We start from the raw sequence: 72,089 nt of genomic DNA on the forward strand, positions 1-72,089 counted from the left end.
ATAGGATTACCCTGGGTAGAATCGGTTAACCCTAGAAGAGATTACACAAAATGGGGTGACTGCAGCGTCCTAACGCTCAGAGTAGAATCCCAACAAAACCGTCAGGCCCATGTATTTCTCATCCCATCCACAACCATGCCAGACGAGGCAACCGTGTTGGGTGCACTACGTAAGTTACACTGCGTAGACGAGCCATAGAAATACCCAAGACATGTATGGGAAAACTGACACGTGTGTAGTAGTATGATATACCCTGCACGGAAAGATCCGCATGAAGTATACCCTGCCCATGGAGGAACCATCCGAGGCAGCCATCTGGGGCGCCCACTTTCCGCCTGGAAATGCCCATTTTACGGGCCGAGACAATCAAGCCAGCACAGAGCAAACCTCTCCTTCAGGGTGCACATGCGAGGCGTGATTCCTTTCTTTGGCACAGTCTGCTGATAATGGCGGGATGCATCCGCTTTTTGGACTAGACCGACTCAGAATAAGGCCGTAACTCTTTCAGTACAACGTGGATGGAAAATAGCTCTGTTGCACTGAGAAGAAGACGTCTCCCCAACTCGCCCACCGTCAAAAATGGCAACACCAAGCCGGGTCCCAACATTGACCCGCTCCATTAACCCCTTCTCTCCTGTCAAGATGAAAAAGGCTGTGTCCTTGACCCTTTCATGGCTAGAAAGCTGAAAAAATTTCCATCGGGGCAACTGTACAGAACCGGGACGCTGCTAATTGATCACCCGTGCCAGAACAATGATCCAAGTTAACCCGCTCAGTACTAGGGGTTGAAAAAAACACGGGTGCTGGCAAGGATGAGCCTTATTAATCTGTAACCTGCCCCGGGGGTGGAAAACAGACTGGATTCTTGGAAATGCCCCCTGCATTAACCTCTTCACTGCCTCGGGGCAGGGAAATAGTTGGCACAGATATGGTTCCCCTTGTGATTGGGGCGGCTAAGCTAAAGGTGGGCGACCCTACGACACACAGGTAGACATAGATGCCCCATGTGTAGAGGTGTACACAATCAGACGCACACATCTGTGGAGCAAGAAATAAAGTGTAAAAGAGGCTTTAATTAACAGCCCAGCAATATGTACACAGTGCGCCTAGGAACGCCGCCAAGTGGACAAAGGACTTTGTTTGCAAACAGTTCTCTTGATAAGGGGTCACTATTCGGGATCATCTTCATTATCAGGCAGATATCCGTGTACTATGCCATGTACACACAACTGTTAGTAACATGCTGGAACGTATGAAAGGTTCCGGCTTAGTGTCGTAATATTGTTCTGCCATCTGGAGGCGACGTTGCTCCCCTGATGCTGCCATATTGTGCTACAGTAACCTCCTTGTGCCATGGAAGGAGAAAATTCTTCATTTATTAGTGATGTGCACCGGAAATTTTTCGGGTTTTGTGTTTTGGTTTTGGGTTCGGTTCCGCGGCCGTGTTTTGGGTTCGGACGCGTTTTGGCAAAACCTCACCGAAATTTTTTTGTCGGATTCGGGTGTGTTTTGGATTCGGGTGTTTTTTTCAAAAAACCCTAAAAAACAGCTTAAATCATAGAATTTGGGGGTCATTTTGATCCCATAGTATTACTAACCTCAATAACCATAATTTCCACTCATTTTCAGTCTATTCTGAACACCTCACATCTCACAATATTATTTTTAGTCCTAAAATTTGCACCAAGGTCGCTGGATGGCTAAGCTAAGCGACCCAAGTGGCCGACACAAACACCTGGCCCATCTAGGAGTGGCACTGCAGTGTCAGACAGGATGGCCCTTCAAAAAAATTGTCCCCAAACAGCACATGATGCAAAGAAAAAAAGAGGCGCAATGAGGTAGCTGTGTGACTAAGCTAAGCGACCCAAGTGGCCAACACAAACACCTGGCCCATCTAGGAGTGGCACTGCAGTGTCAGACAGGATGGCCCTTCAAAAAAATTGTCCCCAAACAGCACATGATGCAAAGAAAAAAAGAGGCACAATGAGGTAGCTGTGTGACTAAGCTAAGCGACCCAAGTGGCCGACACAAACACCTGGCCCATCTAGGAGTGGCACTGCAGTGTCAGACAGGATGGCACTTCAAAAAAATACTCCCCAAACAGCACATGATGCAAAGAAAAAAAGAGGCGCACCAAGGTCGCTGTGTGACTAAGCTAAGCGACACAAGTGGCCGACACAAACACCTGGCCCATCTAGGAGTGGCACTGCAGTATCACGCAGGATGGCCCTTCAAAAAAATACTCCCCAAACAGCACATGATGCAAAGAAAAAAAGAGGCGCAATGAGGTAGCTGTGTGACTAAGATAAGCGACCCAAGTGGCCGACACAAACATCTGGCCCATCTAGGAGTGGCACTGCAGTGTCACGCAGGATGGCCCTTCAAAAAAATACTCCCCAAACAGCACATGATGCAAAGAAAAAAAGAGGCGCAATGAGGTAGCTGTGTGACTAAGATAAGCGACCCAAGTGGCCGACACAAACACCTGGCCCATCTAGGAGTGGCACTGCAGTGTCAGACAGGATGGCCCTTCAAAAAAATTGTCCCCAAACAGCACATGATGCAAAGAAAAAAAGAGGCGCAATGAGGTAGCTGTGTGACTAAGCTAAGCGACCCAAGTGGCCGACACAAACACCTGGCCCATCTAGGAGTGGCACTGCAGTGTCAGACAGGATGGCACTTCAAAAAAATACTCCCCAAACAGCACATGATGCAAAGAAAAAAAGAGGCGCACCAAGGTCGCTGTGTGACTAAGCTAAGCGACACAAGTGGCCGACACAAACACCTGGCCCATCTAGGAGTGGCACTGCAGTGTCACGCAGGATGGCCCTTCAAAAAAATACTCCCCAAACAGCACATGATGCAAAGAAAAAAAGATGCGCAATGAGGTAGCTGTGTGACTAAGATAAGCGACCCAAGTGGCCGACACAAACATCTGGCCCATCTAGGAGTGTCACTGCAGTGTCACGCAGGATGGCCCTTCAAAAAAATACTCCCCAAACAGCACATGACGCAAAGAAAAAAAGAGGCGCAATGAGGTAGCTGTGTGACTAAGCTAAGCGACCCAAGTGGCCGACACAAACATCTGGCCCATCTAGGAGTGGCACTGCAGTGTCACGCAGGATGGCCCTTCAAAAAAATACTCCCCAAACAGCACATGATGCAAAGAAAAAAAGAGGCGCAATGAGGTAGCTGTGTGACTAAGATAAGCGACCCAAGTGGCCGACACAAACATCTGGCCCATCTAGGAGTGGCACTGCAGTGTCACGCAGGATGGCCCTTCAAAAAAATACTCCCCAAACAGCACATGATGCAAAGAAAAAAAGAGGCGCAATGAGGTAGCTGTGTGACTAAGATAAGCGACCCAAGTGGCCGACACAAACATCTGGCCCATCTAGGAGTGGCACTGCAGTGTCACGCAGGATGGCCCTTCAAAAAAATACTCCCCAAACAGCACATGATGCAAAGAAAAAAAGAGGCGCAATGAGGTAGCTGTGTGACTAAGATAAGCGACCCAAGTGGCCGACACAAACATCTGGCCCATCTAGGAGTGGCACTGCAGTGTCACGCAGGATGGCCCTTCAAAAAAATACTCCCCAAACAGCACATGATGCAAAGAAAAAAAGATGCGCAATGAGGTAGCTGTGTGACTAAGATAAGCGACCCAAGTGGCCGACACAAACATCTGGCCCATCTAGGAGTGTCACTGCAGTGTCACGCAGGATGGCCCTTCAAAAAAATACTCCCCAAACAGCACATGACGCAAAGAAAAAAAGAGGCGCAATGAGGTAGCTGTGTGACTAAGCTAAGCGACCCAAGTGGCCGACACAAACATCTGGCCCATCTAGGAGTGGCACTGCAGTGTCACGCAGGATGGCCCTTCAAAAAAATACTCCCCAAACAGCACATGATGCAAAGAAAAAAAGATGCGCAATGAGGTAGCTGTGTGACTAAGATAAGCGACCCAAGTGGCCGACACAAACATCTGGCCCATCTAGGAGTGTCACTGCAGTGTCACGCAGGATGGCCCTTCAAAAAAATACTCCCCAAACAGCACATGACGCAAAGAAAAAAAGAGGCGCAATGAGGTAGCTGTGTGACTAAGCTAAGCGACCCAAGTGGCCGACACAAACATCTGGCCCATCTAGGAGTGGCACTGCAGTGTCACGCAGGATGGCCCTTCAAAAAAATACTCCCCAAACAGCACATGATGCAAAGAAAAATGAAAGAAAAAAGAGGTGCAAGATGGAATTGTCCTTGGGCCCTCCCACCCACCCTTATGTTGTATAAACAGGACATGCACACTTTAACGAACCCATCATTTCAGTGACAGGGTCTGCCACACGACTGTGACTGAAATGACTGGTTGGTTTGGGCCCCCACCAAAAAAGAAGCAATCAATCTCTCCTTGCACAAACTGGCTCTACAGAGGCAAGATGTCCACCTCCTCCTCATCGTCCGATTCATCCCCCCTTTCACTGTGTACATCCTCCTCCTCACAGATTATTAATTTTGTCCCCACTGGAATCCACCATCTCAGGTCCCCGTGTACTTTCTGGAGGCAATTGCTGCTGGTGAATGTCTCCACGGAGGAATTGATTATAATTAATTTTAATGAACAACATCTTCTCCACATTTTCTGGAAGTAACCTCGTACGCCGATTGCTGACAAGGTGAGCGGCTGCACTAAACACTCTTTCGGAGTACACACTGGAGGGAGGGCAACTTAGGTAGAATAAAGCCAGTTTCTGCAAGGGCCTCCAAATTGCCTCTTTTTCCTGCCAGTATACGTACGGACTGTCTGACGTGCCTACTTGGACGCGGTCACTCATATAATCCTCCACCATTCTTTCAATGGTGAGAGAATCATATGCAGTGACAGTAGACGACATGTCAGTAATCGTTGGCAGGTCCTTCAGTCCGGACCAGATGTCAGCACTCGCTCCAGACTGCCCTGCATCACCGCCAGCGGGTGGGCTCGGAATTCTTAGCCTTTTCCTCGCACCCCGAGTTGCGGGAGAATGTGAAGGAGGAGCTGTTGACGGGTCACGTTCCGCTTGACTTGACAATTTTCTCACCAGCAGGTCTTTGAACCCCTGCAGACTTGTGTCTGCCGGAAAGAGAGATACAACGTAGGTTTTAAATCTAGGATCGAGCACGGTGGCCAAAATGTAGTGCTCTGATTTCAACAGATTGACCACCCGTGAATCCTGGTTAAGCGAATGAAGGGCTCCATCCACAAGTCCCACATGCCTAGCGGAATCGCTCTGTTTTAGCTCCTCCTTCAATGTCTCCAGCTTCTTCTGCAAAAGCCTGATGAGGGGAATGACCTGACTCAGGCTGGCAGTGTCTGAACTGACTTCACGTGTGGCAAGTTCAAAGGGTTGCAGAACCTTGCACAACGTTGAAATCATTCTCCACTGCGCTTGAGACAGGTGCATTCCACCTCCTTTGCCTATATCGTGGCCAGATGTATAGGCTTGAATGGCCTTTTGCTGCTCCTCCATCCTCTGAAGCATATAGAGAGTTGAATTCCACCTCGTTACCACCTCCTGCTTCAGATGATGGCAGGGCAGGTTCAGGTATTTTTGGTGGTGCTCCAGTCTTCTGTACGCGGTGCCTGAACGCCGAAAGTGGCCCGCAATTCTTCGGGCCACCGACAGCATCTCTTGCACGCCCCTGTCGTTTTTTAAATAATTCTGCACCACCAAATTCAAGGTATGTGCAAAACATGAGACGTGCAGGAATTTGCCCAGATGTAATGCACGCACAATATTGCTGGCGTTGTCCGATGTCACAAATCCCCAGGAGAGTCCAATTGGGGTAAGCCATTCTGCGATGATCTTCCTCAGTTGCCGTAAGAGGTTTTCAGCTATGTGCGTATTCTGGAAAGCGGTGATACAAAGCGTAGCCTGCCTAGGAACGATTTGGCGTTTGCGAGATGCTGCTACTGGTGCCGCCGCTGCTGTTTTTGCAGCGGGAGGCAATACATCTACCCAGTGGGCTGTCACAGTCATATAGTCCTGAGTCTGCCCTGCTCCACTTGTCCACATGTCCGTGGTTAAGTGGACATTGGGTACAACTGCATTTTTTAGGACACTGGTGAGTCTTTTTCTGAGGTCTGTGTACATTTTCGGTATCGCCTGCCTAGAGAAATGGAACCTAGATGGTATTTGGTACCGGGGACACAGTACCTCAATCAAGTCTATAGTTGGCACTGAATTAACGATGGATACCGGAACCACGTTTCTCACAGCCCAGGCTGCCAAGGCCTCAGTTATCCGCTTTGCAGCAGGATGACTGCTGTGATATTTCATCTTCCTCGCAAAGGACTGTTGGACAGTCAATTGCTTACTGGAAGTAGTACAAGTGGTCTTCCGACTTCCCCTCTGGGATGACGATCGACTCCCAGCAGCAACAACAGCAGCGCCAGCAGCAGTAGGCGTTACACTCAAGGATGCATCGGAGGAATCCCAGGCAGGAGAGGACTCGTCAGACTTGCCAGTGACATGGCCTGCAGGACTATTGGCTTTCCTGGGTAAGGAGGAAATTGACACTGAGGGAGTTGGTGGTGTGGTTTGCAGGAGCTTGGTTACAAGAGGAAGGGATTTACTGGTCAGTGGACTGCTTCCACTGTCGCCCAAAGTTTTTGAACTTGTCACTGACTTATGATGAATGCGCTGCAGGTGACGTATAAGGGAGGATGTTCCGAGGTGGTTAACGTCCTTACCCCTACTTATTACAGCTTGACAAATGCAACACACGGCTTGACACCTGTTGTCCGCATTTGTGTTGAAATAATTCCACACCGAAGAGCTGATATTTTTTGTATTTTGACCAGGCATGTCAATGGCCATATTCCTCTCACGGACAACAGGCGTCTCCCCGGGTGCCTGACTTAAACAAACCACCTCACCATCAGAATCCTCCTTGTCAATTTCCTCCCCAGCGCCAGCAACACCCATATCCTCATCCTGGTGTACTTCAACACTGACATCTTTAATTTGACTATCAGGAACTGGACTGCGGGTGCTCCTTCCAGCACTTGCAGGGGGGGTGCAAATGGTGGAAGGTGCAAGCTCTTCCCGTCCAGTGTTGGGAAGGTCAGGCATCGCAACCGACACAATTGGACTCTCCTTGGGGATTTGTGATTTCGAAGAACGCACAGTTCTTTGCGGTGCTTTTGCCTAGAGATGAGCGCCTGAAATTTTTCGGGTTTTGTGTTTTGGTTTTGGGTTCGGTTCCGCGGCCGTGTTTTGGGTTCGAACGCGTTTTGGCAAAACCTCACCGAATTTTTTTTGTCGGATTCGGGTGTGTTTTGGATTCGGGTGTTTTTTTCAAAAAACACTAAAAAACAGCTTAAATCATAGAATTTGGGGGTCATTTTGATCCCAAAGTATTATTAACCTCAAAAACCATAATTTACACTCATTTTCAGTCTATTCTGAATACCTCACACCTCACAATATTATTTTTAGTCCTAAAATTTGCACCGAGGTCGCTGTGTGAGTAAGATAAGCGACCCTAGTGGCCGACACAAACACCGGGCCCATCTAGGAGTGGCACTGCAGTGTCACGCAGGATGTCCCTTCCAAAAAACCCTCCCCAAACAGCACATGACGCAAAGAAAAAAAGAGGCGCAATGAGGTAGCTGTGTGAGTAAGATTAGCGACCCTAGTGGCCGACACAAACACCGGGCCCATCTAGGAGTGGCACTGCAGTGTCACGCAGGATGGCCCTTCCAAAAAACCCTCCCCAAACAGCACATGACGCAAAGAAAAAAAGAGGCGCAATGAGGTAGCTGTGTGAGTAAGATTAGCGACCCTAGTGGCCGACACAAACACCGGGCCCATCTAGGAGTGGCACTGCAGTGTCACGCAGGATGTCCCTTCCAAAAAATCCTCCCCAAACAGCACATGACGCAAAGAAAAAAAGAGGCGCAATGAGGTAGCTGTGTGAGTAAGATTAGCGACCCTAGTGGCCGACACAAACACCGGGCCCATCTAGGAGTGGCACTGCAGTGTCACGCAGGATGTCCCTTCCAAAAAACCCTCCCCAAACAGCACATGACGCAAAGAAAAAAAGAGGCGCAATGAGGTAGCTGACTGTGTGAGTAAGATTAGCGACCCTAGTGGCCGACACAAACACCGGGCCCATCTAGGAGTGGCACTGCAGTGTCACGCAGGATGTCCCTTCCAAAAAACCCTCCCCAATCAGCACATGATGCAAAGAAAAAGAAAAGAAAAAAGAGGTGCAAGATGGAATTGTCCTTGGGCCCTCCCACCCACCCTTATGTTGTATAAACAAAACAGGACATGCACACTTTAACCAACCCATCATTTCAGTGACAGGGTCTGCCACACGACTGTGACTGATATGACGGGTTGGTTTGGACCCCCCCCAAAAAAGAAGCAATTAATCTCTCCTTGCACAAACTGGCTCTACAGAGGCAAGATGTCCACCTCATCTTCACCCTCCGATATATCACCGTGTACATCCCCCTCCTCACAGATTATCAATTCGTCCCCACTGGAATCCACCATCTCAGCTCCCTGTGTACTTTGTGGAGGCAATTGCTGCTGGTCAATGTCTCCGCGGAGGAATTGATTATAATTCATTTTAATGAACATCATCTTCTCCACATTTTCTGGATGTAACCTCGTACGCCGATTGCTGACAAGGTGAGCGGCGGCACTAAACACTCTGTCTGCTGCTAATATATAGACTGGTTGATAAAGAGATAGTATACTCGTAACTAGTATGTATGTATAAAGAAAGAAAAAAAAACCACGGTTAGGTGGTATATACAATTATGGACGGGCTGCCGAGTGCCGACACAGAGGTAGCCACAGCCGTGAACTACCGCACTGTACTGTGTCTGCTGCTAATATATAGACTGGTTGATAAAGAGATAGTATACTCGTAACTAGTATGTATGTATAAAGAAAGAAAAAAAAACCACGGTTAGGTGGTATATACAATTATGGACGGGCTGCCGAGTGCCGACACAGAGGTAGCCACAGCCGTGAACTACCGCACTGTACTGTGTCTGCTGCTAATATATAGACTGGTTGATAAAGAGATAGTATACTCGTAACTAGTATGTATGTATAAAGAAAGAAAAAAAAAACACGGTTAGGTGGTATATACAATTATGGACGGGCTGCCGAGTGCCGACACAGAGGTAGCCACAGCCGTGAACTACCGCACTGTACTGTGTCTGCTGCTAATATAGACTGGTTGATAAAGAGATAGTATACTCGTAACTAGTATGTATGTATAAAGAAAGAAAAAAAAACCACGGTTAGGTGGTATATACAATTATGGACGGGCTGCCGAGTGCCGACACAGAGGTAGCCACAGCCGTGAACTACCGCACTGTACTGTGTCTGCTGCTAATATATAGACTGGTTGATAAAGAGATAGTATACTCGTAACTAGTATGTATGTATAAAGAAAGAAAAAAAAAACCACGGTTAGGTGGTATATACAATTATGGACGGGCTGCCGAGTGCCGACACAGAGGTAGCCACAGCCGTGAACTACCGCACTGTACTGTGTCTGCTGCTAATATAGACTGGTTGATAAAGAGATAGTATACTACTAATATTATATATACTGGTGGTCAGGTCACTGTTCACTAGTCACACTGGCAGTGGCACTCCTGCAGCAAAAGTGTGCACTGTTTAATTTTAATATAATATTATGTACTCCTGGCTCCTGCTATAACCTATAACTGGCACTGCAGTAGTGCTCCCCAGTCTCCCCCACAATTATAAGCTGTGTGAGCTGAGCAGTCAGACAGATATATAATATATATAGATGAGGCAGCACACTGGCCTGAGCCTGAGCAGTGCACACAGATATGGTATGTGACTGACTGAGTCACTGTGTGTATCGCTTTTTTCAGGCAGAGAACGGATATATTAAATAAACTGCACTGTGTGTCTGGTGGTCACTCACTATATAATATATTATGTACTCCTGGCTCCTGCGATAACCTATAACTGGCACTGCAGTAGTGCTCCCCAGTATCCCCCACAATTATAAGCTGTGTGAGCTGAGCAGTCAGACAGATATATATAATATTATATATAGATAATAGATGATGCAGCACACTGGCCTGAGCCTGAGCAGTGCACACAGATATGGTATGTGACTGACTGAGTCACTGTGTGTATCGCTTTTTTCAGGCAGAGAACGGATATATTAAATAAACTGCACTGTGTGTCTGGTGGTCACTCACTATATAATATATTATGTACTCCTGGCTCCTGCTATAACCTATAACTGGCACTGCAGTAGTGCTCCCCAGTTTCCCCCACAATTATAAGCTGTGTGAGCTGAGCAGTCAGACAGATATATATAATATTATATATAGATAATAGATGATGCAGCACACTGGCCTGAGCCTGAGCAGTGCACACAGATATGGTATGTGACTGAGTCACTGTGTGCTGTGTATCGCTTTTTTCAGGCAGAGAACGGATTATAAAGTAAACTGCACTGTCCTCACTAGTAAACTCTCTCCACTCAGTCTCTACACTTCTACAGTAACAGTACTCCTCCTAGTCAGCTCCAGTAAATCTCTCTCAGTCTCTTATAATCTAAATGGAGAGGACGCCAGCCACGTCCTCTCCCTATCAATCTCAATGCACGTGTGAAAATGGCGGCGACGCGCGGCTCCTTATATAGAATCCGAGTCTCGCGATAGAATCCGAGCCTCGCGAGAATCCGACAGCGTCATGATGACGTTCGGGCGCGCTCGGGTTAACCGAGCAAGGCGGGAAGATCCGAGTCGCTCGGACCCGTGAAAAAAAACATGAAGTTCTGGCGGGTTCGGATTCAGAGAAACCGAACCCGCTCATCTCTACTTTTGCCAGCTTAAGTCTTTTCTTTTTTCTAGCGAGAGGATGAGTGCTTCCATCCTCATGTGAAGCTGAACCACTAGCCATGAACATAGGCCAGGGCCTCAGCCGTTCCTTGCCACTCCGTGTCGTAAATGGCATATTGGCAAGTTTACGCTTCTCCTCAGACGCTTTTAATTTTGATTTTTGGGTCATTTTACTGATCTTTTGTGTTTTGGATTTTACATGCTCTGTACTATGACATTGGGCATCGGCCTTGGCAGATGACGTTGATGGCATTTCATCGTCTCGGCCATGACTAGTGGCAGCAGCTTCAGCACGAGGTGGAAGTGGATCTTGATCTTTCCCTATTTTTTTAACCTCCACATTTTTGTTCTCCATATTTTAATGCGCACAACTAAAAGGCACCACAGGTATACAATGTAGATGGATGGATAGTATACTTATGGACGACGAGTGACGACACAGAGGTAGGTACAGCAGTGGCCTACCGTACTGCTATATACAGTATAATAAATGGACCTGGTGGACACTGTCAGCAAACTGCTAAACTAGTATAAAGAAAAAAAGCCACCACAGGTATACAATGTAGATGGATGGATAGTATACTTATGGACGACGAGTGACGACACAGAGGTAGGTACAGCAGTGGCCTACCGTACTGCTATATACAGTATAATAAATGGACCTGGTGGACACTGTCAGCAAACTGCTAAACTAGTATACAGAAAAAAAGCCACCACAGGTATACAATGTAGATGGATGGATAGTATACTTATTATTATTAATGGATGACGAGTGACTGACGACACAGAGGTAGGTACAGCAGTGGCCTACCGTACTGCTATATACAGTATAATGGACCTGGTGGACACTGTCAGCAGACTGCTAAACTAGTACTACTAGTATAAAAAAAAAAGCCACCACAGGTATACAATGTAGATGGATGGTAGTATACTTATGGACGACGAGTGACGACACAGAGGTAGGTACAGCAGTGGCCTACCGTACTGCTATATACAGTATAATGGACCTGGTGGACACTGTCAGCAGACTGCTAAACTAGTACTACTAGTATAAAGAAAAAAAGCCACCACAGGTATACAATGTAGATGGATGGATAGTATACTTACTATTATTAATGGATGACGAGTGACTGACGACACAGAGGTAGGTACAGCAGTGGCCTACCGTACTGCTATATACAGTATAATGGACCTGGTGGACACTGTCAGCAGACTGCTAAACTAGTATTACTAGTATAAAAAAAAGCCACCACAGGTATACAATGTAGATGGATGGATAGCATACTTATTATTATTAATGGATGACGAGTGACTGACGACACAGAGGTAGGTACAGCAGTGGCCTACCGTACTGCTATATACAGTATAATGGACCTGGTGGACACTGTCAGCAGACTGCTAAACTACTCTAGTACTACTAATATAAAAAAAAAAGCCACCACAGGTATACAATGTAGATGGATGGTAGTATACTTATGGACGACGAGTGACGACACAGAGGTAGGTACAGCAGTGGCCTACCGTACTGCTATATACAGTATAATGGACCTGGTGGACACTGTCAGCAGACTGCTAAACTAGTACTACTAGTATAAAAAAAAAAAGCCACCACAGGTATACAATGTAGATGGATGGATAGTATACTTATGGACGACGAGTGACGACACAGAGGTAGGTACAGCAGTGGCCTACCGTACTGCTATATACAGTATAATGGACCTGGTGGACACTGTCAGCAGACTGCTAAACTAGTACTACTAGTATAAAGAAAAAAAGCCACCACAGGTATACAATGTAGATGGATGGATAGTATACTTATTATTATTAATGGATGACGAGTGACTGACGACACAGAGGTAGGTACAGCAGTGGCCTACCGTACTGCTATATACAGTATAATGGACCTGGTGGACACTGTCAGCAGACTGCTAAACTAGTACTACTAGTATAAAAAAAAAAACCACCACAGGTATACAATGTAGATGGATGGATAGTATACTTATTATTATTAATGGATGACGAGTGACTGACGACACAGAGGTAGGTACAGCAGTGGCCTACCGTACTGCTATATACAGTATAATGGACCTGGTGGACACTGTCAGCAGACTGCTAAACTAGTACTACTAGTATAAAAAAAAAAGCCACCACAGGTATACAATGTAGATGGATGGTAGTATACTTATGGACGACGAGTGACGACACAGAGGTAGGTACAGCAGTGGCCTACCGTACTGCTATATACAGTATAATGGACCTGGTGGACACTGTCAGCAGACTGCTAAACTAGTACTACTAGTATAAAAAAAAAAGCCACCACAGGTATACAATGTAGATGGATGGATAGTATACTTATGGACGACGAGTGACGACACAGAGGTAGGTACAGCAGTGGCCTACCGTACTGCTATATACAGTATAATGGACCTGGTGGACACTGTCAGCAGACTGCTAAACTAGTACTACTAGTATAAAAAAAAAAACCACCACAGGTATACAATGTAGATGGATGGATAGTATACTTATTATTATTAATGGATGACGAGTGACTGACGACACAGAGGTAGGTACAGCAGTGGCCTACCGTACTGCTATATACAGTATAATGGACCTGGTGGACACTGTCAGCAGACTGCTAAACTAGTACTACTAGTATAAAAAAAAAAGCCACCACAGGTATACAATGTAGATGGATGGTAGTATACTTATGGACGACGAGTGACGACACAGAGGTAGGTACAGCAGTGGCCTACCGTACTGCTATATACAGTATAATGGACCTGGTGGACACTGTCAGCAGACTGCTAAACTAGTACTACTAGTATAAAGAAAAAAAGCCACCACAGGTATACAATGTAGATGGATGGATAGTATACTTATGGACGACGAGTGACGACACAGAGGTAGGTACAGCAGTCGCCTACCGTACTGCTATATACAGTATAATAAATGGACCTGGTGGACACTGTCAGCAAACTGCTAAACTAGTATAAAGAAAAAAAGCCACCACAGGTATACAATGTAGATGGATGGATAGTATACTTATTATTATTAATGGATGACGAGTGACTGACGACACAGAGGTAGGTACAGCAGTGGCCTTCCGTACTGCTATATACAGTATAATGGACCTGGTGGACACTGTCAGCAGACTGCTAAACTAGTATAAAAAAAAGCCACCACAGGAGTGTTTTTCAGGCAGACAAACGTATACTGGTGGTCACTGTCAGCAAAACTGTGCACTGTACTCCTGATATAACTGCTCCCCAGTCCCCACAATTAAGCAGTGTGAGCACTCAGCACAGATATATCATGCAGCACACTGAGCACAGATATGGTATGGAGCATTTTTTTCAGGCAGAGAACGGATAAAAAAAAACTGGTGGTCACTATCAGCAAAACTCTGCACTCTACTCCGAGTCCTAACAGCTGCTCCCCAATCCTCCCCACAATTAGTAATAAAACAAGCAATCAACTGTCTCTTCTACAATTATAAACAGAGAGGACGCCAGCCACGTCCTCTCCCTATCAATCTCAATGCACGTGTGAAAATGGCGGCGACGCGCGGCTGCTTATATAGAATCCGAATCTCGCGAGAATCCGACAGCGGGATGATGACGTGCGGGCGCGCTTGGGTTAACCGAGCCATACGGGAGAATCCGAGTATGCCTCGGACCCGTGTAAAAAGGGTGAAGTTCGGGGGGGTTCGGTTTCCGAGAAACCGAACCCGCTCATCACTATCATTTATTATCATTTACTTCATATTACAGGAAGGAGAATACTAAGTAAGTGGCACCGTTTACTGACCCATCAGTCGCATACTTCCCAACATATGGGATCTAGTTACTCAACCATCCGATATGATAACCAGTAGCAGCTCTTGCAGGATTTTTGCCTGGGGCGCCGCTACCCCGAGGACGCTGCCGCCGTGGCAAGAGCCGCTACTCCTGACCCCCTCTCCCCGGCTGTAGCAGGCGCCGTGGGCTGTGTGGGCGCCCGCTGCAGCCGGCGTCGCTGACTGACGCTAGAGGTCATAATTGCTCCCTAGTGTCAGTGCTGCGTTGCTATGGGAGAGATGTCATGACATCTCTGCAGGGGCGGATTGGGAACAAAAAGCGGCCCTGGAAAGTTTGTACTAGTGGCCCCACATGGGCAGCACCAGAGGTGTAAGGTCTAGCCATGGGCCATGGCAGCAGCACCCTCACCCCAAGACTTTCCAGATTGTAGGCATGTCCAGCATCAACGGGGAAGTTAAAAGGAAATACAATTAAATATTATGAGCACATTATATGATACACCTTCAGAATTTAGGAAACTATATAATTCTTTAGAAAGATATATTTTCTTGCTTATTACACCAACTGTATCCCAATGACTATTCACTCAATCTTATATGTCAGCCAAGCAGGCAGACAGAGCACACACTAGATCATCTGCAATCACAGGCTAAGTGGCAAAGTCATTTTCATATATGCAAATTATTTTGCATCTTATTCATTATGTCTATAAAAAGGACCACATGTCCTCAAACGAAACAGGCCCCACGGGTGTGCCGGCCCACCGGGAATCTTCCCTGTGAACCCTATGGCCAATCCGCCTCTGCATCTCTCCCATAGAGAGGAGCCGGCAGCGGCCAGAGACAGCAGCAGCGGTCCGGAAGCAGGAGCGGAGGTGGTAAGTATTGTTTATTTGTTTTTCTTGTTTGCAAGCGACGCTACTACAGGGGGCACAACTACAACTACAGGGGGCACTGCTACAAGGGGAACAGCTATGTTATGTCCTGATGTACATCTCTTTACTTCAATGAATCATGCAGTATGAAGATTATGTCTTTTATTTCTTATTGGTAAGTAATACTTGCATGGTTACAGATAGACATCAACTGCACATGCTGCTCTCCTTCTCCTTCCTTCTACTTCCTGATCACATGTTCACCTGTGCAGCCAGATTCTTAAAGGTACACTACCTCATCTAGCTAATGCACATAAACTATCTTCATAGATACTACAAGCCAATGGGGGCAAATCAACTGGGGGCACTGCTACTGGGGCAAATCTACTGGGGGCACAACTACAGGGGGCACTGCTACAGAGGGCACTGCTACAGGGGGAACAGCTACTGGGGGCAAATCAACTGGGGGCACAGCTACAGGGGATAACTGTGGCCACGCCCCCACTTTTGACCGCACCCCTTTGGCGCGCACCAACTCTATTTTGCCTGGGGGGAGGCGACACAGGAAAATTTTGCCATGGGCGCCACAAGGTCTAGAACCGCCCTGATGATAACCTTAAACTGACGGCTTAATATGGTTAAACATATTGGCCAATATATATGTACAGAGAGAGATGTTCATGTTTTACTGATTATTAATTAGTGAGATGTAAATTCCATGGTATATTTGCCGTGTTCTGCATGATAGAACTCTCCTATTATACTATTACCCACTAAATGAACTTGGTGCAGTTTTCAATCGTCCAAAGGGCATTTGATCGATTTGTGATTTGGGCTGCGTCTCAGCTAGTGCGAGATCCACTGATGCCTTCACGGTCATTGCCCCCAGAGAGGCCTGGTGAACCCTGGGCGCTAGTCACAATATAAACAGGTCTTCATCTGTCCGCAGTACTCTAATACCTGTAATAAAGGCACACCTACAGGCGCAGGCCTCTATCTGAATAGGGGAGCGAGAATATACCTTTAATCAGGGACACATATGAAGTATACAGGTTCTGTGGCTGGCTGACTTCCAGTCTGTATTTCACCTGGTATTATGCAATTCATGTGTGTCCTTGATTAAAGTGATATTATAGCAACCCTAAATAAGAACCAAGTACTCACAACATTTTAAAGGGGTAAATATAAAACTAAGTAAAAAATGAATCACTAATCTGAAAGCAAACATTAGGATCTACAGCAGGGCTGGCCAAACCAGTCCTCAAGATCTACTAACAGTTCATATTTTCCAGACCACCTAGCTGGTGCTCAGGTGTAGTCATTAGACTCATTACTAATTAAGATGTGCTGCATTCATTCCCAACTGACAATTCTACAGATCTCCAGGAGGACTGGAAAACATGAACTGTTGGTAGATCTCGAGGACCGGTTTGGCCAGCCCTGATCTACAGTATATATTGTAATGCAGAATTAACAACAGCCCACTGTACACTCAGTGACTTCTTTATTAGGCACACCTGTGCACCTGCTCTTTATTGGAAACCTATAATCAGCCAATCCTGGGGCAGCAATTCATTTCATAAAAGCACACAGACGTGGTCAAGAGGTCCAGTTGTTGTTCAGACCAAACGCCAGAAAGGGGAAGTAATGTTTTCTAATACCGCTTTCAGAAGCGCGAGTCCTTCCTAGGTGCCACCCGCATGAGACCCCTTTCAGACTGGCAACGCGACCCACCAACACGCCAAGTTGGGTTGCCATTGGGGGGGGCGGGAGCAGAGGCTGAGCCGGCATCATTAAGGGCAGGTGCCGAGGGTGTGCTTGGAGATAAGATCATCTCCACCTCGCCTCCTCCATACCGTGAAATCGACCCGGGTTACCCGTTCACACCTGACCAGGTTTAACCCTGCTTTATTCTTTATTCAAATACCGGGTCAGGCAAGCCGGGAATTCAGGATTTACCCCTTTCACACCGCACACCAACCCGTGCCGACACGGCAATATACCGTGTTATTTGTGCGGTGTGAAAGGGGTATAAGTGACTTTGACCATGAAATAATTGCTTGGCGTAGCTCAGAAACTGCTGATCACCTGGGATTTTCACACGCACAATTCTCTAGAGCACAGGTTCTCAAACTCGGTCCTCAGGACCTCACACAGTGCATGTTTTGCTGGTAACCCAGCAGGTGCACAGGTGTATTAATTACTCACTGACACATTTTATTATTATTATTATTATCCTTTATTTATATGGCGCCACAAGGGTTCCGCAGCGCCCGATTACAGAGTACAAATGCACATAAAAAATAGGAAAACAGTGACTTACAGTTGAATACAATATAGGACAAGTACAGGGCAGCTAAGCATAACTACACCAGTAAACATAGAGATAAGTTCCAGGTGGTCAAAAAACTGTGGGATCTGGGCGGTTGAGGATTATTAAAGTAAGAAAAGTATAAGCACATGAGGGAAGAGGGCCCTACTCGTGAGAGCTTACATTCTAAGGGGAGGGGTAGACAGACAGGGATGACACAGATGGGGTACATAGAGAGCGTGGAACAGAGGGTTATGTTGAGATTTGGCTACGTTTGGTAAAGAAATGGGTCTTAAGAGCCCGTTTGAAGTTTTGTAGAGAGGTGGAGAGTCTGAGGGGGAGAGGTAAAGAATTCCAGAGAAATGGAGCAGCACGTGAAAAATCTTGGAGATAGGAGTGGGAGGAAGTAATCAGAAGACAGGAGAGACGGCGTGCATTAGCAGAGCGAAGAGGACGGGTGGGAGAGTAAAGGGAGATAAGGTCAGAGATGTAGATGGGAGAGGAGTGGGTGAGTGCTTTGTAAGTGAGTGTGAGAAGTTTGAATTGGATTCTGAAAGGGAAGGGAAGCCAGTGGAGGGCCACAGGTGGAGCTAATTATTTCACTTGCGATTCTGTGAAGAGACCTGCAAAACATGCACTGTGTGGGGTCCTGAGGACCGAGTTTGAGAACCTGTGCTCTAGAGCTTACAGAGAGTGGTGCACAAAACAGAAAGCATCCGGTCAGCGGCAGCCCTGTGGCAAAAAAACGCCTTGTCAATGAGAGAAGTCAGCGGAGAACGGGCAGACTGACAGGAAGGTAACTGCGACTCAAATATCCGCACGTTACAGTAATGCTATGCAGAGGGGCATCTCTGAATGCAAAGCAGCTCAAGAAATGAAGTGGATGGGCTACAGCAGCGGAAGACCACACCGGGTTCCACCGTCAGCTAAGAACGGAGGCTGCAGGGTGCACAGAGTCACCAATACTGGGCAGCTGAAGATTGAAATAATGGTCTGATGAATCTTGATAGATGGTAGGGTCAGAATATGTCACAATCAGTGCCGGATCCGGGAGGAGCCGGATGGGGGGGGGGGGGGGGGGGGGGTCAGAGGGGAATTGCCCCAGCAGGGGGGGGGGGGGTGCATGGATTCATGTTGATTATGACCCATGGTGGACGCAGCCCCCCTCCCCCCAGCACTTCCTCTATGCCTATTATTGATACCTGCGTGTGCTGGGCTGGGGAGGGAGGCCGGGGGCGAATGCAGGATTTGTATGGAAGGTTTCCTTATAAGTGGTAAATATATCTGCATCTCTACATTTGAAGTGTACAGATGTAGACCATTCTAACAATTTAAATAAATCTTGTCCCTCGGGGGTGGTTTCTAGTTGAACAAACATGACAATGAGCTCAGTGAACTCCAATGGACTCAACCAGTGGCGGAACTACTGCCGATGCATTGCACTGGGGCTCGCGGCACCCATCGGGGGCACTGGGCCGTAAGAAAGAAGGAAGTGGTCCATTTGGCCCCTCCCCTCTCCATCCTTATCTCCTCCCATCTCCGCTCCTCCTCTTACCTCCTCCTCTCTGATACTGCTATTGCCGGGGTCCGACGTCACAATCCAGTGGCCGGCCCTAGTGCAAAAATCAGAGAAGAGCCTGGCCTGCCTTTCTAGATGATCACACTACAGTGAGGCACGCCAGTCCGGGTCTCCTCCGTTAGTCCCAGGCTGTGCCCCTGCAGTGTCGGCCAGGGGAATATAAACCAATCAGATTCTACTTAATATTTATCTAACACCTTCTAGAAGATAGAATCTGATTGGTTGCCAAGGGCAACATCTCCACTTCTGAAAACCCGCACTTTAGTTGATATACCCCAATGTCTCTCCCCACACAGTACGGGAGCAGGACGCGCACTGCAGCGGAGGGTAAGAACGGCTGGTACCACCCCCTGGGCATCCCTCACTGGCCACACAGCCTCATTTCACTTCAATGATCTTTGCGGGGACAGCCCTTAATGGGCTGCTGTCCCAACAAAAGATCTTTGATAAATATCCCGGAAAAAAACAACAATCCTTTTGGCCGCGATCTCCATTTTTTTCACAAATAGGGGCCAAATGGGCATTTATTCCACTAGAGATGCCACTATTCTCAGCTTCCTTGTGCTGTTATTACAATTGCATCATGCATATAGTAGAAAGGAACTACAGTAGGATAGGTGCGTGTTTGCAGAAGATCGTATCAGTGTAAGGGATAGATAAGAGCTGACAAGTCACGTCCTTTCCAGGATTTTATTTGGAACATGATGTACCAGGGAAGGCGAACTACGCATGTGGGCAAGGACACCTGTGAACAAGGACGCACATTCCAGCTGTTTCCCGGGATGAGGGATCAATACATACCAACAGCCCACATTTCCTTTCCTCCTATGTATTAGCTAACTTATGACGTACGTCTCTCCAAAGAAAATAACTTATCCTTATTCTAGCACTATTTAATAGCGCATATGTATCCCTTTATTCTGTGCTAATTTACTGTATGTGCGACACCAACATTATAATGGTTTGCTGGTGTCTCATCCAATACATATATAATCCAATCGCATGGCTGGCACTCACATTCAGGGTCGGACTGGCCCACAGGGGTACAGGGGAAATGACCGGTGGGCCCCACTGATGAGGGCCCACTCCTTCCTCTAGGGATCAGGTTCCAGACTGTGCACTTGTACTATACATGGTAGATATGTTGCATTACACTGCACAAGACTATTGTGCATTTTAAGCCTCTGTGGAGGATGGCCACACCCCTAAGTATGGGCCCCTGTCTCTGCATTCCCCCAGTGGGTCCTTCATATCCCAGTCCGACACTGCTCACATTTACATGTCACCCTCCTGCTAGGGTGCAAAAAGTCCTCAGAACAGGAACAGAAGTTTCCAATCCAAATGCAGAAGGTACTCAGCAGTCTTTTTTACAAACCAACAATTTTATTCAGGGCAGTATAGAGCCTGGCGGGGCCCAGGTACTTTCAGGGGTGTGGCCTAATCGCAGGAGGCGTGGCCCTGCACACTTAGAAAAAATGACAGAATAAATAGTACTATAAGTGCATCCCTGGCCCCACTGTGGCCTAGCACACAGCAGCGTGGGCTAGGATGAGGAGAAGAACTACAAATGAGGATTATATGTGCAAGGTAAGGGGTCGGTGTTTCAGCCCCAGTATCATTTATCATTTCGCTGTGCAGTATTATGAAAGTTTCAGTTTTGCTGGAAACAGAACACACACAAACTTTGCTGTTCCGAGTCAAACAGAGTCCCGGCTTGTGTCACTTCGGCGTTATGAGTCAAAGAGAGTCCTGGCTTGTGTCACTTCGGCGTTATGAGTCAAAGAGAGTCGCGGCTTGTGTCACTTTGGGGTTCCGATTCAAAGAAAGTCCTGGCTTGGATCACTTTGGGGTTCTGTGTCAAAGAGAGTCCTGGCTTGTGTCACTTCGGCGTTATGAGTCAAAGAGAGTCACGGCTTGGATCACTTTGGGGTTCCGTGTCAAAGAGAGTCCCGGCTTGGATCACTTTGGGGTTCCGTGTCAAAGAGAGTCCCGGCTTGGATCACTTTGGGGTTCCGTGTCAAAGAGAGTCCCGGCTTGGATCACTTTGGGGTTCTGCATCGAACCGAGTCTCAGCTCGTGTTGTCTCGCCAAGTTCAGAGCTCAGATCTAAAAGCCGAATCTTGCGTATTTTGGAGTGTGTGTAAGTTCCTCCCTTGTGATTGCAGGTGCCATTTCACACTGGAATGACTGGTAATAGATGTTAGTAATGTTAATAATTCTGTAAGAACAAAAACAGATCCTCAGAGAACCGAACCCTTCCGGACTTCACGTCACGAGCCCGGATCCGAGTCAGGCTCGGGTTTTCCCGCCTGACTCGGAAACCAGAACGAGGCAAAAAGTAATCATCCCGCTGTCGGATTCTCGCTGGGTTTGGATATTCCGTATAAGGAGCTGCGCGTCGCTGCCATTTTCACTCCGGCATTGGAGAGTGTAGAGAGAGGACGTGTCTCCGTCCTCATTGTCCTCAATGGTAGTGTCTTGTGCTGCATCAGTCCAGTCACAGTGGTTGTGTCCTCTGCTGCCATATGTCCAGTGCTGCTGTATAAGTCCAGTCCATTGCAGTAGTGCATCAGTCCAGTGGTGGTGTCCCTGTGCTGCTGTATATGTCCAGTGGTACTGCCGTATATGTCCAGTGATACTGCCGTATATGTCCATTGATACTGCCGTATATGTCCAGTGATACTGCCGGATATGTCCAGTGATACTGCCGTATATGTCCATTGATACTGCCGTATATGTCCAGCGGTACTGCCGTATAAATCCAGTGATCCTGTCGTATAATTCCAGTGATCCTGTCGTATAATTCCACTGGTACTGGCGTATAAGTCCAGTAAACCTGACGTATAATTCCAGTAGTACTGGCGTATAAGTCCAGTCAAGTGATACTGCCGTATATGTCCAGTGATACTGTCATATGTCCATTGATACTGCCGTATATGTCCAGCGGTACTGCCATATAAATCCAGTGATCCTGCAGTATAATTCCAGTGATTCTGCCATATAATTCCAGTGGTACTGGCGTTTAAATCCAGTCCAGTGATACTGCCATATATGTCCAGTGATACTGGCGTATATGTCCATTGATACTGCAGTATATGTCCAGCGGGAACTGCAGTATAAAATCCAGTGATCCTGCCGCATAATTCCAGTGATCCTGCCGTATAATTCCAGTGGTACTGGCGTATAAATCCAGTAATACGGCTGTATAATTCCAGTGGTACTGGCGTATAAATCCAGTCCAGTGATACTGTCGTATATGTCCAGTGATACTGCTGTATATGTCCATTGATACTGCCATATATGTCCAGCGGTACTGCCGTATAATTCCAGTGATCCTGCCGTATAATTCCAGTGATCCTGCCGTATAATTCCAGTGGTACTGGCGTATAAATCCAGTGATCCTGCCATATAATTCCAGTCGAACTGGCGTATAAATCCAGTCCAGTGATACTGCCGTATATGTCCAGTGATACTGCCGTATATGTCCAGCGGTACTTCCATATAAATCCAGTGGTCCTGCCATATAATTCCAGTGATACTGCCATATAATTCCACTGGTACTGGCGTATAAGTCCAGTGATCCTGCCGTATAATTCCAGTGGTACTGGCGTATAAGTCCAGTCAAGTGATACTGCCGTATATGTCCAGTGATACTGCCATATGTCCATTGATACTGCCGTATATGTCCAGCGGTACTGCCGTATAATTCCAGTGATCCTGCCGTATAATTCAAGTGGTACTGGCGTTTAAATCCAGTCCAGTGGTACTGCCATATATGTCCAGTGATACTGGCATATATGTCCATTGATACTGCAGTATATGTCCAGCAGTATTGCCGTATAAATCCAGTGATCCTGTCGTATAATTCCAGTGATCCTGCAGTATAATTCCAGTGATCCTGCAGTATAATTCCAGTGGTACTGGCGTATATGTCCAGTGATACTGGCGTATAAATCCAGTGATCCTGCCGTATAATTCCATATAAATCAATATAATTCCGTATAAATCCAGTCCAGTGGTGCTGCCATATAAGTTCAGTGGTGCTGTCCTGTGCTGTATATTATTTACTCCAAATAAAGGGGTTAATATTTAATCCAAATAATTTTCACAGGGTTTGCCCTGTGTGGTGTAGAGGTACGCTCTCCTGTACCGTATATTGGCCCTCATTCCGAGTTGTTCGCTCGCTAGCTGCTTTTAGCAGCATTGCACACGCTAGGCCGCTGCCTTCTGGGAGTGTATCTTAGCTTAGCAGAATAGCGAACGAAAGATTAGCAAATCTGCTACTAAATAATTCTTTGCAGTTTCTGAGTAGCTCCAGACCTACTCCTAGATTGCGATCACCTCAGTCCGTTTAGTTCCTGCTTTGACGTCACAAACACGCCCTGCGTTCGGCCGGCCACTCCCCCGTTTCTCCAGTCACTCCTGCGTTTTTCGGCACACTCCCTGAAAACGGCCAGTTTCCGCCCAGAAACACCCACTTCCTGTCAATCACACTACGATCACTCGAGCAATGAAAAAACGTCGCTCGAGCTTGTGTAAATCTACTAAGTTTTGTGATAAATAACTAAGCGCATGCGCGCTGCGTACCATGCGCATGCGCAATTAGCAACAAATCGCAGTATAGCGAAAATCGGCAACGAGCGAACAACTTGGAATGACCACCATTGTTATATAACTCCAGAAAAATAATGGAGAACAAAAATTTGGAGGCTAAAATAGGGAAAGATCAAGAACCACTTCCTCCTAGTGCTGAAGCTGCTGCCACTAGTCATGACATAGATGGTGAAATCCCATCAATGTCGTCTGCCAAGGCCGATGCCTAATGTGATAGTAGAGGGCATGTAAAATCCAAAAAGCCAAAGTTCAGTAAAAAGACCCCAAAAAATAAATTTAAATGGTCTGAAGAGAAACGTAAACTTGACAATATACCATTTACAACACAGAGTGGCAAGGAACGGCTGAGGCCCTGGCCTATGTTCATGACTAGTGGTTCAGCTTCACATGACGATGGAAGCCCTCATCCTACCGCTAGAAAAATTATTCGAGTTAAGCTGGAAAAAGCACAGAAAAGATCTATGCATTCTAAGATGGTATCACAAATCCCCAAGGAGAGTCCAAGTGTGTCGGCAGTTGTGATGCCTGACCTTCCCAACACTGGATGGGAAGAGGTGGCTCCTTCCTCTATTTGCACGCCCCCTGCAAGTGCTGGAAGGAGCACCCACAGTTCAGTTTCTGATATTCAAATTGAAGATGTCACTGTAGAAGTACACCAGGATGAGGATATGGGTGTTGCTGGCGCTGAGGAGGAAGTTGACGATGAGGATTCTCATGGTGATGTGGTGTGTTTAAATCAGGCACCGGGGTAGACACCTGTTGTCCGTGGGATGAAGAAGCCCATTGTGATGCCTGGGCAAAATACCAAAAAAGCCACCTCTTCGGTGTGGAATTATTTCTCCACAAATCCGGACAACAGGTGTCAAGCCGTGTGTTGCCTCTGACAAGCTGTAATAAGTAGGGGTAAGGATGTTAACCACCTAGGAACATCCTCCCTTATATGTCACCTGCTGCGCATTCATCAGAAGTCAGTGTCAAGTTGTGAAACTTTGGGTAATAGCGTAAGCAGTCCACTAAAGTCTAAATCCCTTCTTACTCTTGTACCCAAGCTCCTGCAAGCCACACCACAAACTCCCTCAACGTCAACTTCCTCCTCAGTCAGGAACATCAGTAGTCCTGCAGGCCATGTCACTGGCAAGACTGAGGAGTCCTCTCCTAACCGGGATTCCTCCGGAGGATCCTTGAGAGGTACACCTGCTGTTGCTGCCGCTGCTGTTGTTGCTGCTGGGAGTCGATCGTCATCCCAGAGGGGAAGTCGGAAGACCACTTGTACTACTTCCAGTAAGCAATTGACTGTCCAACAGTCCTTTGTGAGGAAGATGAAATATGACAGCAGCGGATAACTAAGGCCTTGACAGCTATGTTGGTGTTAGACATGCGTCCGGTATCCGCCATTAGTTGAGTGGGACTTAGAGAATTGTTTGAGGTACTGTGTCCCCGATATCAAATCCCATCTGGGCAGGCGATACCGAGAATGTACAGAAAAGTGTCCTCAGTGTCCTAAAAAATGCAGTTGTACCCAGTATACACTTAACCAGGGACATGTGGACAAGTGGAACAGGGCAGACTAAGGACTATACGACTGTAACAACCCACTGGGTAGATGTATGGCCTCCCGAAGCAACAACAGCAGCGGCACCAGTAGCAGCATCTCGCAAACGCCAAATTGTTCCTAGGCAGGCTACGCTATGTATCACTGCTTTCCGTAAGAGGCACACCGCTGACAACCTCTTAGGGAAACTGAGGGACATCATTGCACAATGGCTTACCCCAATTAGACTCTCCTGGAGATTTGTGATATTGGACAACGCCACCAATATTGTGCGTGCATTACATCTGGGCAAATTCCAGCACGTCCCATGTTTTGCACATACAATTCATTTGGTGGTGCAGAATTTTTTTTAAAATGACAGGTGCGTGCAGGAGATGCTGTCGGTGGCCCGAAAAATTGCATGCCATTTTCGGTATTCAGCCACCGCGTGCCGAAGACTGGAGCACCATCAAACACTCCTGAACCTGCCCTGCCATCACCTGAAGCAAGAGGTGGAATTCAGTACTCTATATGCTTCAGAGGATGGAGGAGCAGCAAAAATAAGAATTTACTTACCGATAATTCTATTTCTCGTAGTCCGTAGTGGATGCTGGGGACTCCGTCAGGACCATGGGGAATAGCGGGCTCCGCAGGAGACAGGGCACATCTAAAAAGCTTTTTAGGTCACATGGTGTGTACTGGCTCCTCCCCCTATGACCCTCCTCCAAGCCTCAGTTAGGTACTGTGCCCGGACGAGCGTACACAATAAGGAAGGATCTTGAATCCCGGGTAAGACTCATACCAGCCACACCAATCACACCGTACAACTTGTGATCTGAACCCAGTTAACAGTATGATAACAAAACGAAGTAGCCTCCGAAAAGATGGCTCACAACAATAGTAATAACCCGATTTTTGTAACAATAACTATGTACAAGCATTGCAGACAATCCGCACTTGGGATGGGCGCCCAGCATCCACTACGGACTACGAGAAATAGAATTATCGGTAAGTAAATTCTTATTTTCTCTAACGTCCTAGTGGATGCTGGGGACTCCGTCAGGACCATGGGGATTATACCAAAGCTCCCAAACGGGCGGGAGAGTGCGGATGACTCTGCAGCACCGAATGAGAGAACTCCAGGTCCTCCTTAGCCAGAGTATCAAAATTTGTAAAATTTTACAAACGTGTTCTCCCCTGACCACGTAGCTGCTCGGCAAAGTTGTAATGCCGAGACTCCTCGGGCAGCCGCCCAGGATGAGCCCACCTTCCTTGTGGAATGGGCATCCACATATTTCGTCTGTGGCAGGCCTGCCACAGAATGTGCAAGCTGAATTGTACTACAAATCCAGCGTGCAATAGACTGCTTAGAAGCATGAGCACCCAGCTTGTTGGGTGTATACAGTATAAACAGCAAGTCAGACTTTCTGACTCCAGCCGTCCTAACTATATATATATATATATTTTAAGGGCCCTGACCACGTCTAGTAACTTGGAGTCCTCCAAGTCCCTAGTAGCCGCAGGCACCACAAGAGGTTGTTTCAGGTGAAAACGCTGACACCCCTTTATGAAGAAACTGGAGACGAGTCCCAGTTCTGTCCTGTTCAAATGGAAAATTTTAATATGGGCTTTTGTAAGACAAAGCCGCCCATTCTGACAATCGCCTGGCCGAGGCCAGGGCTAACAACATGGTCACTTCCCATGTGAGATATTTGTCAACAGCATGGTCACTTTCCATGTGAGATATTTCAAATCCACAGATTTGAGCGGTTCAAACCAATATGATTTTAAGAAATCCCAACACTATGTTGAGATCTCACGGTGCCCCTAGGGGCACAAAAAAACTGTATATGCAATACATCCTTTACAATCTGGACTTCAGGAACTGAAGTCAATTCTTTCTGGAAGAAAATCTACAGGGCCGAAATTTAAATGTTAATGAACCCCAATTTGAGGTCCAAAACACTCCTGTTTTCAGGAAGTGTAGAAATCGACCTAGTTGAATTTCCGTCGTGGAGCCTTCCTGGCCTCACCCACGCAACATATTTTCACCACATGTGGTGATGACGTTGTGCGGTCACCTCCTTCCTGGCTTTGACCAGGGTAGGTATGACCTCTTATGGAATGCCTTTTCCCCTCAGGATCCGGCATTCAACCGCCATGCCGTCAAACGCAGCCGCGGTAAGTCTTGGAATAGACATGGTACTTGCTGAATCAAGTCCCTTCTTAGCTCCCCAGGCCCTTAGTCCTCTGTGAGCATTTCTTGAAGTTCCGGGTACCAAGTCCCTCTTGGCCAATCCGGAGCCACTAGTATAGTTCATACTCCTCTATGTCTTATAATTCTCAATACCCTGGTTATGAGAAACAGAGGAGGGAACACATACACAGACTGGTACACCCACGGTGTTACCAGAACATCCGCAGCTATCGCCTGAAGGTCTCATGACCTGGCGGAATACCTGTCCCGTTTTTTGTTCGGGCGGGACGCCATCATGTCCACCTTTGGTCTTTGCCAACGGTCCACAATCATGTTGAAAAACTTCCCTATGAAGTTTCCACTCTCCCGGGTGGAGGTCATGCCTGCAGAGGAAGTCTGCTTCCCAGTCGTCCACTCCCGGAAAGAACACTGCTGACAGTGCTATCACATGATTTTCCGCCTAGCGAAAAATCCTTGCAGTTTTCACTGCCCTCCTGCTTCTTGTGCCGCCCTTCTGTTTACGTGGGCGACTGCCGTGATGTTATCCCACTGGATCAATACCGGCTGACCTTGAAGCAGAGGTCTAGCTAAGTTTAGAGCATTATAAATTTGCTCTAAGCTTATTTATGCGGAGAGAATTCTCCAGACTTAATCACACTTCCCTGGAAATTTTTTCCTTGTGTGACTGTTCCCCAGCCTCTCAGGCTGGCCTCCGTGGTCACCGGCATCCAATCCTGAATGCCGAATCTGCGGCCCTCTAGAAGATGAGCACTCTGTAATCACCACAGGAGAGACCCCTTTTCCTTGGATATAGGGTTATCCGCTGATGCATCTGAGGATGCGATCCGGACCATTTGTCCAGCAGATCCCACTGAAGAGTTCTTGCGGAAAATCTGCCGAATGGAATTGCTTCGTAATAAGCCACCATTTTTACCAGGACTCTTGTGCAATGATGCACTGACACTTTTCCTGGTTTTAGGAGGATCCCGATTAGCTCGGATAACTCCCTGGTTTTCTCCACTGGGAGAAACACGTTTTTCTGGACTGTGTCCAGAATCTTCCCTAGGAACAGTAGACGTGTCGTCGGAAAAAGCTGCGATTTTGGAATATTTAGAATCCACTCGTGCTGTCGTAGAACTACTTAAGATAGTGCTACTCCGACCTCCAACTGTTCTCTGGACCTTGCCCTTATCAGGAAAGCGTCCATGTTTCTTTTAAGAAAAATCCTCATTCCGGCCATTACCTTGGTAAAGACCCGGGGCGCCGTGGACAATCCAAACGGCAGCGTCTGAACTGATAGTGACAGTTCTGTACCAGGAACCTGAAGTACCCTTGGTGAGAAGGGCAAATTTGGACCTGTAGGTAAACGTCCCTGATATCCAGTGACATCATATCGTCCCCTTCTTCCTGGTTCGCTATCACTGCTCCGAGTGACTCCATCTTGATTTGAACGCTTGTATGTAAGTGTTCAAATATTTCAGATCTCACCGAGCCGGTTGGCTTCAGTACCACAATATAGTGTGGAATACTACCCCCTTCCTTGTTGTAAGAAGGGTACTTTGATTATCACCTGCTGGGAATACAGCCTGTGAATTGTGTGAGGGGGAGACGTCTCGAATTTCCAATGTACACCTGGGATATTACATGTAGGATCCCGGAGTTCCCTTGCGAGTGTTGCTGAAACTCTTGAGATGACCCCCTACCGCACCTGAGTCCGCTTGTACGGCCCCAGCGTTATGCTGCGGACTTGGCAGAAGCCGTGAGGAGCTTCTGCTCCTGGGAATGAGCTGCTTGCTGCAGTCTTCTTCCCTTTCCTCTCCCCCTGGGCAGATATGACTGGCCTTCGCCCGCCTGCCCGTATGGGGACGAAAGGACTGAGACTGAAAAGACTGTGTCCTTTTCTGCCAATATGTGACTCGGGGTAACAAAAGGTGGATTTTTCAGCTGTTGCCATAGCCACCAGGTCCAATGGACCGCCCCTTTATACGGCAATACTTCCATATGCCGTCTGGAATCTGCCTCACCTGACCACTGTCGTGTCTTCGTCTGGCAGATATGTACATCACATTTACTCTTGATGCCAGAATGCAAATATGCCTCTGCGCATCACACATATATAGAAATGCATCCTTAAAATGCTCTATAGACAATAAAATCCTGTCCCTGTCAAGGGTATCAAAATTTTCAGTCAGGAAATCCGACCAAGCCCCCTCAGCGCTGCACATCCAGGCTGAGGCGATTGCTGGTCGTAGTATAACACCAGTATGTGTGTATATACTGTTATGATATTTTCCAGCTTCCTATCAGCTGGCTCCTTGAGGGCGGCCGTATCTGGAAACGGTAACGCCATGTTTTTTATAAGCGTGTGAGCGCCTTGTCCACCCTAAGGTGTTTTCCAACTCGCCCTTACTACTGGCGGGAAAAAGGGTATACCGCCCATAACTTTCTGTCGGAGGAACCCCACGTATCATCACACACTTCATTTAATTTATCTGATTTAGGCAAAACTACAAGTAGTTTTTTCCCACCCTACAAAATACCCTTATTTGTGGTACTTGTGGTATCAGAAATACGTAACACCTCCTTCATTGCCCTTAACATGTAACTTGTGGCCCTAAAGGAAAAATACGTTTGTTTCTTCACCGTCGACACTGGGGTCAGTGTCCGTGTCAGTGTCTGTCGACCGACTGATGTAAATGGGCGTTTTTACAAGCCCCTGACGGTGTCTGAGACGCCTGGACCGATACTAATTTGTCCGCCGGCTGTCTCATGTCGTCAACCGGCTTGCAGCGTGTTGACATTATCACGTAATTCCATAAGTAAGCCATCCATTCTGGTGTCGACTCCCTAGAGAGTGACATCACCATTACAGGCAATTTTCTCCGTCTCCTCACCAACATTTTCCTCATACATGTCGACACACACGTACCGACCTACAGCACACACATACAGGGAATGCTCTGATAGAGGACAGGACCCACTAGCCCTTTGGGGAGACAGAGGGAGAGTTTGCCAGCACACACCAAAAGCGCCATAATGTATATAACAACCCTAGAAGGTGTTGTTTCTATATATGGGCTCTTAATATATAATTATATCGCCAATTTATGCCCCCCTTCTCTTTAACCCTGTTTCTGTAGTGCAGGGGAGAGTGGGAGCCTTCCTCACCAGCGGAGCTGGTCAGGAAAATGGCGCTGAGTGCTGAGGAGAATAAGCTCCGCCCCTTTCACGGCGGGCTTTTCTCCCGGTTATTAGGAAAACTGGCCTGGGTTAAATACATACATATAGCCTTAATGGCTATATGTGATGTATTTATTTGCCTCTAAGGTACTCTATATTGCTGCCCAGGGCGCCCCCAGCAGCGCCCTGCACCCTCCGTGACCGAGATCCGTGAGCCGTGTAGCAACAATGGCGCACAGCTGCAGTGCTGTGCGCTACCTCTATGAAGACTGAAGTCTTCTGCCGCCTGTTTCCGGACCTCCGTTCTGCCGTTCTTCAGCGTCTGTAAGGGGGATCGGCGGCGCGGCTCCGGGACGAACCCCAGGCTGACCTGTGTTCCGACTCCCTCTGGAGCTCAGTGTCCAGTAGCCTAAGACTTCAATCCTCCTGCAGGCAGGTGAGTTGCAAGTCTCTCCCCTAAGTCCCTCGTTGCAGTGCTCCTGTCGCCAGCAGGAGACACTGATTAGAAACCTAAAAAAAAACTTTTCTAACTAGCTCTTTAAGAGAGCCACCTAGATTGCACCCTCTCGGACGGGCACAAAAACCTAACTGAGGCTTGGAGGAGGGTCATAGGGGGAGGAGCCAGTACACACCATGTGACCTAAAAAGCTTTTTAGATGTGCCCTGTCTCCTGCGGAGCCCGCTATTCCCCATGGTCCTGACGGAGTCCCCAGCATCCACTAGGACGTTAGAGAAAGGGCATTCAAGCCTATACATCCACTTCTGATATAGGCAAAGGAGAGGGAATGCACCTGACTTAAGCGCAGTGGAGAATGATTTCCGTCTTGTGCAAGGTTCTCCAACCCTTCAAACTTGCCACACGTGAAGCTTTTGCAGAAGCAGCTGGAGAAATTAAAGGAGGAGCGATTCTACAAAGTATGTGGGACTTGTGGATGGAGCCCTTCATTCGCTTTGCCAGGATTCAAGGGTGGTCAATCTGTTGAAATCAGAGCACTACATTTTGCCCACCGTGCTCGATCCTAGGTTTAAAGCCTACGTTGTATCTCTCTTTCTGGCAGACACAAGTCTGCAGAGGTTCAAAGACCTGCTGGTGAGAAAATTGTCAACTCAAGCGGAACGTGATCCGTCAACAGCTCCTCCTTCATTTTCTCCCGCAACTGGGGCAGCGAGGAAAAGGATAAGATTTCCTAGCCCACCCGCTGGCGGTGATGCAGGGCAGTCAGGAACAAGTGCTGACCTCTGGTCCGGACTGAAGAACCTGCCAACAATTACTGACATGTCTACTGTCACTGCATATGATTCTGTCACCATTGAAAGAATGGTGGACGATTATATGAGTGACAGCATCCAAGTAGGCATGTATACTGGCAGGAAAATTAGGCAATTTGGATGCCCTTGCACAAAATGGCTTTATTTTACCTAAGTTGCCCCCCCCTCCAGTGTGTACTCCGAAAGAGTTGTTTAGTGCAGCCGGTCACCTTGTCAGCAATCGGTGTAGGAAGTTACTTCCATAAAAATGTGGAGAAGATGATGTTCATCAAAATGAATTATAAATTCCTCTGGGAAGACCTTGACCAGCAATTGCCTCCAGAAAGTACACAGGGGCCTGTGATGGTTGATTCCAGTGGGGACGAATTAATACTCTGTGAGGAGGATGTACACAATGAAAGGGGTGAGGAATTGGAGGATGAGGATTAGGTCGACATCTTGCCTCTGTAGAGCCAGTTTGTGCAAGGAGAGACTGATTGCTTCTTTTTTGGTAGAGGCCCAAACCAACCAGTCATTTTAGCCACAGTCGTGTGGCAGACCCTGTCGCTGAAACGATTGGTTTGTTAAAGTGTGCATGTCCTGTTTACACAACATAAGGGTGGGTGGGAGGGCCCAAGGACAATTCCATCTTGCACCTCTTTTTCTTCTGCAGTGCCACTCCTAGATGGGCCAGGTGTTTGTGCCGCACACTTGTGTCGCTTAGCTTAGTCATACAGCCACCTCGGTGCAACCTTTTGTCTTAAAAACAATATTGTGAGGTGTTCAGAATAGACTGGAAATGAATGTTATTGAGGTTAATAATACCGTAGGCTCAAAATTACCCCCAAATTCTGTGATTTTAGCTGTTTTTGTGTGTTTTTAAAAAAATCATCCAGATCCAAAACCAAAACACGAAAGGGTGGTTTTGGCAAAACCAATCCAAAACCAACACACGAGCGGGGAATTAGAACCAAAACACAAAACACGAAAAGTGCCCGCCGCACATCTCTAAATTTTAAAGCCAAAATCGGTGGGTCTGAGAACATCTCTATTGAAGCTGAGCTCTGAGCCTTACCTGTTATATACTGTCATATCCTGTATAGCAGATAGCAAAAGCCAGGATCCATGAAACATGTTCAACTTGAGCCAACATTGCTCCTCTCCCTGCCGTCGCGGATCACATGGTTGTGACATCAGACGTCCTTTAGATCACTTGAATTTAGACACAAGCCTGACCTGATTGTTCCTGTGTTCTCTGCCCAAAACGTTTGGACGGCTGCAAATATTCTTTTATATCTATCTGGCATTGGCCAGCGGATTTCAGGTGATTTTAATCACAAGTAGGCTCTGCTAATTAAAATGATATGCAGTATGTGTATAGGGGATGTAGTTATGATCCTGGTGTTCGGGATCCCGGTCGATCAGCTTACCAACGACGAGATCCCGACCGCCAGTATGCCAGCAGAGAACCTGTGCCGAGTGCATCGAGCCACCGAGCCTGCAGAATGCCGACAGGGATCGACGTCGGTGTGCTGGCCGCCAGGATCCCGATTGTTGGGATCGTGTTACACACTTTTGTATAGTCTTTGTGCGACCACGGCTGTATCTGCATACAAAATGCTACGTTACAGTGTTTGCCATAGATTGATTGCAGCCATGGCGCCATCTTGTTCATGCAAGTCCCCTGCAACCAAAGTTGGTGCAAGCTCTGCAGGAGTCCTAGACAGCACCCCCTTCCCCCCCTCAGAAATGGCACCCCCCCCCCCTCGCGCACCCACTGTTTATCACCGTAGCAGGTGGGAGATAGGGGTGGCATCCACTGTTCCACAGAATGGTGGCGCCAGGCTGTGACATCATAGCACAACATGTTCCCAGTGTAACACTGACATGGAGGAGGAGCAGCCGGCGGCTTCAAAGGTGGAAGATGCTGGCTGCATCTCCTCCTATCCGCAGCCGTCGCTCCATGTGTGGGCACTGCGGGGGCAATAAATACAGTGGTTTTACACTCCGCTTAACCTGTGGTATAGGTTTGCCAAATTATAGTGCTAGCCCTGCCCTCACCCTGCAAAAGCTGGCGCTGTGAGAGCAGCCCAGGAGAAGGGTGGCTGCACGGACCAATAGCAAGCTGCCAGCTCATCGCTGTCGGTGTGTATTCAGGACAGGTAATGAGCCAATTAGACATTGAGGATTTGTTTTCAGAAGATGGGGTTGGAGCTGTGGCCCCCCTACTGTTCTGAGCCCCCAGAGGGTTGTCCCATCAGCCCCTATCATAATCTGCCACTAGATTTTAGACCTGCACACAGAGCAGTATTGGGTCAGGTTGCTCTAAATTGAGCAACTTAGCAGAAGAGTAGGGCAAGCTTTGCTGCACCTAGGGTGGGCATTCTGAGAGTGGGTGGCACGATGGGGCGAGCACCTGATACTCTTCCACCAGCCCTCCTCCCCATCACTGGCTAAGAATGGTATCCAATTAGCCGGGATTCATTTCCGTGGCTAATTTTCCTGCTGGGCGCTCTCCTATCAGCCCCAATAAGCCGCTGCTCAGACCTTCTAATCGGGCATTTTGTTTCACCTGCCTCTACCGGAAAAACACACAGGTTTCACTGAACCTGTGTATTTTCGGGAGAGTATGTATTCTTTTTACAGTAGACCAAATTGGATAACCGGTAAAAAAAATATGGGTGAAAAATCGGGAAAAAACTATGGGGCAGACGTAAGAACGTGCGCTAACTGCTGCTGTTTCCGCCTCCCCGCAATGTATGATGAGGCTTACCACAGGTTTTGAAGGAAGGCACTTTGCGCATGCAGCAAGTTCGTCTGCGACGCTGTGCCAATAGGAAGTCGATGCCTACCAGATGTATTACCGATGAGATGGCTCCTCACCGCACGTTATGTCCCTTGTGTCTCTTCGCCATGTCTTGGCTGGCGTTGGTCTTTTTTTAAAGGTTTTTTTTACCGTCCTTTAAAATAACTTTATTGTTCGCCGCCAACACGTCTCCCCTGCAGCCTCAGACGTCACCCCCACACGTCTCCTCAATGCCCGGCACCAAGCAGCGTCCTCACAGCCTAACCGCGCATGCGCTGCTTCCCTCTGCGTGGCTCACTGGGAGCTGAGGTGACGGCGCATGCGCGCTACTACAGCTTGCGGCGATAACAGTCTGCCTGATGTGGGAGGACGCGTATCAGGGGACAGGTGACATAGCGCCCTCCCACATCGGCGGGGAACTATATAATACATTGTGGCGGCGGGTCCGAACATATCACCGCGACGTCGGCCAAACGTCGCTGTTCCGCCCCCCCCCCCGTGCCCAGCGTCCGCCTCCGCCCTGTCAATCAGGCCGTCAGGCATGCGCTGGCGCACTGCGGCGCCGGCGCAGTTCTGACCCGATCGCACCGCTGCGATAAACTGCGGCGTGCGATCGGGTCAGCATGACCCCCTATGTGGGAGTGTATTTTAGCATAGCAAGGCTGCGATCCCTGCAAAACAAGACCAGCCCTGGACATACTTACCCTGTGCGACGGATCCAGCGATGATGGGCTCGGCTTTGACGTCAGACATCCGCCCTCCGTTCGCCTGGACACGCCTGCGTTTTCCTTACCACTCCCCGAAAACGGTCTCCAACGGTCCGTTGGATAGCCGCTGCGACTGCTTTTTCCACTGTCAGCGTCGTTGCCCGGCGATGGCGCAGTAGTGACCCGGTCGCAGCTGTGCGAATAAAAGCACGGTGCGATCGGGTCGGAATGACCCCCAAGGCTGGCTGAGTCTGAGCAAGGAAGCAAAGTAATAGCGTAATCACGTATCGGTTTGCCTACAACCATTTGCTGGGTCAGGCTCCTATATCATTTTGCTCAGGGCCAGCTCGATGTAAAGGCCCCAGCTAACATACTGTATAAACTCTATCAGAACTTGCAACCGGCTTACGCAAACTGTGTCTTTCCAGCTGTTGTGGAACTACAAGCCCCAGCAACTCTAAATGCTGCCAAGACATGCTGAGCCTTGTGCTGCCACATTAGCTGGGAGTGTGAGTAACCACAGCTCATCTGTTTCTACACTGTAGTAATCCATCTGTGTAATAGTGATCATCCCTGACATAGCTATGGGCTGGATAATGTATGGTTGGTTCTTTAGGCCACTTGGATCTAGCATCTACCGATAAAGCATCGCTGCCCGGATCTGGTTGCCAGGCAACAGCCCGGCCCACACTTTGCAAGCGCTTAGGAAAAGTGATTGGGTTGCCCAGGCAACGGCTCAACCTGACACGCACGCCTGAGTCTGTGGAACGCAGGCTCCTTCCTGTTTCCGGGTTGTAACCAGAAGTCCCCGTTGCCTGGAAACCACAAGCTCAGTTTGACAGTTTGAGCTCTTTACATTGTCAGACAGTGCCCATATAACTTGTATACCCCTTGCCTTATATATATATCTGCCCCTCCCCCATTGTAATAACCCCCCCACTGTACACAGCATGCATGCTAGATACATTGTTGCATGATGATTCTATGTATCTGACTGAGATCTCATCACATACAGTCATGTAACAGTTTACATTTATTAAATAGATATAGTCACAGCTGCAATATTCATGAGCTGCCCATATGGCATATCCACTATAACACATGCTGGTCAAGTTATTGAATCTCATCTCCTGCTCAGCATAGAAAATAAATGTATTGATTGATTACCTATAGACTGGGGTGCACATTGCAATCTGTTCATGGCATCACTTATTTGCACCAAGCACCAAAGCAGAGGAACAGTAATAATGAAAATAATAAATTAATAATAATTAAAAAAAAAAGTAAATTGCAAATTAAATTCAGATGTTTAAAAATCTAATTTTTTAAAAAATACCTATTTATTAAAATCAATTGCGCCAATCATCAGTATAAAGTGATCTTAGTTATAAGCCCTGTGCTCCTGTAGATGCAGCTCCCTCTATCCCCATAAGCTGTCCCCAGCTCCTCCCTGCATGTCTACACAATAGTCCTCCATAGCAACCCCTGTCCCTGCTGTACACAGAGACTGGTGCCTGGTGCCAGCCCTCCTGCCTGGGATACTGCAGTCATGGACTCCTCTAAAGACAGCAGCCTCTCTCTGAAGGAGCAGGTCAGGCAGCTGAGCAATGAGAATGTGAGTATATCAGAGCACAGAGAGACATCTGCCTGTAGATGAATGCACAGTGACCGTGTAACGGCGTCAGTGCATAAGCCGCTCACGGTTACAGACTGTGTGGTGCTGCGAGCTATAACTACTACAGTACATAGCATGCTTGGGGCTCAATCCAGTTAGGCGCGAGTTGGGTCCTGCGAGCTGTTCTCACGGCGAACTGGCATTCACAATTCAATTACAAACTCGCAGCGAATTTTCACAGCAAAGTTAAATGTTTCTGCGTTCACAGCCAGCCCTGAGCAGGAAAAAGGTAGGGACTCCAGTGAGAGCTTTATTCAAAGGTAAACATGTCAGGACACAGGGCGGAACCTCTGGTACACCTGCGGGACAGGTACGTGAGGTGTGAATGATGGGGGACAGGTACGTGGAGGTGTAATAATGTGGGACAGGTGTGTTGGGGTGTAAATGATTCGGGACATGTATGTATAGGTGTAAATGATACGGGACGTGTATGTTGGGGTGTAAATGATACGGGACATGTATGTAGAGGTGTAAGTGATACGGGACGTGTATGTTGGGGTGTAAATGATACGGGACATGTATGTAGAGGTGTAAGTGATGGGGGACAGGTATATAGAGGTGTAAATGATGGGGGACATGTATGTAGAGGTGTAAATGATACGGGACATGTATATATAGGTGTAAATGATACGGGACATGTATGTTGGGGTGTAAATGATTCGGGACATGTATGTGTAAATGATACGGAACATGTATGTAGAGGTGTAAATGATACAGGACAGGTATGTAGAGGTGTAAATGATTCGGGACATGTATGTAGAGGTGTAAATGATACGGAACATGTATGTAGAGGTGTAAATGATACAGGACAGGTATGTAGAGGTGTAAATGATACAGGACAGGTATGTAGAGGTGTAAATGATACGGAACATGTATGTAGAGGTGTAAATGATACGGGACAGGTATGTAGAGGTGTAAATGATATGGGACATGTATGCTGTGGTGTAAATGATACAGGACATGTATGTAGAGGTGTAAATGATACAGGACAGGTATGTAGAGGTGTAAATGATACGGGACATGCATGCTGGGGTGTAAATGATACGGGGCATGTATGTTGGGGTGTAAATGATACGGGACAGGCATGTTGGGGTGTAAATGATACGGGACATGTATACAGAGGTGTGAATGATACGGGACAGGCATGTTGGGGTGTAAATGATACGGGACAGGCATGTTGGGGTGTAAATGATACGGGACAGGCATGTTGGGGTGTAAATGATACGGGACATGTATACAGAGGTGTGAATGATACGGGACATGTATGTTGGGGTGTAAATAATACGGGACAGGCATGTTGGGGTGTAAATGATACGGGACATGTATACAGAGGTTTGAATGATACGGGACATGTATGTAGAGGTGTAAATGATACGGGACATGTATGTAGAGGTGTGAATGATACGGGACATGTATGTAGAGATGTGACTGATACGGGACATGTATGTAGAGGTGTAAATGATACGGGACATGTATGTAGAGGTGTGAATGATACTGGACATGTATGTAGAGGTGTGAATGATACGGGACATGTATGTAGAGGTGTAAATGATACGGGACATGTGTATATATAGGTGTAAATGATACGGGACATGTATGTTGGGGTGTAAATGATTCGGGACATGTATGTAGAGGTGTAAATGATATGGAACATGTATGTAGAGGTGTAAATGATACAGGATAGGTATGTAGAGGTGTAAATGATACAGGACAGGTATGTAGAGGTGTAAATGATACGGAACATGTATGTAGAGGTGTAAATGTGACGGGACAGGTATGTAGAGGTGTAAATGATACGGGACATGTATGCTGTTGTGTAAATGATACAGGACATGTATGTAGAGGTGTAAATGATACAGGACAGGTATGTAGAGGTGTAAATGATACGGGACATGCATGTTGGGGTGTAAATGATACGGGGCATGTATGTTGGGGTGTAAATGATACGGGACAGGCATGTTGGGGTGTAAATGATACGGGACATGTATACAGAGGTGTGAATGATACGGGACAGGCATGTTGGGGTGTAAATGATACGGGACAGGCATGTTGGGGTGTAAATGATACGGGACATGTATACAGAGGTGTGAATGATACGGGACATGTATGTTGTGGTGTAAATGATACGGGATAGGCATGTTGGGGTGTAAATGATACGGGACATGTATACAGAGGTTTGAATGATACGGGACATGTATGTAGAGGTGTAAATGATACGGGACATGTATGTAGAGGTGTGAATGATACGGGACATGTATGTAGAGGTGTGACTGATACGGGACATGTATGTAGAGGTGTAAATGATACGGGACATGTATGTAGAGGTGTGAATGATACTGGACATGTATGTAGAGATGTGAATGATACGGGACATGTATGTAGAGGTGTGAATGATACGGGACATGTATGTAGAGGTGTGAATGATACGGGACGTGTATGTAGAGGTGTAAATGATACGGGACGTGTATGTTGGGGTGTAAATGATATGGGACATGTATGTAGAGGTGTACATGATATGGGACATGTATGTAGAGGTGTAAATGATACAGGACATGTATGTAGAGGTGTAAATGATACGGGACATGTATATATAGGTGTAAATTATACGGGACATGTATGTTGGGGTGTAAATGATTCGGGACATGTATGTAGAGGTGTAAATGATACGGAACATGCATGTAGAGGTGTAAATGATACGGGACATGTATGTAGAGGTGTAAATGATACAGGACAGGTATGTAGAGGTGTAAATGATACGGGACATGTATGTAGAGGTGTAAATGATACAGGACAGGTATGTAGAGGTGTAAATGATACAGAACATGTATGTAGAGGTGTAAATGATACAGGACAGGTATGTAGAGGTGTAAATGATACAGGACAGGTATGTAGAGGTGTAAATGATGTGGGACAGGTATGTAGAGGTGTAAATGATACGGGACAGGTACGTAGAGGTGTAAATGATACGGGACATGTATGCTGTGGTGTAACTGATACAGGACATGTATGTAGAGGTGTAATTGATACAGGACAGGTATGTAGAGGTGTAAATGATACGGGACATGCATGTTGGGGTGTAACTCATACAGGACATGTATACAGAGGTGTGAATGATACGGGACATGCATGTTGGGGTGTAAATGATACGGGACATGTATGTAGAGGTGTAAATGATACGGAACATGTATGTAGAGGTGTAAATGATACGGGACATGTATGTAGAGGTGTAAATGATACAGGACAGGTATGTAGAGGTGTAAATGATACGGGACATGTATATTGGGGTGTAAATGATTCGGGACATGTATGTAGAGGTGTAAATGATACAGGACAGGTATGTAGAGGTGTAAATGATACGGAACATGTATGTAGAGGTGTAAATGATACAGGACAGGTATGTAGAGGTGTAAATGATGTGGGACAGGTATGTAGAGGTGTAAATGATGTGGGACAGGTATGTAGAGGTGTAAATGATACGGGACAGGTATGTAGAGGTGTAAATGATACGGGACATGTATGCTGTGGTGTAAATGATACAGGACATGTATGTAGAGGTGTAAATGATACAGGACAGGTATGTAGAGGTGTAAATGATACGGGACATGCATGTTGGGGTGTAAATGATACGGGGCATGTATGTTGGGGTGTAAATGATACGGGACATGTATACAGAGGTGTGAATTATACAGAACATGCATGTTGGGGTGTAAATGATACGGGACAGGCATGTTGGGGTGTAAATGATACGGGACAGGCATGTTGGGGTGTAAATGATACGGGACAGGCATGTTGGGGTGTAAATGATACGGGACATGTATACAGAGGTGTGAATTATACGGGACATGTATGTTGGGGTGTAAATGATACGGGACAGGCATGTTGGGGTGTAAATGATACGGGACATGAATACAGAGGTTTGAATGATACGGGACATGTATGTAGAGGTGTAAATGATACGGGACATGTATGTAGAGGTGTGAATGATACGGGACATGTATGTAGAGGTGTGACTGATACGGGACATGTATGTAGAGGTGTAAATGATACGGGACATGTATGTAGAGGTGTGAATGATACTGGACATGTATGTAGAGGTGTGAATGATACGGGACATGTATGTAGAGGTGTGAATGATACGGGACATGTATGTAGAGGTGTGAATGATACCGGACGTGTATGTAGAGGTGTAAATGATACGGGATGTGTATGTTGGGGTGTAAATGATATGGGACATGTATGTAGAGGTGTACATGATATGGGACATGTATGTAGAGGTGTAAATGATACAGGACATGTATGTAGAGGTGTAAATGATACAGGACATGTATGTAGAGGTGTAAATGATACGGGACATGTATATATAGGTGTAAATGATACGGGACATGTATGTTGGGGTGTAAATGATTCGGGACATGTATGTAGAGGTGTAAATGATACGGAACATGTATGTAGAGGTGTAAATGATACGGGACATGTATGTAGAGGTGTAAATGATACAGGACAGGTATGTAGAGGTGTAAATGATACGGGACATGTATGTAGAGGTGTAAATGATACGGGACATGTATGTAGAGGTGTAAATGATACGGGACATGTATATATAGGTGTAAATGATACGGGACATGTATGTTGGGGTGTAAATGATTCGGGACATGTATGTAGAGGTGTAAATGATACGGAACATGTATGTAGAGGTGTAAATGATACGGGACATGTATGTAGAGGTGTAAATGATACAGGACAGGTATGTAGAGGTGTAAATGATACGGGACATGTATGTAGAGGTGTAAATGATACGGGACATGTATGTAGAGGTGTAAATGATACAGGACAGGTATGTAGAGGTGTAAATGATACAGGACAGGCATGTAGAGGTGTAAATGATGTGGGACAGGTATGTAGAGGTTTAAATGATACAGGACAGGTATGTAGAGGTGTAAATGATACGGGACATGTATGCTGTGGTGTAAATGATACAGGACATGTATGTAGAGGTGTAAATGATACAGGACATGTATGTAGAGGTGTAAATGATACGGGACATGCATGTTGGGGTGTAAATGATACGGGACATGTATGTTGGGGTGTAAATGATACGGGACAGGCATGTTGGGGTGTAAATGATACAGGACATGTATGTAGAGGTGTGAATGATACGGGACATGTATGTAGAGGTGTAAATGATACAGGACATGCAGAGCCGGCCCTAACCAATATGATGCCCTAGGCAAAATTTTGGCTGGTGCCCCCTAGCACCACCGCTGGTTCTGCCTCTGACCTTGCACCTCTTTCCCAGCACCATCACCCCTCACCCATAGCAGTCCTTGTACCCCCTATATTTTAAATAGGAACAATTCGCACATTTGACGCACAGCCCAAAAAGGAGCATCTTCTTGCTCGGAAGGGGCATGGCCACACAATAGTAACCCCAATTCCAATTACGCCACACAGTACTGCAACTTTATTCACATTTTATCTTGCGATAGTGTCCATAATTCATATTACATCCCACAGTAGTATCACTTTACCTTATAAACGTTACTCCTCACAGTAGAGCCCCTTATTCACATTACATCACACTGAATTGCTCCTTATTCACATTACACCACACCTTATTGCTCTTTATTCACGTTAGACGACACAGTAGTGCCCTTTCTATATGCAACGCCACATAGTAGAGCACCTTATACATATAATGCCACACATTAGTAATGCATTTATACACAATTCCACACAGTAATGCCCCTTACACATATGAGACACATTAATGTCCTTATAAACATAATGCACCTTACACATTATGAAAACCTTTATTAATGCCCTTTTACACATAATGTCCCTTACACATATGCCGCACATTATTAATGCCCTTATACACATAATGACACACATAGTGCCCCCTACACATTTGCTGCACATTATTAGTGCCCCTATACACATAATGACACACATACAGTAGTACCCTGTTACACATATGCCGCACATTATTAATGCCCTTATACACATAATGACACACATACAGTAGTGGCCCTTTACACATATGTTGCACATTATTAATGCATTTTTACATGACACACATAATGTTCCTTACACATATTCTGAACACTACTGCACAACCAACCCACTTGCATGCACACAGCACTCACACTGCCACTAACACTGTGACCTCTGCCTCTGCATGGATACAGATGTGTCCTCACAAATCTTGCATCAATGCTAACGTCGGGCACCTTTTTTTTTAATGAAAATGCATCTTATTTGCATCGCTATGTGGCTAGGATGCACAAGCAGCTTCTGCTGATTAAAATGATATGCAGCATGCCTATATTCTGTGTGAGACTGTGGCTGTATCTGCATATGAAATGCTACATACAGAATATAGGCATGCAGCATATCATTTTAATCAGCAGTAGCTGATGATGCCCCTAGGCATATCAAATGCCCTGGGCAATTGCTTAATTTGCCTATGCCTATGGCCGGCTCTGGGGACATGTATGTAGAGGTGTTGTATTGATGGGAGAGAGGTTGCAGAATTTGCAGATGGGAGCTAAAAGTGTTTTTTCCAACTTTTTAAAACTTGTATAAAAACACTGAAAAATCACTTTACATACATTTTTCTGTCCCCTATAATACTGTAAAGAATTTAATTTGCTGAATTTTTTTTTTGTTTACAACAAAATGCAAAAATCACCCATTTGACCCCATATAAGAACCTCCAGTGCTTTCTTAATGGTCACTTACAGCCTTCTGTATGGTCCTGCTATCTCTCTTGTCACATGTTTGGGGTGTGGGATGATTTCCTCACTTTCTCGTGCACTTCTTTCAAGTCACTTATTGTAGAAAAGTCCACGATCTGGCCACAAGTTTCGTAAAGGGCCATTTCTAATTGAAATTAGCATTTCACGGGTGCGTGCGGCGGGCAGTGTACAGTATATGAGTTTTGAGATGCAAATTTGCTTTTGCAAACTTGCATGCAATTGAATTAACCCCTAAGTGTGTCTTGATTTGTGTCATTATAATAGATTACTTCCCCTCGCCAGCTGTAAATAAATGCACCACCTGATTGTGAGTTCCCCTCTGTGTCCTTTGCTGCAATTTCTGTGATGTCATCACTTTCGCCATTACCTGTACAGCGCTGTGTAAAGAATTAGTGATTTACAAATACTGTATATTAATAACAATAAATTAATAAATGAACTTTTCTACAGTGCTACAATTTCTACACACATCTCCTATACAAGCTCTTGTTTGTTTCTTTACCATAGCTTCTCAAAAAAATAATTTTAGCCTATATTGGGTCCAGGTCCTGTAACTACATTTCCACCTAAGGAGGGTATTCAATTAGAGGTGATATTCGATTTTTCCTGATGTTTCACCCATATTTTTTCAGTGAAAAGGTTCAGTGAAACCTGTGAGTTTCCGGGGATTTGGTTTTGCCTGCCTGAGGCAGGTGAAACAAAATCCCTGAAAAGCCAACACAAGCCGCGGCTTTATGGGGCTAATTTGATAACCCCTGGCGAGACAATTAGCCACGATAATTAACCGCGGCTAATTGGATACAACCCTAATTCTCCTTGCACTTCACTATACGCCAGTTGCCTTTATGGTGCAATCTCTGCCCGGGATCACCATGCCACCAAACTGCAGCCAATGAAAGCTGGGAAATGCAATGATGTCAACAGCTGCAGGTGGTGCAAACTCCATTACTATAATACATGCATATAAAATACAATATAAATAAATGTATGTTACATCAGTATTCCAACCTTTTCCTCAGGGTATATGCAGTCTGAAACATTGGTAATGATATAGATAGATAGATAGATAGATAGATAGATAGATAGATAGACTTACACACACACACACACACACACACACACACACACACAGACATATTGGGCTTAATTCAGACCTGATCACAAGAGCAACATTTTTCTCTAATGGGCAAAACCATGTACCATGTACACTGCAGGGGGGGCAGATGTAACATGTGCAGAGAGAGTTAGATTTGGGTGGGGGGTGTTCAAACTGAAATCTAAATTGCAGTGTAAAAATAAAGCAGCCAGTATTTACCCTGCACGGAAACACTATAACCCACCCAAATCTAACTCTCTCTGCACATGTTACATCTGCCCCACCTGCAATGCACATGGTTTTGCCCATTAGAGAAAGATTTTGCTTTTGTGATCCGGTCTGAGGGCCTCATTCAGAGCTGATCGCTTGGGTGCGTTTTTTGTATCCCTGCGATCAGGTAGTCGTCGCCTGCAGGGGGAGGGGGAAATCGCTGTGCAGGGGTGCGATCACATGTGCAGGAGAGCTGTACAAACAGAAGTTTGTACAGTCTCTGCACAGCCCAGGACTTACTCTTCCAGTGCGATGATCGGAGCCGGAGCTGACGTCAGACACTCCCTCCAAACGCCTGGTCTCTCCCGCATTTTTCTGGACACTCTTGTAAAACGGTCAGTTGCCCCCCACAAACGGCCGTTTCCTGTCAGTCACCTTGTGATTGCCCGTGCGATCGCTTTTCTCGCACCATCCCAACGCTACCCCGGCGCTGCGGACCGGCGCGCCTGCGCATTGCGGTGCATACACATGCGCAGTTCAGACCTGATCACCCACTGTGCGAAAACGCACAGCAGCGAGCAGGTTTGAATCGGCTCCTGAAATAGGCCCATAGATGGACAGAAAGATAGATAGATAGATAGATAGATAGATAGATAGATAGATAGATAGATAGATAGATAGACAGAAAGATAGACAGACAGACAGACAGACAGACAGACAGACAGACAGACAGACAGACAGACAGACAGACAGATAGACAGATAGATAGATAGATAGATAGATAGATAGATAGATAGATAGATTCCACCTGCCTCTGCCTTCCGGTAATAGTGGTGTCTGGTAGAATGGTTTGGAGACATGGACAACCCCTGTAACATTACATAACCATGTTTCAGATGACCACATAACTTGCAATGATCTGTGATACTGACGGTACGAGAAACTCAAATGATTCCATGCCCTCTTAGGTACAGCTGCAGGATCGTAATGAGAGGTTGTATGCCAAGCTGAGTGACCTGCAGGACAAGATGGGGAGGCTCGCAGGATCCAAAACTGATCTGTCATCCAGACTTGTGCTGAGTGAGGAGGAGAAGCTGAAGGTATAAGAGTCTGTTCCATAGTGGACGTTACAGTACCGAGCAGGTGTGGGCAACCTGTGGACCCCAGCAGCCCTTCTGGACATAGCCCCAGTATATCCCGTGATAGGTGGAAGCTGATTGGTCTAGTGGTCCCCTTCTATGCTCTTCTCACTGTTTGATACATCACCCCTAATATCCATGTCCTGGCTCTGTTGTTTAATATTGTTCGGTATAAACTATTAATGTGAATACTCATTGTTCTCACAAGGGTCTTCTTACTTTATTTATATCGGTTTAGGTCTAAGACTTTATAGGACTCTATACATATCAGTATTGTATTATATTTCCTGATTTGCAGATTTCCAAAGAGCTGATTGAGCTACAGATAGAGACCAACAAGATAAGGGAACACTATGAGGCTGAAACATTTGAGCTGAAGAACACGGTAAGTTGCACTGAAGGAGTTGGACCTAGCATTGGTGACGTCCTCAGATGGTGTCTCGTTCGTTGATTTGAGATGGTGGATCAGCCTCTACTCTACTGACCACTGTTAGTGTTACAGTAATTCTGGTCAAACACTGGACTGATTATCGTTCAACATCAGGGGGTGCCAAGAAGCATAGACAGCAGGAAATCTAATATATCCTACAGTAGTTGGCGCATTTACACTATAACTGGTTTCATGAATGAGTCAAAGATTATGTGAGAGTTTATCTGACCTGGAAACCTGAGTAATAAGCTCTGACTCCGGTAATTTGGTGTCCAGAGGTTCTTAGGAACATGACCTCTTCATCCCTGTAGATCCTGGCCCTGGAGAACCGTCTCATGACTGTGGAGCTTCATAAGGAGAAGCTGGGTGGTGAGTACGAGGCTGTGAAAGAACGTCTGCAATCTGTGGAGACCAACCGCAAGGAGCTGGCAGATGAATACATCGTTCTGAAGAGTAATTACCTGGCGCTGAGCAAAGAGCATGAGCGGGAGGTATGGACAGTGTCCTATATGCTCTATAAGTCAAAAACATGGAAGGCCAGTTCCACCTGTAAAGAATCTGTTCACTATCCCTTCTCTGTGGAATGTGAACACATTTCTTTCATTCCATTTTTCTTGTCTTTCATTTCTGTATTTTCTATCTCCTAGACATTACCTCACGTTTAGCAAACATATGAAAAGTCTACTTCCCATGGTATGCCAAGATGCCTTCATCCCGCCCTACCCATTCTTTTCGTATAGGTTGCCAAGAATGATGAGCTGAGCATGGAACTTCTCAATCTGGCAAACAGAGGACGTGACGAAAACTACTCACAGTCTCAAGCTCTCGTCAGTGAGGCCTCTGCCGAGCTGGAGAGGGTGCGGGCCATGGTCAACCAAATGTCCTCACGGAAGATCAAGGTATGGGGATCTTCGCCAGAGATAATATAGAGCTAGATTTGAGGACACTCGTGGTGTAATTCTCCAGATGTGCTATCTCTGTGGATTATTTTTGTATATAAAGCTCACAAAACATCACAACCACAAGCAAACTAATAACACTGGCTTCAAAAGTCTTGCAGTTAAAAAATTACTATCTCCAAATGACATCGACAAATATATAAGCCTTTGAGGGATGTAGCTTCCATTTTTATCTGGCAATACAGTGTCACCAACACAGACAGTCAGCCATTTTGTGGCTGGACCTGTTTTTATGAGAATGTAGCCTAACAATTCTCTCAGAGGTAGTGACATTGCTCTAGCCATAAGGTAGTGGTGTTAAGGTTCCTTATAAAATTACAGAATCAGTTTTAATGAATATTGGTCCATCCCACAAAATGGCTGCCAGCCGGCCACAAATATTACCATATTTCCATCAGTTAAAAAAGCATTACTACTAAACAGTGTCTGGACATGTACCAATAGATGACCAACACCTCCCACAGGTTATCAGAATAGCTCTGTTACTCACTAATGGGGAGGTGTACCAAACATTGGAGGGAAATAAAATGGAGAGAGATAAAGTAACAACCAATCAGCTCCTATAATTTTTTTTTACAGGGTTGGTATCGGGAGACCAGCGTTTGGGATCCCATACCAACCCCGGGATCCCGATCTCCAGATTGCTGGCGGGGAAGGGTGGGGTTGGGGGTTGCTTCGGGGGGTGAGCGCAGGGAAGCTCCTTGCAGGCTCAGTGGCTCGCCACAGGTTCTATTCCCACTCTATGGGTGTTGTGGACACCCACCAGTGGGAATAGTCCCTGTCAGTCGGCATGACGACTGTCGAGCTGGCCAGAGATCGGGATTCCGGCATCTGTATAGTGACTGGTGGGATCCCGACCGCCAGTCACATGACTACATCCCCATTTTTTAAGGGCTGTGGGGTCTATTCAATTGAAGTCGGAACTGCCGTCTAGTTGGAAAGATGACCGTTTCTGACTTTTTTAGGTCCAATCATGATTCGACCTATTCAATTGGGCTGCCATTTTTCTGACTTGTCTGCAATTCCGACTTGTCAGAAAACATGTGGATCGGCGGATTAGCCGCGGATCCACGTGTATTGTCGGATTTGCGGCCAAATCCGACAGGTTTTAGTCCATTTTTTCAACAATGTCAATCCAACTTTAAAAAAAAGTCGGATTGGCATTGTCGAAAATGGGCAAAACCAGTCGGATTTGCCGGCAAATGAAATAATGCATTGTCGGATCCTCTCCGTCAGATTGCATTGAATAGACCCCTGTGTTTGAGAAAATGAGTTAGTAGCTGATTGGTTGCTACTTTATCTCTGTCCAAGATTTGATAACTTTCCCCCTAGCAGCCATATGTGTTGCTGCACACCACATTTTACGTCACTGACTTCTCCCAGTTTAAAGAGCTGAATGTCATATCAGATTACTTTATATTTTGTTACCTGTGTACTCTGCATGCTTTTCTTTAAAAAAAACCTGTAGAAATAATACGAGCGATCCATTTTCATTATAAATGTGTATAATATCAGTATATTCAGCGTCCTGTCACCTACTTTCTAAGAGGGTCATGGCGGATTCTGGGCCTCATTCAGACTGCATTGCAAACGCAACTGAGCATTTTCTGGGGTGTCGGGGAAACGGGGGGGGGGGGGTTTTGGAGGCGTTTTAAAGGCAGCTGTCACCACGCTCTAATTGCGTTGCGATCGCAATTATAGTGTGACCGCAGTGGGTGGGTCGCATGCTGGACGGCCTTGGCCTGCGATGGGCGCCCCCAGCATGCAATTAATAAGATTGCAGAATCTACTACTCTTACTGAATCAGACCCTCTGTTCAGTAAATTATTGTAAAACTGATGTGACTCAGAAGGTATTATCCATTTTTCACATTCAAAGCGCGCTGGGACTTGTAGTGCTATAACCACCGGAGAGCCACAGGTTTACATATGCCTTATAAGCTTTCTCTTTTTAAGTGCATGCAAGCTAGCTTATTAAACTTTGTGTAAAAGATGTATTTAACCTTAAAATGTATTTATTTGCAGCCAGAAGAGCTTGTTGCTTCTGAACATGAGCGAAGGAAATTAGAGAGAAATGTGAGTTGTGTTTATAAGCCTATTCTTAACTTAAGGGGGTCATTCTTACTATAATAGAGCTGCAGTGCCAGGACAAGCGCCCAGTGTAAGGATGGCAGACTGTTGCTCCCTTAATTGTCACATGACCTAGTCACATGGTGCACTGTCTAGTAATGTTGTGTATGGAATGACTTTATAGACACATTGGATTCCTCCAAGGCTTGTAGTGAACATTCATCCAGCACATCTGTCCAACCGTCTCCCTGCCTCTGACTAGCAGCAATATTGGAGGTCATACTCCCTATCATCTATATCCGTTTACCAGCCAATGTCTGGACTTTGTGTCATTGCAGCTTCTCGGCAACCAAGATGAAATCAAGGAAGAGATTGAGAGCATGAAAAAGATCCACACCACCCAGCAACAGAAATTAGAGGAGCGTGTGTAAGTCCCAACGGCAAACCATAAGGGCAGTCATGCCTACCATCCATCCTGATCTAAAAGTCAGGACCCATTAAGTTGCACAGTCGCTCCATACAGGTCTTGCTCCTGATCCCAGTAGTCATGTCATAGAACATTACTATCAGTAGTACAATAGTATGTGCATGGGGAATGACAGGACTGCTGTCCCAGAAAAAAAGGGACTGCTTGGGGGGGAGGGGAGGGGCACGGGGGGAGGACTGTGGTGTCACATGGGGCTCTAGAGTTTCCACAGTCACCAAACTCCACCATTGTGAAGTGGTCAGTGTCCCTCTGTCACAGGGGACCGGCTGAGCTAGAACCTGAAGTGTTCGGACTTGTATTTACATATGCTTTGCCACTGAGTGCACGCTTTTGTTCTCTGGTGTCAGCCATTCCCAGCTATGGGAGGCCATTTGCAAGATGTCTTATGTGCTTTACAAGGTCTCTTTCACGATCAGTCCTTACCGGTGAAGCCTTCAGCGCTGATAGCTGCTGAAACTCTTTAAGAAAATATAACATTTTAGATGCTTGAAGTACTACTAACAACGGCATGAGATGAGTGATGTAAGCAAATCTGTACAATGTATATAAAAGATAACTATGAACTGTTATTTGCAGGGTGGCTATGGGTAAGGAGCTACAGGAGGCAAAAAGAGCCATTCGCAACACCCAGCACAAGATGGCCGAACAGTCAGCGGTGAGTGTCCTGTCTTATTCCCAGACTTCTTATTTCCAGAGATGGATCATCCACAATCACCCCAGGCTCCTGCATTAAAATGTTAATGCTTGTTTTCTTTACATGGTTGGGAGGATGGTGGCCCCAAACTGGAATCTTTCTTAGGGCCCCATGGGGGCTCTTTGCTTACTCTACCTGTAATGAGAACGCAGCACCTGATCATGTGTGACCCTCACACCACTCTGCATGCCCCCCTTCCTTTCTTGTATTATTTACTCTGTCCATCTGGAGGACTAAGATTTGTGTGAGGCCAGCTGTGATTTTAGGGACCCGTAACTTACAGCTAGCCTGGGTGCTGTGCAATACTCAGGTGAGAATCCCGCCATTGTGAATGAGAGCGGCCATATTGCTTCCTGAGAGGAAATCTCTCAGACATTGCCAGAGGAGGGACAATAAATGGGTGCTGGCCGTCACCCAGAACAGAGGGCGGTTGGGTTTATTGGCTATGCAGGTCCGTTACTCAGGAAATACGCTCAGAAGTAACATCTCAGCTTGTTCCTCAGGTTCTCCTGACGTCTCAGGGCCAGCTGAAGGAAGTCGAGGCAGAAAACTCCCGCCTCCAACTGCAGCTGAAGGAGCTCAATGAGGAATATCGCTCCCGTCTCAACCGCTATATCCAGGATCTGGCTGTAAGAGTGTGCCCTAGTCCTTCCATAGCCATGTTCTTACAGTATAGGGCAGGGGTGGGGAACCTTTTTTCTACCAAGGGCCATTTGGATATTTATACAATCCTTCGGGGGCCATACAAAAATTATCAACTTAAAAATTAGCCTGCCCCCAGTAGGTCTGCCCCCATTAGATATGACCCCAAGTAGCGCCTCTTACACACACACATTAAAAGAAAGAGAAAACACAATACTCACCAGCCCCGCTCCTGCTTCCAGACCCTTGCCCTCTACCTGGCTGCCCGCTCCTCAGAACTATGGGAGAGACGTCATGACATCTCTCCCATAGCACCGCACAGGCACACACGCACACTGCCAGAGCCGGAGCTCAGGAGTGAGCTCCTACCTCCGGCTGCTGCTGAGGGGAAGAAGACGGGCGCCCGCTAGTAACAAAATCTCAGCCGGTGCCCGGCATCTCCAATGGTTAGGTGAGCCTGGGAGGGCCGGATCAAGTGGCTTTGTGGGCCTTATACGGCCCTCTGGCCTGAGGTTCCCCACCCCTGGTATAGGGTCTACATTTGTGGACTCCACCCTATTATGATGATGAAATTTACACTTTATGCATCTTTACATGAATATAAATGTCTGTATTGATTTGGGTACATGATAAGAGGGATGGCGACATTGCACATGGTGCCTCAGGCTAATGTAATGTAAATATTGTAAGTAGAGAAGTTAGTACAAGGTTTGCAGACATATGCACAGGTCATCCTACTATTACCAGGCGTCTCTATAATAAGCTGGTGCATAACTGTAAGAGTGTAACCCTGCTGGCTAAGAACCGTTACATACTGTAGGTTTGTATTGTACTGTCCGTAGGAGTACGTGGACGGGAACTTGAGAGGGACGGGTGGTCAAGTGGACCCAGCCCGAATGAAGCAGTTTGTGGACAGTATGATGAGTGATATCAAAGCCTCTCACAGGTCCAGAGAGGAGCAGCTGGCCAACGCAACGCGGCAGTACAAGAAGCGGATGCAAAACCTGGTCAAGAAGCACGAGAACCTGCTTATTGCGTACCGGTGAGAGCTGCTTGGTGTCCGCTGTTCAGCAGTGATTCCCAAACTCAGCCCTCACGCCCCTCTAACATTCCAGGTTTTATGGCTATCCAGGCTTAAGCACAGATGGTAAAATGAAATGACTGAGGTACGTTTTCTTACTTTTGCACAAGCATGGATATCCCTAAATCTGGTCTGTTGGGGAGGGGGGGGGGGGGGCGTGAGGTCAGAGTATGGGAAACACACAGTCCTATTTCTGACTGACATGTGTAGTTACGCCCATCTGAGACTGGTTCATTACTGATAGGAAGACTTACTCCAGCCTGAGAATGGTTCCTTTCTGAGAGGACAGGAGGACTTACACCAGTCTGAAACTAGTTGCTTTCTGACTGACAGGTGGACTTACACCTGCCTGAGACTGGTTCCTTTCAGACTGACAGGTGGACTTCCATCTGCCTGAGACTAGTTCCTGACTGACAGCAGTTTTAACACCAGCCTGAAACTGGTTCCTTTCTGAATGATATTAGGACTTACACCAGCCTGAGACTGGTTCATTCCTGACTGACAGGAGTACTAACACCAGCCTGAGACTGGTTCTTTTCTGAGAGGACTGGAGGACTTACACCAGCCTGAGACTGGTTCCTTTCTGAGAGGACTGGAGGACTTACACCAGTCTGAGACTGGTTCCTTTCTGAGGACAGGAGGACTTACACCAGCCTGAAACTGGTTCCTTTCTGAATGATATTAGGACTTACACCAGCCTGAGACTGGTTCATTCCTGACTGACAGGAGTACTAACACCAGCCTGAGACTGGTTCCTTTCTGAGAGGACAGGAGGACTTACACGAGCCTGAGACTGGTTCCTTTCTGACAGGAGGACGTACACCAGCCTGAGATTGGTCCCTTACTGAGAGGACAGGAGGACTTACACCAGCCTGAGACTGGTTCCTTTCTAAGAGGACAGGAGGACGTACACCAGCCTGAGACTGGTTCCTTTCTGACTGACAGGAGGACGTACACCAGCCTGAGACTGGTTCCTTTCTGAGAGGACAGGAGGACTTACACCAGCCTGAGACTGGTTCCTTTCTGACTGACAGGAGGACGTACACCAGCCTGAGACTGGTTCCTTTCTGAGAGGACAGGAGGACTTACACCAGCCTGAGACTGGTTCCTTTCTGACTGACAGGAGGACGTACACCAGCCTGAGACTGGTTCCTTTCTGACTGACAGGAGGACGTACACCAGCCTGAGACTGGTTCCTTTCTGAGAGGACAGGAGGACGTACACCAGCCAGAGACTGGTTCCTTTCTGACTGACAGGAGGAGCTGCACCTACCTTGCATTTTCTGCTGACGAGATGAGAAACACCTTACCTGTTAGACCACGATTGGCCTGCCTGTCTTAGTGTCTTCCAACTGCACTAACAGACCATGTAATGCTGGTGAGCTGGTTGGTGGCCCGAGTGCTGAATTTGACAACTCAGTTGTGGAGCCATATTGTACTCTGATTCTGTCGCTCATCGCACGGGCCGAGCAGCCTAGTTGTACATCGTGTGTTCAGCTTAATGTTAGTGATTATAGAGAAGAATTGGCGTAATGAGCCCATTAGACACAGCGGGGAGTGACAGGTCTGTTCCCATGTCTTCCAGCATGCAGAGAGAGCAAATCCTGGCATTGGGCAATAGCGATGTGGACCCCGGCCCCCCTGAACATCATTTCACCATCACTGACCCTGAGCTTCAGACTCAGTCCACAATGGAGTTAAACCGACTGCGAGAGGACAAGGCCTTACTAGAAACTCAGATCCAGGACCTCAAGGAGAAGGTAGGTAAGAGGTGGTGCGATCTTCAGTAAGACCTAAACAGTAACGAGTCTACAATAACAACATTGCCACAATATAAGCTAAAATGTACAAAAGGCTACAGGATCACTTACACAAAGAAACAAACTCACCCAGAGTAAGGTCCATCTCATTCTACAGACAGGACTTCGAATGGACATTTTCATAACTGTGGCATGGTGTTGGGTGCAACTGTTCATGGATTTCTCTGTTTACTGTAGCTGGTTTATCATTCACAGAAGGACCGGATAGTAGAGACATGAGTGGGATTAAATACCCTATATATCATTTATGGAATTATCTGTGTCAGTCTTACAAACTGATGGTATTAGGCAGTGTGGCATGGAGAAGAAAAAGATATTAGAAGGTTAAATATTCCCATCTCTAACTGCGCTCTTTTATTTTGCAGCGAAGATTACATGAAAATACAGCATCTAATAAACAGTAAGTGAGCATCAATATTGTTATAGCGATGAGTCAGGCTGATGCCAGCGTTGCCAGGGAGCAAAGACGGAGGAATAACTGGAAAACGTTACTGTGAGAAATCATTGCCAGGAACTAAGCTAGGCCAATGTTGTGGAGAAGAGTGGGATACACTTGGCACTTCTTCCAAAGTGCTTTTAACTCCTTCACTAACTATTAACCCCCTGCCTCGTTTTAATACTGTGGCCCAGATTTATCCAGCCTTGGAGAGTGATAAATGGCAAAAAAGTGACAAATTACCAAACAATCAGCTCCTAACTGCCATGTTACAGGCTGTTTGAAATATGACAGTTAGTAGCTGATTGGTTGATACTTTATCACCGTGCAATTTATCACTCTCCAAGGCTTGATAAATCTGGGCCTGTGTATGTATGCTGCTGCTATATAAATAAATGTAAATAATAATAGTAATAATAATGATAAATCACTAGATACATTTTGGGTTCCACTGCTGGTTTCTAAGCAGAAAACGCTACGCCAAATATCCAAATCTATATTCCATGGGGCAATACCTCCTAGATTTCAAGATGACATTTCTTGTGTCTAAATTCTGGCCACTACCTAGGAGACTGAGTATAACATAACGACACCAGACATGCGGAGTAACACTCATCTTTATTCACCAGGGCAGGGCAGTACGGGCAGCTGAATGAAGAAAGCTGGGCACAGATCAGGAAAGAGCTGCGTGAATTCACCCACAATACTCAGGTGTGCATCAGTGCCAACGTCGCCTTATCGCCACGCCCGGACCACTCAGAATAGTTCCACAAAGTTATTATAGCAGTCTCATGACATCACACAAGATGTGAACGTGGATTTTATGTTGTGATTTTCATTTATAAATGTGTTATCTACAGTATACAGACCCCTATAGCAGATGCCATGAAGTGGATGAAAGCTATATTCTAATATTGGCCCTCATTCCGAGTCCTTCGCTCGGTAAATTTAATTGCATCGCAGCGATTTTCCGCTTAGTGCGCATGCGCAATGTCCGCACTGCGACTGCGCCAAGTAAATTTACTATGAAGATAGTATTTTTACTCACGGCTTTTTCATCGCTCAGGCGATCGTAGTGTGATTGACAGGAAATGGGTGTTACTGGGCGGAAACAGGCCATTTTATGGGCGTGTGGGAAAAAACGCTACCGTTTCCGGAAAAAACGCAGGAGTGGCCGGAGAAACGGGGGAGTGTCTGGGCGAACGCTGGGTGTGTTTGTGACGTCAAACCAGGAACGACAAGCACTGAACTGATCGCAGATGCCGAGTAAGTATGAAGCTACTCTGAAACTGCTAAGAGGTGTGCTAATCGCAATATTGCGAATACATTGTTCGCAATTTTAAGATGCTAAGATACACTCCCAGTAGGCGGCGGCTTAGCGTGAGCAACTCTGCTAAAATCGCCTTGCGAGCGAACAACTCGGAATGAGGGCCATTATTATTCAGTTGGTACCAATAATTTGCCTGGGTTTCTTCTGATTTACCCTCAAGGAGGATCTGGAGAAGGAGAGGAGTCAGCTGCTGTCAAGGGCGGTTGTAGCAGAGGAACAGGTGGCAGAATTGCAGGAGTATGTAGATAAACACTTAGGAAGGTGAGTAAAACGTTATGGTCTATTCTAGTCAAGGTGTGTAGAACTCCATGATTTTTACTAGTCAGAGTGTGTAGAATTATATGGTCTACTAGTCACGGTAAGCAGAACAATATGGTCTTTAGTAGTCAGGGTGAGAAGAACTATATGGTCTTTACTAGTTAAGGTGAACAAAACACTATGGTCTTTACTAGTCAAGGTTAAAAGAACTCGATGGTCTTTACTAGCGAAGGTGAGTAGAACTCTATGGTCTTTACTAGCGAAGGTGAGCAGAACTCAATGTTCTTTACTAGTCAGTGTGAGTGGGACTCTATGGTCCTTACTTGTCAAGGTGAGCAGCACTCTATGCTCTTTTATAGTCAAAGTGAGCAGAACTTGATGGTCTTTACTAGTCATGTGGCAGATTATCCTCACTGGGTTCTGGTATATTTATAGAGGTGTATCTCATTTCCCCATAGGTACAAACAGGAGATCATGCGCCTGCGGAAACTCCTGGGCAACGAGGGTCCAAGAGCCATCAGCGCTGATGCTCCCCAGTCTTTTCTTTCTCGAGGTCTAAGGAGAACTAGCCATGAGATGTGATCCCCCTCTTGTGGCTGTCATCAGTACTGCAGACCAGCCATATGCTGAGAATGCAGATTGCGTCTATCACATCTGATTTAAATTGTATGACCTAACAAACGTCTCACATATATATTATTTTCATAAGAGATTTGTGTTGGAGCCTGGAAACTGGCTAACAATCATTAAATAATTTATTTTTACATAAACCCTATACATATTTTTTTTACATATATTGAACCACTTCAGCCTTGCAAATGACGTACTGTACTTTACAGAGCTGGTATCTCAGAGGAGAACATATTAAATGATACAGTAACGCAACGTGTCTGGTGTGCACCGCAGATGAGGGACACCCTTTTCCCCTTTTACATTGGGTATTTCATGATATTGAGGCAGTCTAATGTTCCGCTTTCATAGTTTATTGCACATAATGTGCCACTAATGTGTGAACAGAATAAGCAAAAAACTGCCAGGGGTGGGGGGTCAATGAGCTAGGTGGGCGTGGTGGTGGGTAAGGGGGAGGGTCAGGGAATGGTCTGCTGTGTGCTAATTTGCACCTGGAATACATAGAGTCTGTCAGTAAGAAAAAACTTTGCAAATCCAGTCAATTAGAATTTACTACTGCGCAATCATAGAACAGACTGTGACATTCTGGATGCCTGGAGCAACTAAAAGATGAATAAAAATCGGGGGTGGGGAGGGAAGGATACATCCTCCAAACGCATTTCACACCACATGGAAACTTAATCATAAGATGGGTACACACTAGGCTATGTGCTCTATGAGCGACGTCACCTAGTGTTTCCCCTCCCGGGCCGCCAACGGCGGGCATACACACTGTGCGATATCACTAATGATATCGCACAGTGGCGTCACGCCGCGGCCGTCCGGAGCATGCCATTTTGGACGATGAATCCAAATTGAGCTGTATGCACGGCCGACACTGAGGGTTGTTAACAAACCGCGGGGCCACGCATCGCTCGGCGGCGGCATACACACTTAATGATAAAGTAAACAACGTCGCTCAGGAAGGGTCAAAATTAGCAACGTCGTTTAATTAATCGCTAAGTGTGTACCCACCTATAGAGCCCGAGGCACAATATATAGGAGAAATAAATACAGTTTACTGTAAATAAATCATGGACCAGTGAAGGTTGAATGAATAGAATAAAAATATCTTTAGTGTACCCCAAAAAATTAATTTCAAGTGTAACCCCCTTACTGAGCGGTGGTAACCTGTATCCTATGTAAATAATATTTACTAGAGATGAGCGGGTTCGGTTTCTCTGAATCCGAACCCGCCCGAACTTCATGTTTTTTTTCACGGGTCCGAGCGACTCGGATCTTCCCGCCTTGCTCGGTTAACCCGAGCGCGCCCGAACGTCATCATGACGCTGTCGGATTCTCGCGAGGCTCGGATTCTATCGCGAGACTCGGATTCTATATAAGGAGCCGCGCGTCGCCGCCATTTTCACACGTGCATTGAGATTGATAGGGAGAGGACGTGGCTGGCGTCCTCTCCATTTAGATTAGGGTTGAGAGAGAGAGAGAGAGATTGACCTGAGGCTGTGATACTGTAGAAGAGAGTGCAGAGTTTAGTGACTGACGACCACAGTGACCACCAGACAGTGCAGTTGTTTGTTTTATTTAATATATCCGTTCTCTGCCTGAAAAAAACGATACACACAGTGACTCAGTCACATACCATATCTGTGTGCACTGCTCAGCCCAGTGTGCTGCATCAATGTATATATATATCTGACTGTGCTCAGCTCACACAGCTTATAATTGTGGGGGAGACTGGGGAGCACTGCAGTGCCAGTTATAGGTTATAGCAGGAGCCAGGAGTACATAATATTATATTAAAATTAAACAGTGCACACTTTTGCTGCAGGAGTGCCACTGCCAGTGTGACTAGTGACCAGTGACCTGACCACCAGTATATATAATATTAGTAGTATACTATCTCTTTATCAACCAGTCTATATTAGCAGCAGACACAGTACAGTGCGGTAGTTCACGGCTGTGGCTACCTCTGTGTCGGCACTCGGCAGCCCGTCCATAATTGTATATACCACCTAACCGTGGTTTTTTTTTCTTTCTTTATACATACATACTAGTTACGAGTATACTATCTCTTTATCAACCAGTCTATATATTAGCAGCAGACACAGTACAGTGCGGTAGTTCACGGCTGTGGCTACCTCTGTGTCGGCACTCGGCAGCCCGTCCATAATTGTATATACCACCTAACCGTGGTTTTTTTTTCTTTCTTTATACATACATACTAGTTACGAGTATACTATCTCTTTATCAACCAGTCTATATTAGCAGCAGACACAGTACAGTGCGGTAGTTCACGGCTGTGGCTACCTCTGTGTCGGCACTCGGCAGCCCGTCCATAATTGTATATACCACCTAACCGTGGTTTTTTTTTCTTTCTTTATACATACATACTAGTTACGAGTATACTATCTCTTTATCAACCAGTCTATATATTCCTAGATGGGCCCGGTGTTTGTGTCGGCCACTAGGGTCGCTAATCTTACTCACACAGCTACCTCATTGCGCCTCTTTTTTTCTTTGCGTCATGTGCTGTTTGGGGAGGGTTTTTTGGAAGGGACATCCTGCGTGACACTGCAGTGCCACTCCTAGATGGGCCCGGTGTTTGTGTCGGCCACTAGGGTCGCTAATCTTACTCACACAGCTACCTCATTGCGCCTCTTTTTTTCTTTGCGTCATGTGCTGTTTGGGGAGGGTTTTTTGGAAGGGACATCCTGCGTGACACTGCAGTGCCACTCCTAGATGGGCCCGGTGTTTGTGTCGGCCACTAGGGTCGCTTATCTTACTCACACAGCGACCTCGGTGCAAATTTTAGGACTAAAAATAATATTGTGAGGTGTGAGGTATTCAGAATAGACTGAAAATGAGTGTAAATTATGGTTTTTGAGGTTAATAATACTTTGGGATCAAAATGACCCCCAAATTCTATGATTTAAGCTGTTTTTTAGTGTTTTTTGAAAAAAACACCCGAATCCAAAACACACCCGAATCCGACAAAAAAAATTCGGTGAGGTTTTGCCAAAACGCGTTCGAACCCAAAACACGGCCGCGGAACCGAACCCAAAACCAAAACACAAAACCCGAAAAATTTCAGGCGCTCATCTCTAATATTTACACATAGCTCTTAATGTTGTAAATAATGATTATATGTGTATAGATGCATTTTACGGTTAATGGACTATTAATGACCAGTGAAGGGTTAATGTGGGAGTGTCCATTATGCGGTTGGCTGTGAGGTGATCTGAGGATTTCCATGGCAACCCAAGAGGAACTATAAATGGCACCGAGGCAAGCAGAGTGACAGTTGGAATGAGGTAAGTGACTGGACAGGCAGAGTCCTGCTGGCTCCTCTACATCGTGAGGGGAAAGGGGGAGCAGTTTCTGAGGTGATGGCCTGAGTGAGGGGACAGGCTCCAGGACTGGTGATCCCCAGCAGGAGGATCTGAGGAAAGTGTTGTAATGGCCGCCGGTGTGTGGGCAGAAATCTGTGGTAATGGTGGAACACAGATGACGCACCTGCAGTGTAAGGCCTGCAGACACATCTGAGGGAGACGGTGGCAGTAAGAATCGGAGTGAAAAGAGACCCTTAGAGGGACTAAACCTGACAGAGCTAGGCCAGACAGCAGGGACCCGTAAAGGGGAGCAGGTTATCAGTCACAAAGGGCTTTATTCAATTCTTTTCAGCCCCTTCCACACCCATTCTGTTTCTGCCCTTTGGGGGCGTGGTATCATCATTTCAGCCCGCTACTTCCTGGGGTAGCGAGGCACCCAAACTTTACACAGCTAAACCTGATTACTATAGGCGCGATAACAGGGATCATTTTAGAAAGGAGATTGGGCGTGATACAGCCCATAGTCTGTATTACCCTCATTGCTTCACACTAAGGAGGGTATTCAATTAGTGCCGTTTTTGGGTCGAATTTACATTCGACCTATTCAATTAAAGTCACGATTTTTCGACTGTCACCGATTCACGTGTTTTTGTCAAAAATGCAGCCGACTATTTTATGCTGATGCAGATTCAACATTTTAACAAGTCGAATCCGCATCAGTGGAATAAGTGGTCAAAAACGGCAGGATTGAATCGGCTAGCCGAAAAATCCGGACATAATTGCATACCCCCCCTAAGAAAACAAGAGAAACTAGTCAGAGGGATGTTAGCAATATATTTATACTGTGTGTACTGTTGCCTACACCTACTGTAAAGGAACCCTATTGCAGTGAAGTACAAACAAATAATAGGATTTTGTTACCTACCGGTAAATCCTTTTCTCGTAGTCCGTAGAGGATGCTGGGGTCCACATTAGTACCATGGGGTATAGACGGGTCCACCAGAAGCCATTGGTACTTTAAGAGTTTGAGAGTGTGGGCTGGCTCCTCCCTCTATGCCCCTCCTACCAGACTCAGTCTAGAAACTGTGCCCGAGGAGACGACATACTTCGAGAGAAGGATTATACACAGATAGTGGCGAGATTCATACCAGTTCACACATACAAGGCATGTCAAGACAACGAGCTTGAACTACTCAGCAACAGCTGAAACATTACTTACCAAGTAACAATGCAGTACTCAACTAAAACGAAGTTGTACTGAATCAAATAACCGTTGCAGGAAAACGAAGCGCTGGGCGGGCGCCCAGCATCCTTTACGGACTACGAGAAAAGGATTTACCAGTAGGTAATTAAAATCCTATTTTTTCTGACGTCCTAGAGGATGCTGGGGTCCACATTAGTACCATGGGGATGTACCAAAGCTCCCAGAACGGGAGGGAGAGTGCGGAGGCTCCTGCAGAACTCATTGACTGAACTTCAGATCATCAGAGGCCAAAGTATCGAACTTGTAAAACTTTGCTAACGTGTTCGAGCCAGACCAAGTTGCAGCTCGGCAAAGTTGTAGTGCCGAGACACTCCGGGCAGCCGCCCAGGAAGACACCACCTTACGAGTAGAGTGGGCCTTAACAGATTTTGGACACGGCAGTCCTGCCGTAGAATAAGCGTGCTGGATAGTGAACCTGATCCAGCGGGAGATCGTCTGCTTAAAAGCAGGACACCCAATATTCTTGGGATCATATAGGACAAACAGAGAGTCCGACTTTCTGTGATGAGAAGTTCTCTTCACATATATCTTCAGAACCCTTACGACATCCAAGGACTTTGAAGTAATTGAGGAGTCAGTAGCCATTGGCACCACAATAGGTTGGTTGATATGAAATGCTGACACAACTTTGCCAAAGAAACTGCCGAAGAACAATGCCAAAGAAACTGCTGACGAGTCCGGAGCTCAGCTCTATCTTCGTGAAAGATCAAGTAAGGGCTTTTATAGGATAAAGCCCCCAGCTCGGACATACGTCTAGCCAAAGCTAAGGCCAACAAAGTGACCGCCTTCCATGTAAGACATTTGACCTCTACCTCCTGTAGAGGTTCAAACCAATCTGACTGGAGGAACTGCAACACCACATTAAGGTCCCAAGGCGCCGTAGGCGGTACAAAGGGAGGTTGGATATGCAGAACTCCCTTCAAAAAGGTCTGAACCTCAGGGAGGGCAGCCAATTGTTTCTGAAAGAAAATGGATAGGGCTGAAATCTGGACCTTCACAGATCCCAACCGCAGACCCATATCCACTACTGCTTGCAGGAAGAGGAGGAAACATCCCAGTTGAAACTCCACCGTAGGAAACTTCTTGGACTCACACCAAGAGACATGTTTCTTCCAAATACGATGGTAACGTTTAGACGTTGCCCCTTCCCTAGCCTGTATGAGGGTAGGAATAACCTTCTTCGGAATGCCCTTCCGAGCAAGAATCAGGCAGTCAACTTCCATGCCGTCAAACGTTGCTGCGGTAAGTCTTGATAGTGGGAAAGCCCCTGCTGCAGCAGGTCCTCCCGAAGAGGAAGAGGCTTCGGCTCTTCTTGCAGTAGATTTAGAAGGTCCACGTACCAAGACCTTCTTGTCCAGTCTGGGGCAATGAGGATCGCTTGAACCCTTGTTCTCCATATGAGCTTTAGGATTCTTGGGATGAGTGGGAGTGGTGGAAACACGTACACTGACTGGAACACCCACGGGGACACCAGGGCGTCCACTGCCACTGCCTGTGGATCCCTCGACCTGGAACAATAACGCCGAAGCTTCTTGTTGAGACGAGAGGCCATCATGTCTATTTGGGGTAAGCCCCAAAGATCTGTTATTTCCTTGAATACCTCCAGATGGAGTCCCCACTCTCCTGGATGGAGATCGTGTCTGCTGAGGAAGTCTGCTTCCCAGTTGTCTATTCCTAGAATGAAGATGGCTGACAGCGCTAACGCGTGCTTTTCTGTCCAGAGGAGTATTCTTGTCACCTCTGACATTGCCGCTCTGCTCTTCGTTCCGCCCTGACGGTTTATGTAAGCCACTGTTGTTACGTTGTCTGACTGCACTTGAATGGCCCGATTTCTCAGAAGAGGGGCCGCCTGAAGAAGACAGTTGTAGATGGCTCTTAGTTCCAGCATGTTTATGGGCAGGCCGGCTTCCAGGCTTGACCACCGTCCTTGGAAGGTTACTCGTTGAGTGACTGCACCCCAGCCCCGGAGGCTCGCATCCGTGGTTAGAAGGACCCAGTCCTGAATCCCGAACCTGCGGCCATCCAGAAGGTGAGTCAATTTGAGCCACCAGAGGAGTGAAATCCTGGCCTTTGGTGACAAATTCTCTGGTGCATGTGGAGGTGAGATCCCGACCACTTGTTCAGGAGATCCAGTTGGAAGGACCGAGCGTGGAACCTCCCGTACTGAGAGCCTCGTAAGAGGCCACCATCTTTCCCAATAGGCGAATTCCCAAAAATTACAACCTCTGGGTTGGTTCCAAATGTGACTTTGGAAGGCTCAGAATCCAACTGTGACTCTGGAGCAGTCGTGTTGTGAGAACAATGAACTGCAGTAGCTTCTCCTTGGACGATGCCTTTATCAGCAGATCGTCCAGATATGGAATGATGTTCACACCCTGTTTGCGGAGGAGAATCATTTCCGCCATCACCTTGATAAACACCCTCGGTGCTGTGGAGACGCCTAATGGCAGGGCCTGGAACTGGAAATGACAGTCCAGCAATGCGAAGCAGAGATAAGCCTGATGCGGTAGCCAGATCGGAATGGGGAGGTACGCATCCTTGATATCCAGTGATACCAGGAATTCCCCTTCTTTCATACCTGATATCACCGCCTCAGAGACTCTATCTTGAACTTGAACTCCTTTAGAAAGGTGTTCAATGACTTTAGGTTCAGAATGGGCCTGACCGAATCATCCGGTTTCGGCACCACGAAAAGGTTTGAATAGTAACCATTGTTCAGCATGTGAGGTGGTACTGGCACAATGACCTGTGCCTCCACCAGCTTTTGGACAGCGTCTTGTAGTACAGTGCTGTCCTCCAACAAAGTTGGTAAGCCTGACTTGAAAAAGCGATGAGGGAGACTTTGAAATTCCAGCCTGTATCCCTGAGACACAATATCTATCACCCAGGGATCCAGGCCGGACGATACCCAGACATTACTGAAGTGTCTGAGTCTCGCTCCCACTGGCCCCACCACCGGGGCATGCAGTCCACCGTCATGCGGAGGACTTTGGCGTACCCAGAGTAGGCTTTTGTTCCTGGGAACCTGCAGCGGCAGGTTTCTTGGACTTAACCCGACCACCCCTAAAGAAGGTATTGGACGGTCTGGCCTTTCTAGGCTTGTTAAGCTGAAAGGACTGCGTTGCAGCTGAAGAGAAGGATTTCTTCGGAGCAGGTGCTGCTGAGGGAAGAAACGGAGACTTACCCGCTGTAGCAGTGGATATCCACGCTTCTAGAGCTTCCCCAAAGAGAGCCTGACCTGTATACGGTAGGAACTCCACACTTCTTCTGGTTTCCGCGTCGGCCGACCACTGGCGCAGTCACAGTCCCCGACGAGCTGAAACAGACATGGAAGATATTCCTGCAGCCATGGAACCCAGGTCTTTCATGGATTCTACCATAAAACCTGCAGAATCATGTATGTTGCGTAAATACAATGCAACGTCATTCCTATCCATCGTATCCAAAACCTCAAGTAAGGTATCCGACCACTTCACTATTGCCTTTGCAATCCATGCATTAGCAATAGTGGGATGTAATATGACCCCAGAAGCAGTGTACATTGATTTAAGCGTGTTATCAATTTTACTATCTGCCGGCTCCTTTAAGATGGTAGATCCTGGAACAGGCAAAACCACCTTCTTTGAGAGTCTGGACACAGATGCGTCAACAATCGGCGGGTTTTCCCATTTTTTCCTATCCTCCTCAGGGAAAGGAAATGCCACCTGGACCCTTTTAGAGACCTGGAATTTTTTCTCAGGGTTTTCCCATGCTTTTTCAAATATAGCATTCAATTCCTTTGACGCAGGGAAGGTTAGCGAGGCTTTCTTGTTTTCAGTGAAGAAAGCTTCCTCAACCTGCTCAGGTGTGGTATCATTAACATTTAACACATCCCTGATAGCTTCTATCAACAAATGCACCCCCTTTGCAAGAGATGCGGACACCCCGCAACACATCCCCATCACCATCTGTAGTGTCAGAATCGTGTCCGTGTCGTCTTGTGTGACATGCACAAGCGCACGTTTGTGAAGGTATATAGCGGGTCGTCCTGAGGTACCAGAAACCGGCCATACTGCCATAGAACTCTGTAATACCTGGGTTGCAGATTCATTTCTTGCAACCCTGTCAGAAATCTGAGAAATCCAATATTTGATAGAGGAAAACCACTCAGGTTCCCTTGCTGATATCTGTGCTAAACCAGTGCTATCCTGATTACATGGAATGGGATCATCCTGGGAGGATAAATCCTCTGCAGCATATGACACAGTGTCCCTGGACATAGCTAAAGGAGACCACCAAACACTCCACACACACACACACACACACACACACACACACACACAGGTGGGGGCAGAGTTTCCCCCCCAAGAATGGCAAGAGAGAGACAGAGATCGGAGCCAACCCACACACAGCGCTTTCAGCAAAGGGAGACCCCTTGTCAGCGCTGGCTGTGCACCTTAATAGGAAATACAGTCGTTTTACAGCCTCCCCTCCCTTCTACAACTCCCTGGTACTGTGTACAGATAGCTGGAGTTGCTGTGGAGGGACCTGTTCTTCCTCTCAGCGCTGTGCAGGCAGGAAAATGGCGCTGGAACACTGCTGGGTCCGCTCTGAGAAGCTCCGCCCCCTTAATGGCGCTGTCTTCCCGCTCTTCAAGGATTATACTGGCCTGAGGTAAAATGTGCAGGCTGAGATCCACGGCCCCCGACAGTCTGGGGGTAAGCGCTGGCCCAGGGCGCCCCTCACAGCGCCGCACCATGTGCCGCTGAGCCTCCCTGGAGCGCAGTTAAAACTGCTCTCCCTCCCCGTTGTCGCCATCTTCACACCAGCCCCCGGCTTGCTAGGTGTCTCACTCACCACTCTTCAGCTCTGTAAGGTGTTGGCAGCATGCTGCTGGGGCGAGCGGTCCCCTGTGGCGGAGACCGATCTGACCCCTCTGGAGCTCAGTGTCCAGTCAGCGGAGTCAGTGGCTCAGACCCCGCAGGGCGGACACTGCTCCCCTCCCTTAGTCTCTCGCTGCAGGCAGGCTGTTGCCAGCAGCCTCCTGTAAAAGAATAAACTTTACTAGAAAAGCTCTGTAGAGCTCCCCTAGCTGTGACCGGCTCCTCTGGGCAGGCCTGGCACTACCCGCTCAGCAAAGGGATGCAAAGCAGGTAGGCGCCAGAGTTGGATAGGTGCTCTCCCTGCTTTGCATCCCCGCTGCTGCGCCTGGGACCCTACTGCTGCTACCGGCTGCTGTTCCTGTCACATTGTTTGACAGGCAGTGGCGCCGGCAGCATGATGCTTCCCCCTACCCCCCCTGACAGTAGGTGTGTGTGTCGCAAACCTTGTCAGCCCTCCCGGATATTAACTGCTACAAGTCTGGAGAGGCCGGGGGGCGGGGCCTTCACGGGAGACTTCAGGGCAGCCACCGGAGCATTGTGTGCAGCAGCAGCTGTCCTGCTGTGCACACTGAGATGCCGTGTGAAGCAGGGCTTTGCTTCCCTGTGGCTGGCTCCTCCCACCACACTCAGCAGCGTGTACCAGCCCACAAGCAGCGGCTCCTCGGCTCTTTCTGGGTGTTCCCTCCCACACTGTCCTCAGGTCAGCTCTGTAGCAGGTCAGTACAGATGTAATGGTGGGGGACGTACTGTGGCACTGGGTGTAACATGAGGGGGGGGGGGGGGGGGGCTATGTATAATAATATGTAAGCTGGTTCAGAGTGTAATATAGGGGAGGGGGGGTATGTGTGCTGTGTATAGTGTCATGTATAGGGTGTAATAAGGAGGGGGCTGTGTATAATGTCATGTGCTGGGTGTAATATGGGGCGCTGTGTATAATGTCATGTGCTGGGTGTAATATGGGGCGCTGTGTATAATGTCATGTGCTGGGTGTAATATGGGGGGGCGCTGTGTATAATGTCATGTGCTGGGTGTAATATGGGGGGGTCTGTGTATAATGTCATGTGCTGGGTGTAATATGGAGGAGGCTGTGTATAGTGTCATGTGCTGGGTGTAATGTCATGTGCTGGGTGTAATATGGAGGAGGCTGTGTATAGTGTTATGTGCTGTGTATAATGACATGTGCTGGGTGTAATATGGGGGGCGCTGTGTATAATGTCATGTGCTGGGTGTAATATGGGGGGGCGCTGTGTATAATGTCATGTGCTGGGTGTAATATGGGGGGGTCTGTGTATAATGTCATGTGCTGGGTGTAATATGGAGGAGGCTGTGTATAGTGTCATGTGCTGGGTGTAATATGGGGGGCGCTGTGTATAATGTCATGTGCTGGGTGTAATATGGAGGGCGCTGTGTATAATGTCATGTGCTGGGTGTAATATGGGGGGCGCTGTGTATAATGTCATGTGCTGGGTGTAACATGGAGGGGGCTGTGTATAGTGTCATGTGCTGGGTGTAATGTCATGTGCTGGGTGTAATGTCATGTGCTGGGTGTAACATGGAGGGGGCTGTGTATAATGTCATGTGCTGGGTGTAATATGGAGGGGGCTGTGTATAATGACATGTGCTGGGTGTAATATGGGGGGGGCTGTGTATAATGTCATGTGCTGGGTGTAATATGGAGGGGGCTGTGTATAATGACATGTGCTGGGTGTAATATGGGGGGGGCTGTGTATAATGTCATGTGCTGGGTGTAATATGGGGGGCGCTGTGTATAATGACATGTGCTGGGTGTAATATGAGGGGGCTGTGTATAATGTTACGTGTGCAAGCATCACTGGTACAGGGGGCGTTGCGTGTATAAGCGTCACTGCTGCAGGGGGTGTTACGTATGTAAGCGGCACTGCTGCAGGGGGAGTTACGTGTATAAGCGTCACTGCTGCAGGGGGAGTTATGTGTATAAGCGTCACTGCTGCAGGGGGAGTTACGTGTATAAGCGTCACTGCTGCAGGGGGAGTTATGTGTGTAAGCGTCACTGCTGCAGGGGGAGTTACGTGTATAAGCGTCACTGCTGCAGGGGGAGTTACGTGTATAAGCGTCACTGCTGCAGGGGGAGTTACGTGTATAAGCGTCACTGCTGCAGGGGGAGTTACGTGTATAAGCGTCACTGCTGCAGGGGGCGTTACGTGTATAAGCGTCACTGCTGCAGGGGGAGTTACGTGTGTAAGCGTCACTGCTGCAGGGGGGCGTTACGTGTGTAAGCGTCACTGCTGCAGGGGGCGTTACGTGTATAAGCGTCACTGCTGCAGGGGGAGTTACGTATGTAAGCGGCACTGCTGCAGGGGGAGTTACGTGTATAAGCGTCACTGCTGCAGGGGGAGTTACGTGTATAAGCGTCACTGCTGCAGGGGGAGTTACGTGTATAAGCGTCACTGCTACAGGGGGCGTTACGTGTATAAGCGTCACTGCTGCAGGGGGAGTTACGTGTATAAGCGTCACTGCTGCAGGGGGAGTTACGTGTATAAGCGTCACTGCTGCAGGGGGAGTTACGTGTATAAGCGTCACTGCTGCAGGGGGAGTTACGTGTATAAGCGTCACTGCTGCAGGGGGCGTTACGTGTATAAGCGGCACTGCTGCAGGGGGAGTTATGTGTGTAAGTGTCACTGCTGCAGGGGGAGTTACGTGTATAAGCGTCACTGCTGCAGGGGGAGTTACGTGTATAAGCGTCACTGCTGCAGGGGGAGTTACGTGTATAAGCGTCACTGCTGCAGGGGGTGTTACGTGTATAAGCGTCACTGCTGCAGGGGGAGTTACGTGTGTAAGCGTCACTGCTGCAGGGGGAGTTACGTGTATAAGCGTCACTGCTGCAGGGGGAGTTATGTGTGTAAGCGTCACTGCTGCAGGGGGGCGTTACGTGTGTAAGCGTCACTGCTACAGGGGGCGTTACGTGTGTAAGCGTCACTGCTGCAGGGGGCGTTACGTGTGTAAGCGTCACTGCTGCAGGGGGCGTTACGTGTGTAAGCGTCACTGCTGCAGGGGGAGTTATGTGTGTAAGCGTCACTGCTGCAGGGGGAGTTATGTGTGTAAGCGTCACTGCTGCAGGGGGAGTTATGTGTGTAAGCGTCACTGCTGCAGGGGGGCGTTACGTGTGTAAGCGTCACTGCTACAGGGGGCGTTACGTGTATAAGCGTCACTGCTGCAGGGGGAGTTACGTGTGTAAGCGGCACTGCTGCAGGGGGAGTTATGTGTGTAAGCGTCACTGCTGCAGGGGGCGTTATGTGTGTAAGCGTCACTGCTGCAGGGGGCGTTACGTGTATAAGCGTCACTGCTGCAGGGGGAGTTACGTGTATAAGCGTCACTGCTGCAGGGGGAGTTACGTGTATAAGCGTCACTGCTGCAGGGGGAGTTATGTGTGTAAGCGTCACTGCTGCAGGGGGGCGTTACGTGTGTAAGCGTCACTGCTGCAGGGGGCGTTACGTGTATAAGCGTCACTGCTGCAGGGGGAGTTACGTGTGTAAGCGTCACTGCTGCAGGGGGAGTTACGTATGTAAGCGGCACTGCTGCAGGGGGAGTTACGTGTATAAGCGTCACTGCTGCAGGGGGAGTTACGTATGTAAGCGGCACTGCTGCAGGGGGAGTTACGTGTATAAGCGTCACTGCTGCAGGGGGAGTTACGTGTATAAGCGTCACTGCTGCAGGGGGAGTTACGTGTATAAGCGTCACTGCTACAGGGGGCGTTACGTGTATAAGCGTCACTGCTGCAGGGGGAGTTACGTATGTAAGCGGCACTGCTGCAGGGGGAGTTACGTGTATAAGCGTCACTGCTGCAGGGGGAGTTACGTGTATAAGCGTCACTGCTACAGGGGGCGTTACGTGTGTAAGCGGCACTGCTGCAGGGGGAGTTACGTGTATAAGCGTCACTGCTGCAGGGGGAGTTACGTGTGTAAGCGGCACTGCTGCAGGGGGAGTTATGTGTGTAAGTGTCACTGCTGCAGGGGGCGTTACGTGTATAAGCGTCACTGCTGCAGGGGGAGTTACGTGTGTAAGCGGCACTGCTGCAGGGGATGTTACGTGTGTAAGCGTCACTGCTGCAGGGGGAGTTACGTGTGTAAGCGTCACTGCTGCAGGGGGCGTTACGTGTGTAAGCGTCACTGCTGCAGGGGGAGTTATGTGTGTAAGCGTCACTGCTGCAGGGGGAGTTATGTGTGTAAGCGTCACTGCTGCAGGGGGAGTTATGTGTGTAAGCGTCACTGCTGCAGGGGGGCGTTACGTGTGTAAGCGTCACTGCTACAGGGGGCGTTACGTGTATAAGCGTCACTGCTGCAGGGGGAGTTACGTGTGTAAGCGGCACTGCTGCAGGGGGAGTTATGTGTGTAAGCGTCACTGCTGCAGGGGGCGTTATGTGTGTAAGCGTCACTGCTGCAGGGGGCGTTACGTGTATAAGCGTCACTGCTGCAGGGGGAGTTACGTGTGTAAGCGTCACTGCTGCAGGGGGAGTTACGTATGTAAGCGGCACTGCTGCAGGGGGAGTTACGTGTATAAGCGTCACTGCTGCAGGGGGAGTTACGTATGTAAGCGGCACTGCTGCAGGGGGAGTTACGTGTATAAGCGTCACTGCTGCAGGGGGAGTTACGTGTATAAGCGTCACTGCTGCAGGGGGAGTTACGTGTATAAGCGTCACTGCTACAGGGGGCGTTACGTGTATAAGCGTCACTGCTGCAGGGGGAGTTACGTATGTAAGCGGCACTGCTGCAGGGGGAGTTACGTGTATAAGCGTCACTGCTGCAGGGGGAGTTACGTGTATAAGCGTCACTGCTGCAGGGGGAGTTACGTGTATAAGCGTCACTGCTACAGGGGGCGTTACGTGTGTAAGCGGCACTGCTGCAGGGGGAGTTACGTGTATAAGCGTCACTGCTGCAGGGGGAGTTACGTGTGTAAGCGGCACTGCTGCAGGGGGAGTTATGTGTGTAAGTGTCACTGCTGCAGGGGGCGTTACGTGTATAAGCGTCACTGCTGCAGGGGGAGTTACGTGTGTAAGCGGCACTGCTGCAGGGGGAGTTACGTGTATAAGCGTCACTGCTGCAGGGGGAGTTACGTGTGTAAGCGGCACTGCTGCAGGGGGTGTTACGTGTATAAGCGTCACTGCTGCAGGGGGAGTTACGTGTATAAGCGTCACTGCTGCAGGGGGA

General features: G+C 47.3%; 1 protein-coding gene across 2 annotated transcripts; it reads left to right on the forward strand.

Annotated features, from left to right (window-relative positions):
- The first annotated feature begins 15,442 nt into the window (after positions 1-15,442).
- Positions 15,443-57,591, forward strand: CCDC78 (coiled-coil domain containing 78). Of its 2 annotated transcripts, none has more exons than XM_063935453.1 (15): positions 15,443-15,568; positions 46,446-46,577; positions 46,915-47,001; positions 47,358-47,537; positions 47,787-47,945; positions 50,030-50,080; positions 50,413-50,501; positions 51,138-51,216; positions 51,759-51,884; positions 52,740-52,939; positions 54,563-54,737; positions 55,163-55,197; positions 55,863-55,944; positions 56,724-56,824; positions 57,280-57,591. In XM_063935453.1, exons 1-15 carry the CDS (start codon positions 15,479-15,481, stop codon positions 57,401-57,403), a joined length of 1,710 nt encoding a protein of 569 aa, XP_063791523.1. In that variant the 5' UTR covers positions 15,443-15,478; the 3' UTR covers positions 57,404-57,591. The 2 variants fall into 2 exon arrangements, with proteins under 2 accessions (XP_063791523.1, XP_063791524.1); XM_063935454.1 differs by lacking the exon at positions 15,443-15,568 and adding an exon at positions 37,241-37,353.
- Positions 57,592-72,089: the final 14,498 nt, after the last annotated feature.

This window comes from Pseudophryne corroboree, chromosome 7 (genome assembly GCF_028390025.1).
Source record: "Pseudophryne corroboree isolate aPseCor3 chromosome 7, aPseCor3.hap2, whole genome shotgun sequence".
NCBI classification, from domain to species: Eukaryota; Metazoa; Chordata; class Amphibia; order Anura; family Myobatrachidae; genus Pseudophryne; species Pseudophryne corroboree.

What these genes read in the sequence shown, in the direction of transcription:
- CCDC78 (XM_063935453.1), top strand. Translation starts at nt 15,479, where the DNA reads ATGGCCAATCCGCCTCTGCATCTCTCCCATAGAGAGGAGCCGGCAGCG. An exon ending in GTGAGGAGGAGAAGCTGAAG is followed by an intron (nt 46,578 to 46,914) that starts GTATAAGAGTCT and finishes CCTGATTTGCAG; the next exon opens with ATTTCCAAAGAGCTGATTGA. An exon ending in AATACAGCATCTAATAAACA is followed by an intron (nt 55,198 to 55,862) that starts GTAAGTGAGCAT and finishes TTTATTCACCAG; the next exon opens with GGCAGGGCAGTACGGGCAGC.